General features: G+C 41.2%; 2 protein-coding genes across 4 annotated transcripts; both read right to left on the reverse strand.

Annotated features, from left to right (window-relative positions):
* Nucleotides 1–3956: 3956 nt before the first annotated feature.
* On the reverse strand, nucleotides 3957–19798 carry ZNF202 (zinc finger protein 202). 3 transcript variants are annotated; one of them, XM_026505522.4, is made up of 8 exons: nucleotides 19670–19764; nucleotides 18232–18348; nucleotides 9730–10234; nucleotides 8828–9038; nucleotides 8365–8453; nucleotides 7346–7475; nucleotides 6694–6813; nucleotides 3957–6147 (listed from the first exon to the last, which is right to left on the reverse strand). In XM_026505522.4, the coding sequence occupies exons 3-8, from the start codon at nucleotides 10129–10131 to the stop codon at nucleotides 5156–5158; spliced, it is 1944 nt and encodes a 647-aa protein (XP_026361307.1). In that variant the 5' UTR covers nucleotides 10132–10234; nucleotides 18232–18348; nucleotides 19670–19764; the 3' UTR covers nucleotides 3957–5155. The 3 variants fall into 3 exon arrangements, with proteins under 3 accessions (XP_026361307.1, XP_026361306.1, XP_048073322.1); XM_026505521.4 differs by lacking the exon at nucleotides 18232–18348 and having other exon boundaries at nucleotides 19670–19798; XM_048217365.2 differs by lacking the exon at nucleotides 19670–19764 and having other exon boundaries at nucleotides 18232–19591.
* A 6765-nt stretch (nucleotides 19799–26563) lies between these two features.
* Nucleotides 26564–27532, reverse strand: LOC113259781 (olfactory receptor 6X1). The gene has a single exon (XM_026505278.3). The coding sequence runs from the start codon at nucleotides 27500–27502 to the stop codon at nucleotides 26564–26566; it is 939 nt and encodes a 312-aa protein (XP_026361063.2). The 5' UTR covers nucleotides 27503–27532.
* Nucleotides 27533–72089: the final 44557 nt, after the last annotated feature.

The raw sequence follows: 72089 nt of genomic DNA on the forward strand, positions 1-72089 counted from the left end.
AGAGAAATCTAGACCTGTTGTACTTTGCTGGTGGATTACGCTTTTAACTATGTAGATGCCTTACTTCTCATTATGCTTTTTATATAAAAAAAACTCTTGTCAGTATTAAAATAATTCCCTTAGCTTCTTTACGTCTGTATTCTCTTGGTATATTCTTTTCATTCTTTTACTTTTTTTTTTTTAAGATTTTATTTATTTATTTGACAGAGATAGAGACAGCCAGAGAGAGAGGGAACACAAGCAGGGGGAGTGGGAGAGGAAGAAGCAGGCTCCCAGCGGAGGAGCCCGATGTGGGGCTCGATCCCATAACGCCGGGATCACGCCCTGAGCCGAAGGCAGACGCTTAACCGCTGTGCCACCCAGGCGCCCCCATTCTTTTACTTTTTTCACTGTTCTTATATTTTTGTGTATCTCTGGTATATAGCCTATTGCTTTGACTTTTGAGCCCACCTTAATAATCTCTTTTATTTAACCAATATTTTTCCTGTTTTCTCCACATATTTGGGCTTTCTGCAAATTCTAGTTCTATTTGTCCCACCTTTACAGGCTTATTTTTTGCCTTTCTTTGGGCAAAATGAGTTACTTCCCTACTTTTGTTTTTAAAAATTTTTCTAATTTTCCCTCCACTATTCAGAATATTACTTACTCCATTTTTTTATGAGTATCCTTGATACTGCACAGTGCATACTTAATTTAATAATTTAATGTAATAATTTAATAGTGCACACTTAATATTTATCCAAAGTTAACCAACATCTTATAGCTTTTGTCCTGAACAATTCATGAATGCTAACACACTCAAATTCTGAGCACCCTACCCCAATTTACATACTCTTTCTGTTCTCTAGTAGTTTATCCAAAATAGAGTTTTGTTGTAGAAGAGGGCCTTTTAGAATATCTCCTCAGAGTTAAAGAAGAAAGCAGAGATCTTTTTCCTTTGTTTCTGCATCAGTTTTTTGCTTTTGTATTGATGTTTCCTGGCTCATGGTTAACTCGTCACTGTTTGGGTGCTTTCTTCCAACTGCTCCCCAGCTCTTAGCCTTGTACTGCTTCTTGGTAGAGCTTTTCAGAGATTCAGTAAATGAACCGAAGGTCCAAGCAGTTGCTGTAGCCCCCCTTTCTGAGATCGTCCCTTGATAAGTAGTCCCTCAGACTCTTCTAAGGGATCGTAAGATGTACAACTAATGGAGGAATCACAGATAAAAGAGCCCAGAGCAGTAGTCTTACAGGAAATCCTGGGAATTTACAGTTCCAATTATCTTCCTGTACAAATGGCCTTTTGAAGCCTTGTCATATTCTGCCCGGATCATTACTAAGATTTATATTCTATTTAAACGAAGATTGTTACTTGTCATACACCTTTGCGGAGGATTGGGTCTTTCTGCTCCAGCTACCTATTACTTCTGCTTCTGGAAGTCCTTATATAAGCTCTGTTCTTTAGCTCCCAGTTTCCACTGAAGAGCCCCTGTCCTACGGATTACCAAATAGTCTAGTTTGTGCTCTTTTTTAAAAAAATCAAATTGCATTCCCTCTCCTTCCTTTTTACCTGAAACTTCCATGAGCATACACAGAAAGAACAGGAACTGTTCATTATAGGATATCCTTACTTTTGCTGCCCTGACAAGAATTCTTTGTTTCTTCTTGTTATTAAGGATAATTTACAACGACTGATATCTAAAGAGAGATCAAAACTTGTCCTTGCCTGCTTCTCAGGGCTTCCCCAAGGAGGAATCAAGTTATTCCACCTACAAGGAGTTGTGCTCTAGTTTGAGAATATTGAATTCTGCCAAAACAGATTAGTGAGTACATGGAGAGGGCTCCCATTTTTCGGCTTTTAGTCTGTTCCTCTCCCACAAATCAGATTAATGGGCCAGTTGGCCCATATCACTAGAAATTTAAGGAGACAGAAAAAAAATTATATATTTCTCTCAGGGTAAGTTACTGTGCCTGGCAGAAATACTTTGGTCAGCTGAGGGAGATGTTGCAGGTAAAACTAAAAAATATCTGTGTGGAAGACTACCAAATTATTCATGTGCATGGCATATAATAATTCAGTATTTCTCCGTACAGCTTTTGTTCTCCCAAACCACCACAGGGTCAGATTAACTCTCATCTGGGTTGCTGTCCTTCTTGGGAGTTTGGTGAATCAAAAAGGCTTAGAAAGGTGTACACACTGGCTTATTTTCCTCATGCTAAGTGGGGGGCAATCTGGAGGTCACTGCTCTGCCATGGGAGGCTTGGAGCGAATGGTCTCTGCCAACTTTGCAGGACTCAGTGGGCTGTTTTCTTGACCATCTTGCTGCTCAGTGAAAACAATTCACGTTCTGTTAGATCCTTCAGTTGGGTTGGGCTCTGGAGAAAGAGGCATTTTGTATTTTGCTTTGGTTCTAGCACTTTACTGGTAATCTACTGAATGAACTCCCCACGGGGTTCGTCGGACTTCACTAGATTCTGCTCTGGACTTTGAGGCCTAAGTTCCGGATAATAAAAATATATTCTGCCTCGATCTCTTTCCATTTATTTCTCTTTGGTAAGTGGGATACAGAAGAGGCTGAATATTCCTTGGTTAGTCCTAAACTAATGGCCAAAACCTCAAATGTTATCATTTTAATTTCATAACTTTATTAGCATGTGACTTCATCATTTCCAACAATCTACCAATGTCCTTGAGTTGCTGATTAATTTAGAGTACTTCATAGCTTCCTCCAAATCTTATCTTTAAAATCCTGCCTCTTTAGTCTCCAGAAACTTGAATTTGGTACGGTATTCAAGAACACCAGTGTTCTACTACTTACGAAATTCTACAGGGAAGCCCTTAAGGGTAATCTGCGCCCCAGCACCCGCCCCTGTTCAGCTGTATGGTCTCTTGGTCACTGAGGTTCTTGCATAGGCCCTTCGGCTGCAAACTGCAGTTCTGCTCGTGCTCAGGTTTAGGGGAGAGCACGCCCCTCCATGAACCTCAGAAAATCAAGTATTTTCTACGCAAGCAGAGATTTAGTGTCAGCATAGGAAACTTTGCTGGGGGATCGGCAATAAAAGAACTATTTGATGTTCCAACGAACTGGACCAGTCTCTCACTTTTCCTCATGTAGAACTCTCTGGACGGTTTCTCGCTTACTGCAGCAACACAGGTAAATCAGTGAGTAAAGTCACTGTTCTGTTAGAACAAATTTGTTCTGTTACCTCCAGAATTTTATCAGCTCCCATAATTCGTATGAGATAGGAAAGATGATCCTTTGAGGCTGTATTTCACCCAGCACAAATTTGCTTAGAACTTAGATCAGAAATGTCTGCCCATTAGGAGTGTCTTCTGCAAACCACTGGCACAGATTTTACCTCAGTATGCCATCTGTTCCACTCTTGGCTCTGCTAACCATGACCAGCTTCATGGAAAACTACTTTGTACTCCAATGTCTTTGTATGTATGACGTTCAGAACTATCTGGAACCTGAAGCCTTGGGAAGTGAATAACATGGAAAGTTCTAGAAACCAGGGAACATGGCTGCCGGTGTTACTTTTATTTATTCCGTATGTGTATATGTCCAGGACAATGGCTGACTGGTATTAAAGCCCAGCTGGTTAACTGGAGCATCATTACTGACCAAAATGAGAATTGCCTTGTTGAGCTGTTAGGGCTGTGGCCTTACTATCCCACCCATTTTCTCTGTACACACTGGCACGTAATGGATTGAGAAACAGCTGAAGAAACCAGGCACAGAAGACAATCTCCCTTCTCATGCTTTAATCCCATACCCTATGCTCCATTTATGGAGGACGCTCACCTGGTCCTTACCACTCCCACACGCAGAGCAGGTGAGGTTCGTAATTATTCAGCCTCATCTCCAAGGAACCTTTATGAGGCAACAGAGATCCTACTATTAGGCCATGAGCTACTACTATTTAGGTCTTAATTACATAAAAAGTGAGATCACATAAGAAAAAGCAAACAACGCAAATACATGAAAGCCATTTACTCCTGGTAAATTCTTCAGGGTTCCAGGTGCTGGGGTTCATAATTTTCCCTGATATCAGAGAACCAAGGCGGGGATGACAGGGGCTGGGTGTCAGTATAGTCTTGATGGCCTTAGCCAGCAGCAACAGCTTAAAAAATTTTTTTTCCCATAATTTGGTCTCAGGTCTTGTGTTCTTCATATAAATGAAGTAACGCAGTCAATCATGGTTCTGTAATTATTATAGTACCTATGTAAGCTGACACTGTTCCAAAATCCCTTCACAAACCCACGCAAAGCGGGCAGGACGGGCGGGCTTGTACGCATGTGGGAATGTAAATGATTTCACTGTGACTTCATTATGCTTTACTGACCCCCCCAACACCCAACTGTGGCATCTCACGTGTTGCAGAAGTGCTGGGGGCAAAACCAAGAGGCTGGCAGAACACTAGGAAGGGTGGGCATGAGAATTCTCACAGCAAAACACCCCACAAGGAAAGAGGCTTCTGACTAGGTCCTCCTTTCTAGCAGGGTCTGGCACCTGGTATTTTGGCAACGGGTTAGGGAGCAGCCTGACAAGGTCCATGTGAAACAGCCTCGAGGTTTTCTCCCACCAGACACCTCTCCCCTCTCTCCCCAGGATCAAAGGAAAGTGCATGGTGAGGAAGTGAACTGGCGAGAGATTGGTACAGTTATCCCGTGAGTGGGTGGCAGAGCCGTGAGGATGCAAATCTCCTGCCTTGAGTTCAGGGCTGTGTGCTTTAAGACTGGAGCCCAGTAAGGACAGAATCCTAGAGGCCGGTCCCCTACCAAACCTAAAGGGCTGTCCTGGGCAACTTTATACGTGAGGCTGTGAAGCAGTCTTTAGGATATGCAACAGCCTATTTTGGGGAAAATATAATAACCACACCTTTTAAGTCTTCTAAATCTCCTACTTCACACCCACGAGGCAGAGGAAGGAATACCCAGTCAAGGAGAAGCCTCCACCCACGTTGTACTTTGGGCAAAAAAAATCTCCTCAAGGTGTAGGAGATGGTTGAGAGGTTCTGCCTGGGGGATCTGGTTCAGCTGTGGGAAGAGGGGACGTAGATCCGGGCAAGTCAGGGAGACTCCCCAAGAAAGGTCTTCCCGAGCTGACAAGAGGGCGTCTCGTCGCCCATCCCTGGGTGAGGGCTGGATGCAGACCTCCTCACACGGGCACCTAGCTAGGAGGTCTTTTCTGAGTGGGTCCTCTGATGCCTGATTAAGTGATAGCCCCTGCTGAAGCTTTTTCCACAGGTAGGGCATGTGAACGGTTTCTCGCCAGTGTGGGTTCTTTGATGCCGGACGAGGTGGTCCCTCCGGCTGAAGCTTTTCCCACATTCGTTGCACCGGCAGGGCCTCACGGAGGCGTGTCCTCGCAGGTGCTTGGCAAACGCGGCGCTGTGGTTGAAGCACCGCCCACACTCGCTACAGAGATACAGCTCCTCGGCCGCGTGTGTCTTCCGGTGCGCCAGATACCGCCTGTGGTCACTGAAGTCCTCTCCACACTCTCCACACAGGTAGGGTTTGCCTCCGAGGTGGATTCTTTGGTGTGTTGTCAGCACAGATTTCTGGCTGAAGCTTTTGCCACAAATAGTACAGAAGAAGGGTTTTTCTCCTGTGTGTGTCCTCTGATGCCGGACAAGGTCTGAGGTCCAGCGGAAGTGTTTGCCACAATCGTCACATCTATAGGGTTTCTCAACAGGTGGAGTTCTCTCAGCCTGGACCAGAGGGGAGGTCTCATCCAAATTCTTCTGGTTTAGGGGAAATTTGTAAGCAGCACCCATTTTGTGAACCTTCTGGTGCCTGGCAAGATGCGAGCTCCGCGTGTAACTTTTCCCACACTCCATACATTTATAGGGTTTCTCTCCTGTGTGAGTTCTCAGGTGTCGAACAAGGTGGGAGTTACAAGTGAAACTTTTCCCACACACAGGACAGTCATGGTGTCTCCCTAACAGGGGGTGGATAGGCATGGATTCCTGCAGATTCGATAAACCATTAACTTGAGAAATATTTGTACCACATCTTTCGCTAAGTCTATTTGGATCATCCTCAAAGACTATTTCCCAGTCTGGAGTCTGGTGGATTTCTGGATCTCCCAAAATAGACCTGCGCAGGTCCTCCAAACATAGGTCCTCCTGCTCAAGATACTCTTCTTCATCTTCACTCCTATCTCCTGTAGAGAGGGTGAGAGCAGAACAGGGGCAATTATGGAGGGGATGATGCCTTCCTCACAACAGTGGGATTTTTAAACGGTCTCGGGAAGGCCAGATCACACAGAGAGAAGCCCATATTTCATAACTGCAGAGGCTGGGAAAGAAGGAAATAACCAGTCAACTGATTTCTGTCATGTGCCAGGCACTTTCTTATACGTTATCTCATGCTGTCAACAAGCCTTGGTGTGGACAAAGACTATTATCCTCATTTCACAAATGTGGACACTGAGGACCAAGAGTTTAAGTGACCTGCTTAGTTTAGGACTACAGCTGCATTCCAACGTTTCCGTTTTTTTTTTTTTTTTTTTCCTTTCACCATCTTGCATTACAAATCCCTCACACGAAGGATGGGAGGGGGGAGAGGAGGATGAGGACAGAAGAATTTGGCATTCAGAGGGAGACAGGGGTAATGGCCAACAGGTTAGAAGAACCAATGAGAGGGGCACCCCAGAGGGAGAGGGGGAGCGCCAGCTCTGCGGGGGAAGACGCCTTTTGTCGTTCCTCACCTGTGTAGGTAAAACTCAGGATTTCTGGCTCTTGAGGCTCTTGAGGCTCTGGGATATCTGGGACCAAAGGCTCTTCCTCTCTAACGTGGGAGATCTCATCTAGTCTGGGGATTGGAAATGCTGCTCAAGAGAGGGAAAGCGGGACATTACGATTGGTTCAGCAATTCCCCGTGTTAAGAGCAGATCTTTGCTGTTGGGTAGACTGTAGAACAAATGGACAGCCCGGTCAGTGGATCCAATCTGGTCTTTTTAGCTTGAGCACCTCTCACCAAATCCTGCCTATTTCACACCCTTCATCCGCAAAGCAATAATCTAGGACCACTAATGCTCCCTCTTTTCCCATATTCAAGAAAGCAGATTATCTTCAACTTCTATTGCTTGTTTCAAAACTCACACGCTACCTCAAATATACTAAAGCTATATATTATGATTTTATTTTCTTATTAGAAGTTTCCAACCATTTTCTAAGCGTTTTCTCTTCCCTTTAACTTGCAAGGATATCATCTTGCTTAGCCAATCCTTCAGTCTCACTGGTGGGGTAGGCCTAAGAGTAGCGTGGTGCATACAGTCTAAGGTCTAAGACCCCCACAATTTCCAACAGGAGAAAGACCTCTGTGCTCAGAACACCCTAGAAACACTTGAAATTCCTTACACAAAGAGACCACAATTCCACAGTCTTCTTCCAAGACATATTCTCCATAGAACTCTTTCTGTGCTGGATCCAGGTCGCTCCACTGGTCCTGGGAGAAGCATACAGCCACGTCCTTGAAAGTTACCAACCCCTGCAACGACACAGGCTTCAGTTAAAATGGAATGCTTCCTGCAGCCGCCTATTTCGTTCCTGGAAAGAAGGTTACGCCAGGAAACAAAAGGATCGCACACGGGACTCTGGGCTCCCTTTGGGAAATCTGTGGCACCCCAACTTCCTACTTCCTCCTCTGGGCCCCCCAGTCCCACCGTGTTCTCTCAGGGCCGGCCTCCGCTCTTCTTGAGCGTATTGGTTAACGTACAAGGAAAGTCTTAAAAGTCCTCATTAACTCCCTATCTGACGCCTTAACGCCACCTACATCTCTGCAAAAATTCACCTTTTCTGGAAGGTCTCCCTAACTGACCTTCTCCAGGCACCCTCGTCACCTACACGGTCGGCACAGCACACACAAGCCCTTTCGCTGCAGCTAGAATACAATCTGAAACCATGGATGCATTCTATTCCTTTTCTCTCCAGCCTCGTAGCTTAGTTTCGGGGCCCTGACCATGATAAGGGCTTCCTATGTGTCACGGCCTGAGTGCAGTCCCTGCAAGAGGACACCACACAATTTCAGAAATCATTTCTGCAGCAGTGAGTCATTCTTACAAATGACTATCAAGTTTACTCCTAAAAAACCAAACACAAGCCCTCATTCAGCAACTTCCAGGTTGTACTGGAGTGTTACAAAAGAATCCCATTTTGTTAGTCCCTCTCTCTGCGCAGTGGCAAATAGAGGCAACTGAGACTATGACAATTCATCCCATTCGATGCAACTCCTCCCCCCTGCAGACACACCTCGAACTGAGAACTTAAGCTGGCAAAAGGAGAGCGGAAATTTGTGTCCTGTTCGACCTGTTCAGTATACAGCTAATGACTGGTGGTTCTTCAAATTCTCTGAGGCACAGAGGGAAACTAGAGCATACCTGTGAAAGAGCGGTAAGAAGGGCCACCATCTCTGGGTTCCCAGCGTTCCTCTCTTCAGGAAGGTCTGCGTCCTGGGACACTGGAACCTCTACGAAGAAAAGGCGCCGGGGGTCAGCAATATGCAGTGTGCCCGTGTAGGTGGCAAACAGCTGAGCAGCTCTCATGCTCTTTGGTAGGAATCAGGACACTGGCTGAAAGGCAGCTCAAGTCATCCCACTGCCACCATCTGAAACACGACTGAAATGCCAAGAGGACAACCGAGGATTGGCTGGCTATTTAAGTGCGGCTGGCTTTCGGGGGGGGGGGGCTCTAGCTAGTACTGTCTCCTCTTCTCAACACCCTGGATTCTGTGATTTATTCCCGCTCTGCTCCACACCTAGCTTCCTTAGTGGAGGGGAGATATCCCCCTTCCCACGCTCTGCCCGCCACACACAATGCCCCCCTACTGCTGAGGCTTCCCACCGCTCTCCTGCAGGGGCTGGAACTCCAGTTCACGGCATAGGCTCTGCTCTTCTGGTGGCCCCAGATCTGGGCTCTGTGTGGTCTCCTCACGGGACGCCTCGGGAGTCGAGGTCTGCACAGGGTTCCGCAGCTCACTAGGGGACCCGGGCTCTGCTCCTGGACGCACCGTCTCCTCTGACAGGACTTCCTGGCCATGAACATGGACAGTCACCTGGGAATAATTGCAATTTCCAGTCAGCATGGAGTCAAGAGGAAAGTCTCGGTTGACATCAGGGCTTGTTTTAGGAGAAGCTGCCAATAGCAACACTCCCAGAGGGTCCCAGATGAGGAGGGGAATCTCCGATTCCACCGGGGCACGCAAGAGTTGTTGAAGGTTATCCTCACCAGGGACGTCTGGATACTGCACAGCTTCCTCACTCCCCTCAACCCTGCCCCTGTCTCCCAGAGCTCTGAGATACCCATCCTTCCCATCTGCACCTCTCCCACCGGTAGCTTTCCTTGTTGTTTGCTTCCCTGTCTTACTGTCCCCAGACGGGGATCTGTGACTGAGAGTCTAGAAGAACCTTTGAGGAAGCCACAAAATTGGCCTCCCCAGGAACTGGAGGTCCAACAGCCAAAGAAAGGAAAACCGAAGCCATGGGACCCTCGAGTGCTGAGGTCCCTAAGATGGTCCCTAGGCAGGTGTTTTGAAAAGAAAGTCACACTCACTCACACACACAAACTCACACACACACGCAAACACACACACCTCTGCCCCTTATGGATCTAGGTGCAACCCAAGAGCAGAGCCAATCAGTTTTAAAGGGTAAATGACAGGGGCCCTGTATGTCCTACCCCCAAATCCATCCTTCCAGCAAATAGTCCCCCTCCACATCACACAGATCAGGACTCCCCCTCCTCACCCACCGCCTTGGTCTCCTGGGTTGTTTCTGCAAACCCTCCACCAGCGTCACCGCTTCCTCGCCACTCTCTGGCCGTTGGCCCCGCACCCAGCTCTGCAGTTCTCCAGGCAGGACAGTGAGGAATTGTTCCAGCACAAGCAGCTCTAGGATCTGCTCCTTTGTCCGCCTTTCTGGCCTCAGCCACTGATGACAAAGTTCTCGCAGTCGAATGAGAGCTTCTCGAGGGCTCGCTGCTTCCTGGTAGCGAAAGCGCCGGAAGTTCTGGTGTGAGGTCTCAAGCACAGGGTCATCTCTCTGTAAGACAGATTCTGGCCTACAGGTGAAATCATCCTCCAATTTCACCATCAGAATTCCCTCTTCTTCCCAAAGATCCTGGTCCTCTGGTTCCAAGGCTGTAGCCATTGTTTGGCTCTCGGGAGGAGAGGGTCTCACACCATCTAGAGCTCACACCGGCATTACCCTCTAGTCTCAGCCTGGGCACCTCAAGGAGTTTCTCCCAAGGGACCTGGGGCAGAGAAGAAGAGACAAACAACAGTATAAGCATGAGATTATACACAGGGAAAACAGTTCTGAGTTCACTCATAACCACGCGCACATAACTTCCTCACACTATTAAATCCCTACAACCATCAGCTATAAATAGATTTGGTTGAAACAGGATGATCTGTGCCTCAAGTATGTTCTCTTACCCCCGTCCTCGGCCAGGTTCACACCCACAGAGAAACAGAAGAAAAAACTGCATCTCTACTTCATGAACCCTGTGAACCTGTGAGGAAAATGGTGAGGACAAAGGACGCTGCTCATCGCCTGCTGGAACACATGGTACTGACGACCATCTGTGTCACACACATGTTTACACACACACTGGGATGTGTGTTTTGAGGAGAGACGCAGCCGCCAGGCTGAAACACATGGGGAAGCCTTTATGAAGGCTCATCTCAAACTGAATCACACTTGATATGAATTCCTCTGTAAAATGGAGACTCTCAGGGATTTGAGGGGCAGACCGTGTGAGGAAAGCCCCTTATACAGCGGTGGGCGCACAGGCACCCCCGAGAGCAATCTTCCGCTTATTAAGACATCTTAATGGGAAGACCTCCAGACCCTCAAACCCAAGTGTTCAAAACTGAACTCATTATGCTGACTCCCAAATCCACCCCTCTTCTGGAGATTTTGTCTTGGCTGAGATCATCACTAGCTAAGTAAACACTCAACTTTGTAATCTTTAGACTCAATTCTGAATCTTCCCCGTTGCTTACAGCCCATTAAACCAATTCTATCTCATAAGCCTCTCAATCTGTTTCCTCCTTTTCTTTGCCACAGACAGCTTTAGTTTGGGCCCTCAGCTGTCGCCTGGACTACTGACATAACTTCCTAATTGGGATCTCTGCAGTACTCGACCGTGAGTAAAGGGCAGCATAATTATGGTGGAGCTTTTACAAAATGAGCATAGTTCAACACTCTTCTGGATACTCGGATTTAGTCAACGTAGGCAACTGTATCTTCAGAAATGCTACATGTGGTCTTGATGTGTCTGGTGGTGGAGAAACACCTAGAGTGCGTAAGGTTTTAAGGAATGAGGGTCTGATGTCAGACTGCCAGGGGTTAAATTTGGGCTAAAGTTCCTATGCTCCCTATGCCTGTTTCCCCATCTATGGCACGGAGGGAAGGACGGTATCCATCTAACAGCACGACTATGAGAATTAAACATATCACTATCTCTAAAGTGCTTAGAAAAGCAATGGCAACCCAATGTTAATTATCTTTCTAAATTATAGTCCCAACTGCACCACTCAACATTTAAAAATACTTCTTCTAGTAAGATCAGCTATAACATCCTTGGCACGGCCCATGAAGCTCTTCGGTTAGCCCTCAATCGATTCTTCAAGCCTCATAGCCTCCTCTTTGCTGTGTTATCACCAAGCCATCATGGGTGGCCTGCTGATCTCCCAACCAAAACGGGGTGTCTTTTCAGGCCACCATGCCCGTGGGAAGGCTGTTCCTTCTAAATGCAACGCTCCCACCCCCACTTCCAATGCTGCATGCTGTGTCCTGTTTCTTAACATGTCCCCTCTTCTTCATTCCCATGACTTCCTCCGTAGCTCCTTCTCAGTTCTTGTCTGCATTACTCCAACTGCCTCCAATCATAAGCCACCTGCCTCCAAGCTTGTTACCTTCAAGTTACCAAGGGCACTATCACAACAGTGACCGGCATTCTTGGCAAATGTGATCATGTCCCTTCTACTATTTAAGACCCTCAACCATTCCTCCCTGTCTTTTAAGAGAAAAACAAACTCCTAAGTATTATAGATTAGGCAGACTTTCATCTTGTTATTCCTTTCGCCCTCTTCTTCAATCCTTTCCAACACACACACACACACACACACACACACACACACACACACACACACACAGAGTGTATGCATGTGAAGCACACACAAGCCCCATGCTTTTTGGCTTTAGAACATGTTGTTCCTTCTGAGTCTTTACCCTTCATTAGGTGAAATTTCTAAGACAGCTCAGACTTCATGTTTTTTGAGATGTTTTCTTTGATCCCATTCCCCCCACCCTTAAACTGGTTAGAAATCACTTGCTTCTGCAGCAAGCTGGGCACACTGCTATCACCATGTCTGTGGCATCGATACTGGGATGCCACGGATACAGCCACGGCTCATGCTTCCCGTGAAACTCCTTGAAGTTTCCGACACTATAATAAAGTGCACAGTAAGTGAAAAACCTCCACTTTGAAGTTTTCTTCCTACTTTTTATCAGGAAGAAAACACCTTTCCCTCCACCATTTCTACTCTTTTTAATTCACTGATCTTGTTCATTCTTCCTTCTAAATGTCTTTCAAATTCATTCATCTCATCTCCGCTGCCACTCCCCTGGTTGAGTCATTATGAACCATTGAAAGGTATTACTAGGACCTTCTAGAAACATGACCATCTCCTACACCACACTGGCATGTATCAGACACTTGTAGGTTGAATGAACGACTTCGTTCAAGCCTCACCCCTAGTCTTCCTGGTCCTGCCCCCTGCAGACCGCTCTCCACATGCAACTGGAGGGATTCTTCATTTTGCAGTCTTTTGGGGCTTCATTACCTCAGTCCCAGATCCACCTTCAAGGTTAACGATGCGCTCTGAAGAGCTGGGTCTAATGTGATGCTGCCCATCAAATGACCTTAATTTCCATGGCCTGATTATTTATTTTTCTTGTCTGTACCTCGAATGGCTTTTCATTCACTCATGCTCTTATTTCTCTTCCAGTAGCCTCAAACACCCACTACACACTTTCATAGTCTGCTTTAGAGAGTTCCCTCATTTCTAGATCTTGATGTGGTCATTATCCTACCTATTGGATCTGCTGTCTCTACCCCATGGTGGTCTGTTTTCTACGCAGTTTGTAGTTTCTAAAATTTTACGCCTATCTTCAGTGAGACTGTTTTCTTTGGGAGCTCTGAGAGAACACGGAATTGATAAAGTCTTTGGCTTATTGGAGGGATCTCAATCATCTTAAAAGTCTGAGAACCTATGCCTAGGGAAGCAGACTAGAAGCTCTCCGTGTTTCCATGTAGCGCTGGCCACTAGAGACTGTCTACTATGGAGTCTATATATAAAGTCTGCATTGACAGAAGCACTCCTGTTCTCGGAGGGCTTTGCTCTCTAAAGACAAAGGAACGTACGAGAGGGCCACATAAAACCTGCCGTTTCTAAACCCTCTTCAGAAATCATGAATTGAGGTTCCCATTGCTTGTTTTGGATTTACTTTGGCAGCTTAGAAAGAGAGGAAGGCAAAAAGATCAGCAATGGTGGGATGAGGGCAGAAGAGGAGTCCCTGGTAGGGCAAGGGGTGGGAAGGAACGGGAGGCAGGCGGTGCCGTGCAAAGAACACTGGGTTAGGTATCCAAAGATGCGCACCCCAGCCCCACATCCTCAAGTGACTGGAGCAGCTCTAAGGGTTCCATGAGACAACCTACACAAGAGCTCTTGTAAAGGGGAAGCCCTCCGCAGATAGCTACTGTCCTAACTCACAGGATTAGCCGAGCTCTGTGAGCTTATGAACTAAAACGTGCTGTGCAAATGTCAAGTGTTAGAAACAGAAAACGGACATCGTTTCCTTCTACGGTTCTTGGGATATGCTATACTCTAAGTCTGCCCTGCAATTTGTTGCCCTTGCTATTCTAATACCTTCCCTCCATGTCTGTCCTTAGAAGGGTTCCACAATGACAGATAAAAACTGATGAGGACTAGAGAGACTAAAGCCAGGCCAGGAAGGGCAAAAAGACTTGGTTCCAGAAGGCTCTGAAACAATGTCTGCAGAAAAGCTTCACAAGCCTAGGCCTGGGCGCGCTCCATGACCTAGTCTCTTGAGTGTGTTTCTAGGGTGTATGGAGCAGGACTGGGGAGATGTGGAAAAGGCAAGAGCTTTCTCCGGTCTTTGGTCCAGCTACCTCTGTCCCTTATCTGAATGTGTCACATGCCAGTGAAGGCCATAACTGCATTCTATTGACAAGAACAGAAAACTGCGGGCAATAAAAGGACATCTGGTTCCTTACCTTAAAATCTTACTACTTGGGGAGAGCTTTCTGGACACTAAATGACAAGGTCTGTGGTCATATAGTATCTACCCAACACAAAGATAGTGATCTATTTACTGGCAAATAATCTTCAGTAGTGATCAGAGAGGTTCAAATGATTATATTTAGCAGATACCTATTTCCCTTCCTGCCTCCAATTTTATTTTTTACCCTAATGCTGGAAATCTGGATATATCCATTCTCTGGGGCTAACCAGACCTTCCAACTGCTCCTTTCATTGTTCTAGAATAGAAATCAACTAATAAAAATTGTTAACTGCCCTGTTTTAATGTTGTACTCTACTTTTTTTTGAGAGAAAGGGAGGGAGAGGGAGAAAGAAAGGATGGGAAGGAGTAGAGGGGGAGGGAAAGAGAGACCCTCAAGCAGGCTCCACACTCAGCACGGAGCCCAACGTGGGGCTTGATCTCACGACCCTGTGACCATGACCTGAGACGAAATCAAGAGTTGGACACTTAACTGACTGAGACACCCAGGTGCCCTGCTGTATTCTTCTTTAAAACTAAAGATTATTCGGTATGATCCTTGTACTGGAGATTATCATTTACGGTTAATTGTTCTGTATACAAGTGCTTACCCATGCTCTCCACATAATGGTTCGGGGCTTTGGAGCCTTGGGTTTGGATCCCTCTCCTCATTTACTGGCCACGTGACACTCCCTAAGTCTTGGTCTCATTTTCAAAACGTGGCTGTACTGCCTACCTCCCGTGGCTGTTTAAGGAGTAAATGAAGTAATGTACAGAATCACTGCAGGATAGAGCCCGGTACAGAGTAGATGCTCAATTTATTTTATTCTCTTTCCTTCAAATTGCTTTAAATCCTTTTGGGAAGAAGGGCAAGATTTAAATGCTAAACAAGCAAACAGTCCTTTATTTCATCGTCAATCCAAAAAAAATTTTAAATGCACAGGAAAAATCTTGGTCTGTTTACTGTTATATCAAAAGTAAAGTGTTAAACTGCAAGAAGAGTTCTTGCTTTGAAAGACTTATCAGCTAAGATTCAGAGCCTTGGAACGCAGATTGGGATGGAACCTTCGAGCCATATTCTCTGGCCCAAGACCGTATCAGTGGAGTTTCTACTTACCAATGTGCACTCCTGACTCCTCCCTCTGACCGGGAGGAGGCAATCTGGGGCAAGTCCAGTTAGTACACCTACTAAGTCCCTTGAAAACTTAACCCACAAGGCCAGGGAAACGAAAGGGAAGGCATGTGCTGACTTTTGGCCTTCTGACACATCATGATTAGTATGCTTCAGGCCGCGTTTAAAAACTATTTCTTTAAAATATTTTTGCCATTTACACCTTTCATTAGATTCAGCATCAAATATCTGAGTTGCGAGGGGAGAAGTGGCTCAAAGCTTATCACGGTGGTTTCAAAGAAACAGGGGAAGTCGGAGTGAAGGGGAAGACAAGAGGAAATAAACCGGGGCTAAGTAAGTAGTGGCGGTGGGTGGTCCAGGGAAGTCAGGGGAAGCTAAGACACGAATATATCTTGCCCTGAAATTCTGGAGACTCTGTGGTTAGGATCAAGGTATTAAGTGGATATAAAAATGTCATTGGGAGTAAATGTAAACACAAATAATGTGAAATAAACTATAAAAACCGTAACAGTTCACTTTATTTTTAATGAAACTGGTTTTCCTAGGTGTGCACCGCAGGCCCGTTGGTAGTCCTGCCTTTGGAGGCAGGTGATCTGTGTTCTACCTTCTCTAGCTGCGTCATCTGGGGACGGGGATGACCTCCCGCCTAAAGGCAGAGAGCTGGGTCATCTTTTGAGGAGCCGTCTTGCTTTCTGATGGCGACAGAGGGGCTGTGAGAGGACCAGGGATATAGGGCTTATTTATTGAATACCTGGGCCATGATATATTAGCCTGAGATGGTGAAAGGGATTTATTCGAGAGTTTAGATGGGCTAGAGGCCAAAAATAGATTTTAAGAGTCCAGAATTGAGGATCTGGCCATCCTGATGATACTGCTTAACGTTCAACATGAAGCTAGGCTTTTCAACCTTAAGGGTGACCCAGAGGTGGTCAATGGCTTCAGGAAAGCAGGTCAATCGACAGGCCTCAGTTTAAAACAGAACATCACAAATTAATGGGAAGTGGGAAAAGGGCACTCACCAAACTTGACACCCGCCCTGAAGAGAGTGACAGCTTTCATGTGGCAGCCAGAGTTAAACTAGCTGTACCCAATTCATTCCTACATAAACATGGCCAATGCCAATCACACGGACAGACAGAGGAACAACTATTTAGTGAAAAACAGCAGGTAAATATATTTTATAACACAGCCTGACCTGAGCAGTCAAACGTGGGTAATTCAGAACAGTCGATTCGAGAGTCATGTATTATGGTTTTAGTTTTATAACTGATATTGTCAAAATACTCTTTGCTTTGTATCTAGATGACTTCTGGCGCTGCCCGAGGCTCCCACGTTTATGATGAGATGATAAAAGATGGGACCCATGCCTGCCGGACCAGAGGAATCAGAGGAGCAGCAGGGTTCCACTGCAGATTAAATCATGGTGCAAAGTGTAGAAGGTGTCCCAGGATGGCAAGGACCTCTTCATTCATTTTTATATTCCAAGTGCCTAACACTTTGTCAAATGCTTGGTAGAAAAGGTGTTCAGTAAAACGTGTTGAATGTTATTGAGCTATTTCTCTTACTCCAACTTGGATATGGATGCGCTAACATTCAGAATCAGTGGGTGCCAGGGCTTGGGTAATAAATCACTCACGGGGACAGTTATAGGAATTTGGCATTGGCATTTATCCCAATTGCCTGGGGGAATCAGGTGGCATGCCATACACTGCTTTACAATGTGGCACAGAACTAGTGGAGAAAAACTTCTTCAAAGGGAAAAGAGAGCAGGGGATATGGTTATTCCTTCTACAAATATCTGCTGAGCATCAACTGTGCGTTCCACACAATCCAAGGGGCGAGGTGGAGTGAGAGGAAAAAAACACGGGCTCTGACCTTAAAGAATTTAATAAGTAGTTAAGAAACAGCAGGGACTCTGGCATACTAACAATTCGTAGCAAAAACCTAAATACGGATATAAGCTATCTGGTCAAAATGGAAGCTCCTATCCAGACAATTAAGAAAATCAAGGGGAGGGGCGCCTGGGTGGCACAGCAGTTAAGCGTCTGCCTTCGGCTCAGGGCGTGATCCCGGCGTTGTGGGATCGAGCCCCACATCGGGCTCCTCCGCTGGGAGCCTGCTTCTTCCTCTCCCACTCCCCCTGCTTGTGTTCCCTCTCTCGCTGGCTGTCTCTATCTCTGTCGAATGAATAAATAAAATCTTTAAAAAAAAAAAAAAAAAAAGAAAATCAAGGGGAAAACTCATCAATATTTCATCTTCCATTTGGCATAAGATCACTAGCATCTGGAGGTTCTGGTTTTTTTAATTTCATTTTCTTAATTTTAAAAACGAAAGAACTCAGACCTAAGTGGTTAAATCATCCACACAAGATCATATTACTAGTTTCTGACACAGAAGTACACACACAAGTCTTTTGATCCCCCAAACCACTGCACTGTTTATGTGAAGGAGATTGGCCAAAGGCAGTGGTTCTTCGTGTGAGAAACCCAAACCAGCCACACGAGCACCTAAAAACTTGTCAGAAATGTGCAGATTTTCAAGCCTGGGCCCAGACCTATTATCAGACACTCTGGGGGTGGCCCCAGCAATCTGTTCGACAAGCCCTCCCTTCAGGGGCTGGAGATGCACGATAAGTTTGAGAGCCGATACCTAAGGCAAAGAACATAAACTTGAGGTTCAAGCAGAAAGCATCCAACTTTTCCAGTGCTGGCCAAATGTAAAGGAAGGTTTGCAAAAGTCAAAAGAGTCTGGGACTGTTTTATGCCTGTGCCAAATTAACTGGAAAAAAATGTAAACCTGTAACTTACCTCATCTGTATAGTTTGTAATGCCCAAGAGTCCCTCACATCGAAGTAAACCTTGCTGTGCCCTTGAAATGACTGTCTACTGCAATATAGTATTTAAAAGAGTGCAAAAGGGGTACAGCTGGAGGAGAAAGGGGGAAAGATTATGAATCCCAGGTATTTGGTCCTAATAGGAAAAATCCCCTTCCTCCCTCCAACCCTGCCCACCCTCTTATACTAGAATCTATCAGCAGAAAGGTACCCAAGACAAAATGGCCACAAACCCTAACTGCTTGGTTGTCCCATACTTCCCATCAACATGCCTCCCAATGGCTTCCTCACAACCTTTCTGAAGTGGCTTTCTAGATCAAGGCCCACGGGGGTGACCTAGAAGAGAAGCTGGGAGGAGGGAAGGGGGACTCCACTAGCTTTCTGTGGCTCCTGAGTCAGGCTGCCCTGGGTGTCACCTGCAGTGTGTGGACAGAGAAAAAGCAACAGTTCTCACCCTAACCTCCTAGTGAGAGCCTGGATATGACAGTGCTCTCCAGGACCAAGGCTGTCAAAGAACAGCTAGGCCTAGGAGCCTACGTTTGGGGTGGTCAGCACAGGGACCAAGGCAGACAGGGAAATCAAAGCGCCTGGGAGACAAGAATCTCCAATACCCAGAAAAATAAAAACTGGGCTGACACCTGAGAGAACGCAGAATATCCATGGCATGCAACCTAACAAACTTTTGGTCAAACCAGACAAGCAGCAGAGGCCTATATACTCCTGCTGTGGGTAACCTTGGTGTTCAGAAGTGCCAAAACTGGCTTGAGAGGTTGGGGGGAGCGAAGTTGCAAGTGGAGACAGAAGCTACTAGCTTGAGGGGAAGCGTGGGGTCGGTCACAGTGGCAGCTGAAAAGCCACAGGCCAGACGGTGTCCAAGGGTGATAAGATCACGGGTGAGTGTATGTGTGTGTGTTTGGGGGGGTTGGTGGTGGAAAGAGATGGGGCTTGTCTGGGCCGGGAGTCTGCGGGGGATGGGGTGGAGGGGGGTGGCTCTTGAACAAGCTGAAAGACGGGGTAAGAAAAAGCTAGGGGAAATAAAGGGGCCTAGACCACTCCTCCCTCGGTGCCGGGGGGGGGGGGGCAGTTGGCGCGGAAGCAATGGGAGGTACGAACTAACTGCGTTTCTGCAGGCCTCAGGAGGGGGCGGAGGGCGGTGGCTGCACCGAAAGAAGCCCGGAGCGCCATCCGCGTCCCCAGAGGCTCGAGCTCTGGCCACCAGGCGCCCCGGGGACCACAACGCCCCGGCCCCCTTACTATACTGCCGCCGCCCCTTCTTCCAGGACAGTGCGATTTCCCCAGGCTCTGGGGGGGCGGGGTCTCAGACCTCTCCCCCTCTTCCCCGCCCTGCCCTGCCCTGCCCGGCTCCACGCGATCCGGCCCGGCCCGGCCCGGCCCAGCCCCTCAGCACTCACGGCTCCGACAGCTCCGGCGGCTCCTCCCCTGCCCCGGCTTCTCCCCCACCCACTCCCGGCCGTAGCAGCGCCGCCGGATCCGAGCCGCGCGGGGCCTGGCGGGTCGGAACACGTGGGGCCTTTGCGCCCGGAACCGGAAGCTGGGCTTCGCCCCGCCTCCTCGCGGCTCTGGAGCCCTTCTAGGCGTCGGGAGGTTTGGTCTCTCTCCGCGCTTTGCGCGGGTGGAGGCTCGGAGCGCCCTTGTGGACCCAGCGCTGAAAGCTTGGGGCCAGACCGCTTCCGCCCGCAGGCCCCTCCTGCACCCCCGGGCCTTCAGTTTAATCACAGACCCATTTCACCGTTTTTGATCTCTGCTTTGATTTTGGAGTCTGTACCTCTACTTGTTTTTCTTGATTGTCCGCGAAGCAGGGTAGCAAAGAGAGCAGTTTGGGGTTTGGCTCTTGCATTCACGAGCAGTTGTGGGGCCTCGGGCAAACCCCTCTACCCCTCCAAAGTTCAGCGTTCATCTTCTAAAATGGGTGTAATAATACCGTTGCTCTGAGAGCTAAGGGCTATATTGCATGCGAACTCTTTGGAACGTAGTAGAAGCTTAGCAAGAGAATAGTTACGGTATCCTGTTCTCTTCTGTTTTCCTTGGAGCATGTCTTTGTGTTTCATTAAGACTGACCTTGATCTCATTCGTTCATTTGTGTCTGGGTCAGTGATCTCTGCTATTTTCCTTTTTACTCTCCCTGTCCTTTGAAGAAGTCACCACTCTCCACGTGCCATGGGAGGGCCTTCTCTCCCCCCCAACTATGACTTACACATTTCATTTTCACCGGACACGTTGCTGGGATCAGTCTATTGTGTTTGAAGCCAAGGTATTCATTACTTTTGGTGGAGGGACAGGAATGTACGGTTTGTGAAGGCCTACTGTGTGCCAGATGTTCTCGTTATAGATTCGGTTAATATTTTAAAATATTAAGTTCATAAGTGACACATAAATGTTATTCTAAACATCTCAAATATTGCAGATAAAGTTAATGACCTTTTACTTATGCTGGCTTCCTCATCTCACTCACCAAACGTTTATTCTTATGTATTTACCTTCCAGACCCTTTTCTATACTTCTACATACAATATATATATATATATATATTCATAGAAATCATATTATTTTGTGTGCATGTGCATATATGTGTGGGTTCATGTTAGATTCCTCAGTTTGCTATTTTCTCCTAGTGTTGGACCTTGGAGACCTGTTCATAGTACATATAGAGCTCCCTTATTCTACTTTTTGCATAACATTCCATAGTGTGACTAGCCATTTGCCTATGGATAATATGTGTTATTTATAATTGTTACTATCACAAACAATGCTATACTAAACATCTTCATGCATACATGCAAATGTTACTCTGGGACAGAGAAAAAATGTTACTGGGTTATAGGTTGTATACATTCAATCGATACTACCAAATTATCTCCCCAGAGATTGCACCAATTTATGACCTAACAGCCATATATGAGAATATTTTCCCACCGTATTCATGCCACTACTTTATGTTGCTAACCTTGTAAAGTGAGGGGTGCTTGGGTGGGTCAGTTGGTTAAGCGTCCAGCTCTTGGTTTTGGCCTAGGTCATGATCTCAGGGTCCTGGGATTGAGCCCTGAGCACTGAGCAGGGAGACTGCTGAAGATTCTCTCTCTCCCTCTCGCTGTGCCCACTGCTCCCCGCCTCCCCCTGCCCCACTCACTCTCTCTCTCTCTCACTGTCTCTCAAAAAAACTTGTAAAATGGGTAAAAAGTGATGTCTCATTATTTTACATTTCCTTTCCAGGATTAAGAATGAAAATGCTTATACGCAAGTAATGAAGATGGAACTTTACATCAAAAACTAGGGGTGTACTGTATGGTGACTAACATAATATGATAAAAAAATATTAATAAAAAAACAATGAAAATGAACATTCTTTGTATGTTTATTGGTAGCTTGTCATTTTACTATGAGTTTGCCCATTTCTCAATTGGATTTTTTTCTTATTCATTGTTAAATGCTACATATTCCTGATCGTAATCATTTAATATCTATGTAGCAAATACTTTCTTTGACTTTATAGCTTACATTCTAACTTTGTTTATGGTCTTAAAGGTTCAAATTGGATAAATTTGATACACTTTTTCTCTCAGTGGCTTTGAATTTCATGTCTTATTTCAGAATATTTTTTCCACACCAAAATCAGGGTTTCCTCCTATATTTTCTATTACTACTTTGTTGCTCTCCTTTTTATGGTTAGATTTTGAATTTACTTTTGTGATTGGTATAAATTGTGGATTCTAATCTAATACTGCCTATGGTAATTCATTTATACTTTTAAAACACAGAGGTGGGATATTGGCATAACAGAACTACAGAGATTATAATCCATATGCGATGTGATTGGTTTTCTGTCAGTCCAGTTTATTTATTGAGTAACTGGTATCGTGGGACACTGTGGTAGTATATGGAATACAGTTGAGCACAACCTGTCCTCAGGGAGCTAACTTTCTCATGGTGTTTGTGTTTTGGAGGAAAGAAACATGTTTGAATAAATTACTTATGATTGTGGTAGGTTCTACAAAGGAGAAGTGCAGCATGTTTTGAGAGCTTCTGACTAGAGGTCCTAATCCTGGTGATGGTGCTGGTAGAGAGGTGGTTAGGGGAAATGTTCTTGAGGAGTAAGCTTTGAGCAGAATTCTGAAGGATGAGTGGGCAGGATGAGATTGGGGGTGGGAGTGGGAAGTGGGGTAAGAAAGAATATTTTAAGTAATGGGAAATAGCGTGTATGCAAGGGTCCTGTGGTGGAAAGGAACTTAGGGTAGTGGAGAAACTGAGAGGATAGGTGTCTAGGGCTAGAGAGCAATAGAGAAATATATGAGATGGACCTGGTATTGTGAACAGGGATCAGATCTGACAGACCAAAGGTCTTATAGACTAAATTAAGCATTATCTGCTGGGAAGGAAGCCATTGAAGGATTTTAATTAAGTTACATGATTAGATATTCATTTTTATAAGATCCTTCTGGCCACGGAGGAGAATGAAGAGGCTCAAGAGTGAATGTGGAAAGGTGATTTATAAAGTTATTATTGTAGGTCAAATGCTTAGACTAAAGCCGTAGTATGGAGATGGGGGCATTAGGTTGTTATTTATTTTTTAACAGTATTTGATGAAGAGCAAAGAACTAATTATTAGGAAAATTCTGCAGTTGGAAGAGAGAGACTACTTTCCAAAAATCAAAGAAATGGCAGGAGATATTAGTGGAGCGGTCTCATCTGAAAGAGTGTGTCATTCTACTCTTTTAATTGTTCAGTCTGAGACTAGCTGAATACCAGCGACAGAAAGTGATGGTTCTGGGGGCGCCTGGGTGGCACAGCGGTTAGGCGTCTGCCTTTGGCTCAGGGCGTGATCCCGGCGTTATGGGATCGAGCCCCACATCAGGCTCCTCCGCTGTGAGCCTGCTTCTTCCTCTCCCACTCCCCCTGCTTGTGTTCCCTCTCTCGCTGGCTGTCTCTATCTCTGTCAAATAAATAAATAAAATCTTAAAAAAAAAAAGAAAGTGATGGTTCTGGAAGAGTTATGTGTAAATGGCATTTTTATAATTGGACTCATTTAAACTTGCAAGGAGAATACATAATTCAAAGTGGTGGTGAGCCACTTGGTCAGGCACCAGATGCTTAGGTAAATATGTAACCATGTCCAATTCTTTGTGTATTCAGCTTTTCTTGTATTGGAGTTTAAAAATTTTAGCTCCAAGTTGGTTGGTCATTTACGAATATCATGGAATTATAAGAGCCTGATAAAAACTGAGATGACTTTGGATACACCTTAAGGAAGATGGCAGGAAAGCTTTAGTCTAAGGCTCATTGAGAAAAGTGGTCTGTAGCTGGGTAAGCTTGGGAAAGGCATAGTCTCTATCTTCCTCTTGGGAGTTTCTAATGCATGTGAAGATTATTAGAACTGAAAAAGTAAAGCTGAATTTATTACTTGACAGGTAAGGGAAAGCTGTATCACTCAAAAGTGACTTTGGTCTTTCTGAGTTACAAGGGAAGGGCTAGATCCTGGATAAGGAAAGGAAGTTTTGCCCAAACAAGGCAGGAACAGGAGGCCACCATCGATTGGTTGAGGAGAGGATTGTAAAGTCTCCTTTTGAAATGGTCATTGCTCTGGTTTACATCAGTAATAGTGGGCACAGTTCTTCATAAAACCAAGATGATATAACAGGCAGTTTTATATACATAAGCTTGGGAGTTAGAAATTTTTTTCAACATAGCGTTAAAGGTTCTGAGAAGTTGAGTCATGAAGGAACTTGTTTAACTTTGTCTAACTCTGTATGTCCCCCAGTTTGAATACTTGAAACCTGCTTTTAATAACTAATGTATTCTTGGAACACATCATGGAAACAACCGCTTTACTTAAGTGTGTACATTTTTCAGGAACAAATTAACTCGAGCTCATTGTCAAGGATTTGGCTCAGCTGTATGCAAGAGCTCAACCTTGTCATTAGAGTTACCAGTAGTAGAAAAATAATTAATATCCAGGGATCTGAGTAAGAGGTTGTTTATGATATTGTTTGCATGAGTTCTTGTGTAATTTCTTATTCTCTTGGAGAAAGCTGGGGCATGTACATTTGGGGAAGATATTTGGGTTCTAGAGCCCTAGGAAACACGGGGCAATGTAAAGTCAAGCTTTGCCATGTTGTCTCTCTCTGTGGCCAGGGCTCCTTTTCCTCAAAATAGCACTCTGGCTTCTGCAGGCACCGGAGATAGACAACACGTTTCTTGGTGAATTTGGAGGGACCATGTTGGTGAAGATCTAAGGCAGGGCTGCCTAGAAGTCTTGTAACCCATTTCATTCTTGATGTTAAGGTGTTGGTGCTTCTTTGTTTGATAGGCTTCTTCAGCTCTGGTATTTCCAACTCCTAGAACTCAATTTCTGGCAGACTACCAAAAAATGTTTTTTTCAACAGAATCAGTACCAGCACATTGCTTAGGACATGATACCCATACATCAATAAAATATGAAAAATGCGTGAATGATGAATAAATGGTGTCTATTTTGATTTTCATAAATTGGAGTCAAGTGGTACCCTCGCATTTGTTCTCTCCATTATAAGATCTGTCAACGTGTTTTATGTTACCTTCTGTCTGCCATCAAACAGGTAACTCTTAAGGCAAGAGGCTAGACCCAGGGAAACTAATATCTGTGAAACTTGAAAGCAGATTTAAAAAATGTCTTTAAGTAATAATATAACCAGGTGTCTCAATTCCCTTAGATAGGGTTACCTGGAGCCATGCCCAAGCCAATGAAAGTCTGAAGTTCTTCCTAAAATTTCTGCATATTCTGTGGGCATTGCTCTGAATTTTTCTATGGGCTGTCTCTAATTCAAACATCAGTCCAGACAAGAAACTCAGTTCTTCCTTGAATTATACACACAACATACACATGTGATGCTTGCAACATACACATGCTGTTCATACATATGTTTGGTAGTGTGGGAGACTTTACTGAAGGTTCAAGGGGAAGACAGTTGAACAGCATAGAAATGTGGCCTCAAATTGAGGATAGGCATCTCCATTTTTAAAATGCTCTGTAGGCTCCCCAACTTTGGAGAATTTCCACTGGCTCCTTTCCATAGACTTTTCTGCTCTTCTTTTTGGCTCATTTCTCCTGTCTTTACTTTCTTTGCCATTTTCCTCTCTGAGGAGCACTTAGATATTACCCAGATTTTCTCATTCAGGGCAATTTAAACCGTTCTTTTGATGATAGGTTTCTTGATAATATTCATCCTTAGGGTCTCTCTCTGCACCTTCAAATGACCAATTTCACCTGCCTGGCCCCAAGACAGCTCCTCTCGAAGATAAAATCAGATCGGACAGTTGAGATAATAACATTTTCACCTCATTACACTGTGTTTTGCTCTTGCAATTTTCAATTTAATATTAAAAGGAATGCGCAATAATCCTTTTTTTTTTTAAATCACAGTTTAATGGGCTTTTAATGATAGACTTTCTGTGCCTTGGGAAGAGGGGCATATATAATACTTATTATTATAAACTCTGACTCACCTGCATCATCATTCTGTAGAAAACTTTTTCTGGCAAATGTCTTGCCTGAGAACATGGCTAAATGAATGGGTTTGTCTTTGCCTTGAGGGACCTTACAGGATAACCTTACATTCAAGCCCTGTCCTTAATGTAACCTCGGGGCTGAGTTTTCCAGCAAGAAAGCCTTCATAGTTATATTGGCTCTCAGACTTCTTTTGGTTTCCTAGGCACCTGGCCTACCTCGGGTGAAGCGTAGGAACTGGCCTAATCCAATTGGAAATTTTCACATGATGTCCTCAAGTTTTGGTATTACCTGGGAATAAATACATTTAGGTGTATGTAGACATTTGTGTTCTATTAAAATGGAAGTCCCCTTATTAACATATTATCAAACAAAAACTTGGTTTATTTAAAACATTTTTGAAAGACCCATTAGAATTGATTAGGAGCCTACAAGGGATTTCTACAGTGAAGAAACTAAGTACTGAGAAAATGCGTGGGATGGTTTATGCCTTTGACAAGGAAATGAGGCAAGGAGAGTTATTATAAACAAAGAAGGAGACAAGATCCTTACATTTTTTTTAAAGTTACTGACAGTTGTCCTTGACTTTTGTGGTTTCTACTTGATGCATCTGAAGGTATTCTGGGATTTCCTTGTTGGAGAATGAGTTTATTTCTTTTGAAGGACTCCTGGTTCATTTATACATAACGAATTCTTACAGGAGACTTTAACCATCGTAGTTTGCTTTTACATCTTTATCTTCTCCACGGTCCTCTTTCACGTGTAATTTTCATATCTGCCTTGCGTTCATTTCGACGTGTTGCATGTTTTACTGTGGATGATGAGTCTTTGGACAAGCCATTGCCTTCCTTAGGGCTGCTTTTACCTCCTTGTTTCTAATTGTATAAATAAAGGGATTCAGAAGGGGTGTGAGGATAGTATTTAGCACTGACACCACCTTATTAATCTTAAAGGAAGAGTGTGTTGTGGGTCTCAGGTACATGAACAAAACAGCACCATAGAGCAGGGAGACTACTGTCAGGTGAGAGGCACAAGTAGAGAAGGTCTTCTGTCGGCCAGTGGCTGAAGGGATCTGTAGGATGGTGGACAGAATATAGATATAAGAAATCATCGTGAAGAGGAGTGACCCTGGGATCACCAGAACTGTCGCCAAAAGACCCAGGAGCTCCAGAATGCTTGTGTCTGAGCAGGCTGCTTTCAGAATGGGACCAACATCACAGTAGAAATGATTGATGACATTGTTGCCACAGAAGGACAACTGGATGAGCAGCAGCATCTGACAAAAGACAATGGTAAAGCCTACCAGCCAGGGACTGAGGGCAAGTTGCAGGCAGAGGTTGGTGGTCATAATGGTGGGGTAGCGAAGGGGCTTGCAGATGGCCAGGTAACGGTCAAAAGACATGACGGTGAGGATAAAGAACTCAGTGGTGCCCAGGAAAAAGTGAAAGAAGGCTTGTAGTAGGCAGCAGGGGATGCAGATAGCTGTTCTTGCCACCACAAACGTTTCCAACAGTTTGGGGATGACTGTGGTGGTGTACCAGATCTCTAGGAAGGACAAGTTACAGAGGAAGAAGTACATTGGTATTTGTAGCCTAGGCTCCACCCAGACAATGGCAATTATGAGCCCATTGCCTGCAAGGGTTAATATGTAGATGAAAAAGATGACTATAAAGAGAGGGATCTGTAGTCCTTGGATATCAGGAAAGCCTAGGAGGATGAACTCTGTGATTGTCGTGCCATTTCTCATGTCCCTTGATACTCTAGAAAGACAAGCAAGAAAGTAGCTTCATCAAATTTCATGCTCAAACACACGGTGGACACAAAAAAGGAGGATTCTGATTCTATTTAAGGTCCTTCAGGACACTCCCCCTCCTTTGCATACACACATATGTCCTCAGCACGCCTTTCTTACTCAGGATTGGGCTTGTCCTTTTGCCAGCGAAACCATCTTTTAATGGACTTTGAAAGTGCCAAGTACACTTGATGAGTGGAAAAATACTTTTCCACCCATATACAGCTATGAGAATAATCCCTGCAACATGGTTTAACTGTCAATAATCCATATGATTTTTAGAAGTGTATATAATGGTATATCTGCAAAAACTGCGCTGTGGGTTCATAAGAAATAATCCACACCCCCCTATTATATTCCAAAAGAAATTCTTGATTTATATTACAAGTATGTTTAAGAAAGCTGATTTTACAATCCCCCCATCTCTCTGTGTGTATTTATACAAGTAAAAATCATTGCTGTTATATATTAGCGGTGAAATACAACTTTGATAATAGAGCAGATGTTTTTCTCAAGAATCCGCTTCCAAATTCTAATTCAGACTCTTAACAAAGGAGACTAAAAAACATTCAAGTGAAATGAATAAAATTGCTAAGCAAGTAGGAAAATGTACTAAGCTTTAATTCAAAATGCCAAGACCAGCTGAATTAGGGCCTAATATGCAGAAGTACCTAATCACCGTATACTGGATAAAGATCCATAGACATGAAACTAAAAAAGTAAAAAGGCTAGCAAATGCTTGAGATAACAAACTGGGTCCTGGAAAGCACATCCCTACCAAAGCCTTCCTTTATGACTAAGTGTCTTTCCATACCAAGCAAAGCATTCTTATTTGCATATGCAAATTCATAGGTTGAGAACTTTCTTTCTGTTCTCTTAAAATTCACTGGAAAACAGTAACACTACTTCCTCTCTTATTGAAGATATTCTTCCACATGGTTCTTCTTTGCAGTGGGTAAGGTAAATTGCTATGAAATGAATTGCCCCATTTTCAAAGTGTGGGAAACTTCGCATGAAAGAGGCGGCTCATGGTTCATTGATATGTGGCTTCGTTCTATCCTCATACGAGAGAACAAGAAATCTTTGAGAGCCTAGAGGAGAAAAATATTTCCATTTCCTCCCACCTCTTTTCTAGACCAGGAAAAGATTATTTTTTTGCCTATTAAGTCAAAAGCTTCCGTTATTTCCCATGAGACTATAAGAGACAGAGAAGTATTTGAATTTCTGCTGATGGTCAGTACTGCCAGCCACGAATCCCTCAGAATGGGGTAGAAACAGATTTATCTTCATTCCCTACTCAGAAGGGAGTGGCAGTCTGTCCTGCTTAATACAAAATTTCTAAGGGCTAACCATTCCACAATTGGGGGAATTAAACCTGTATATTCCATAAGCATTTGCTGAGAGCTCCTATGTTCCAAGTCCTCCTAGAGGACTAAGGAGCTTATCATTTAAATAGGGAGAGAGACCGTGTATGATAATTACAACATAACCCAGTGAGTAGACAGTATAGAGTTGTACACAGATTGTTTTGGGGACACCCAGAGAGACCCATTACTCAGCCTGGGGAGGGGTTAGAGAAGATTTTCCAGAGAAGGAGATGCTTAAGCTGAGTCTAGAGGCATTCAATACGAAAAGAGAGTGGGGTGGGGAGGGAAAATGCATTCCAGACAAGGCCTGAAGTTTGTGAACTAGAACTAAAGCAGAGAATTCAGCTGGAACTGGAGCTGGAGCTGGAGCTGGGAGTTGGGCTGGTCCAGACACTTCTGATAAACTAACAGGTGGGGCAGGCCTCCTGTAAGTCACGATGGGTTCATGAGACTTTTGGAGGAGAGAATTTTGAGTCAGGGAGTTTGCGAATTTGTGCATATGTGTATGTGTGGAAAATACGGTGTCACCTTTCTCGGCAACACACGTACACATGTATCTATGCTTCATGGAGGAAGAGCCTGCAGGTGGTAACTGAATGGGCTCCGTTGAGATTCTGGTCACAGACAGAGCTGTTATGTATCCAGTGACAAAGCAAGGCATATACAAGGAGATAGAGACTCTGCGTACTTTTGTAAGGGACCATGACTTGGCTTTGGCACCACGAGGATCCAGGAGTCCCAGCAATGGTGTCGACTGTCTGGACCGCCAACTAGACTAGGGTTGTGAGTGCATGTGAAGTTTTGTGAGATTTTGAGAAAGGTCAGATGGCGTGAGTTAGCAGGTAAAAGCAATATTCAGAGAAAGACAGGAAAGTAACCTTAGGAAGCTAAGGGGATAAAGTTAAAATACTGGATTAAACATTGCAGTCGACATGCTTACCAGATTTAACTATATAGTCTAGACTCTTTTTCTTTTCCTTCGGAGAAGTCACGACATAGAGGGTCATATGGCGTTCCTCCTCATCTCCCCATAGCAATCAGGAATTGTCCTGTTCGTGTTACCTCCTTACTTTCTAATCTGTTCCTTCTGTCTCTTTGAGGCTATTTTTGTTCATGTCATTATCTTTCATTAGGATCAGGACAGCCTCCTAACTGAACTCCCTGTCCCCTGATCTGTCATACTCTTTCCTATCCATGCTTCAAACTGTAGCAAGAGTGGTCCTTCTCAAATGCAATTCTGACCACGTCACTCCTCGGAACCTTGAGGGTGGTAGCGTACAGACTCTTTGGTGCGACATTCAAGGTGTTGATGATCGAGTCTTACCTCACCTGATCTTCCAGCCTGATCTGCCATTTTCCTTCCCCATTCCACGCTCTGTGCTTATTGAGTTACCCAAGTTTAGAGTTTGGCTGACTCTCTGTAAATAAGATTTCCCTGGAACCACACTAATTTGTTTACCTATTGCCTGTGGATGCTTTGGTGCTACGATGGCAGAGTTGAGGACAGATGGCAGAGACTCTAGGACCCCCAAAGCCTAAAATACTCATGATCAGGCTGGCCCTTTACAGCAACAGTTTGCTGGCCCCTGCTCTGGCTGCCTGAAGGTGCCATCTTCTCGTCACTTAATCACTGTGCATGCTGTTACCTTGGCCTAACCCCCCCCCCCAATCTCTCCAGCATTTGGCTAAGTCCTATCTGACTTCTAGACCCCAGCCGAGGAGCCATGTCACGGGAAGCCTCCTCTGACTTCCCATCTCCAGTCTAGCTCCGGTGTGACTCCTACCTACCCCCGCACCGTGACCCCCTGGGCATTTCCATTTCTGAATGCTTACAAAATTGTATTTATAGTTTGTTTGGCTTCCTCCACAAACTCTAAGGCCTTGAGGGCAGCAATAATATCTGTAGGGCCTAAGCATGGGCTTGGCATAAAATAAGCCCTCAAAAGAGATTTTCTGAAGGATTATATAAATGGATAGTTTGTTGACACTGTGTCCCCAGTTACCTATGAGTTTATGTAGACTGATACATGTATATGCTTATAAAATGCTACTGTTATATTTCAAAGGCTGGAGACATAACAGGGACTGTTTGCTAAATAATTTGTCTCCAAGTCCGCTGCTGCTTCCAGCTTTTATGTAAATTTTGCTGCGTGCAGACCTTTCTGCTCCATCTTTCCCTAATCAGGCTTCATGTTTCTTACTGTGTTCTGGTTATTCTCCCTGGTCTCCAGACTGCCCAGAGTACAGAGAGCTTTCTTAACCCACTTGATGCTCAATGGTTTGAGGTAGAGTGGAATCATTTTTTTTTTTTCCTGAGCTATGTTGTGGCAATCAAGCATCCTTCATTTTTCTTGAACTTTTCATTGTCTCAAAAGAAAAAGAAAAGTAGAAGGGTATTAACATATATCTTTTCTGAGTCTGGGCTAAAGGCAATACGTCCCAAGCCTCATCCTTTGTTTGTTTACTTCTTCTTTTTTTTTTTTTTTACCTGTTGCTGACAATTTCAATTTTTCAAGACTTTGATCATGTTGTACATTTGAAGATGCCAATAGTGTTCACCCAGGTACAGAGGCACCTGGATTATACTCTATAAGTTGCACAAAGGGAAGTGCATCAAGAATCACTATTTGGGGAACTGTGCAAAACTGGAGTGCACAGAAAGGCAGCCAGTTTGAAATTCACCCCAAGGATCGCTGGTCGTGGGTAAAATGCAGTGAATTAAGACGCTTGCTGGTCCAAGTCCCGTCAGGGTTATGACGTTTCTATATGAGCCCGAGATGCATTAACTGGAATTTGTTTCAAGGCTTCGGGGCATCAAGGCTAGCCGTGTCTATTCATTCTACAGAAGAGCAACACTTCACCCAGAATGGTACTCTTTGTTTCTCTGTAGCAAAGCACTACTCACAGCACTGATGATTCCCAGGGAAACACTTCTGGTCCTGAGGTGCTTCCTTATCCACGAGAGAACTGAAAGGAAAGGAAAGATATTCTTATAAATGCACAGAATTGAAACAGAAAATTTCCTTCTTTTTTGTACCAGGAAAATGAATCTCTCTAAAATTTAAGATGAGTGCTGTTATGCATTGCTGAATTCCATTCATAAAGCTTTCAAGAAATAGCAAGATTGCTTCAGTGTTTAAGAGAATTGTGTTGAAAGTGATTAATAGATCAGTTCACACTAGGTCAAGATTTCTTCTCTCAGCACAGCAGTTTGTTAGTGGGGCACTTGCCTGGCTTCCTCTGGGACATCAGTCTCCATAGATGTGCTCCAGAGACTCCCAGGAGAAAACAAAGTCTCGCTAAAAGTTTATTCATAAGTCAAGGTGGGACACTGGCAGTTTTCTAAATTCTAATTGGGACCAATCATCCCTCCCCTCCTGAGATAATTAATCAAAATTGGAGACTCCGTGGTTTTCTGGGTTTTAGATCTTGAATTTCTCAGTTTCTGCAAGAATTAAAATCAGTGGTTTCTTAAGTAAATGGGATCCTTGATTGAACTAAGTTGAATCAAGGGTAGGAAATTTATGACAAGGAATAATGTGACAAGTGGCCAGGTATGCACAAGTGCACGAGTGAATGGCGTAGAATTGTACGACTTTTTGGGTAAATTATCTTATGGTGATAAGTGAAAAGATGGGGTTTTGAACTCTTGGGGGTCAACAGAGAGTTGATGGATATAGCAAGCATAACTCGTTGGGGAACCCTCTGCAAAATGAGAAAATAGAGTTGGAATTGTAATTAAAAAAAAAACTTTCATGAGGTATAATTTGCATAGAATAAAATGCACAGTTCAGTGGGTTTTGACAGATGTGTATATCCACGGAATCACCACTTCAATTAAGATTTCGAATGTTCTCAGCGCTCCAAAAATTCCTTTGTGCCCACTTTCAGTTAGTCTACCTCAACACCTTCCCTCCCACCCCTACAACCACTGCTCTGATTTCTTTGGCTACAGATGAGGCTTGACTTCTGTATGATTTTATATGAGTGAAATCATACCATCTGTATATTTTTTTGTGTCTAAATGCTTTTCACTTAGCAAATGATTTTTGAGATTCGCCCCTATTGTCAAATATAAAATGTTCATTCCTTCTGATTGCTGAGTAGTATTTGATACGGTTCAGGGCAGGCTGCCCCCAAATATAACACATTGGTATATCGATTATTTAAAATTAAAATTACTTGAGAAGTGGCCAGTGTAAGAAGGACACTCTGAACTTCCCTTGTCTCCCTGAAAGCAGGAAACAAACCTCCCATGTGAGGTATACCCTCCCTGAACCAGGAGGAAGAGAGACATTCTTATCACTAGAGATAGAGAATTTAGGGCCAAGAAAGCTATAAAAACAATCATTGTTACTTTACCAATTGACCTCCCCAAGCCCAAACTTCTCTGTCTTGTCAGTTCCTCACAGATTTATTGTTTCTTTATCTAAAAGATATAAAAGCTGCCTTGTTTGGTCACTTCTTTGCATCTCGTATTTTTATGAGCTCCTGTACATACAAGATTAAAATTTGTTTTTTTTTTCTCTTCTTAGTCTGTCTTAAGTCAATTCAATTATTAGACTAGCCAAAGAAACTAGAAAGGAAGAGAGGGAAAGTTTTCCTTCCCTGCACATTCCATATTCCATGAACATACCACACCTTATTTATTCGTTTAGTGGTTGATGAACTTTTGAATGGTTTCAGTTTTGATTATATGAATAAAGCCGGGGCAAAGAGGAATCTTTTTGTGAGCATATGTTTTTATTTATTTTAGACGAATAAATGTTAGATGAATTTCCTGAGTATGAGGTAAGTGTATGTTTAATTTTTTAAGAAAGAGCCGAATTGTTCTCCAGTGAGATCTCACCATTTTGTTGTCCCATCAACCAACATACGAGAGTTCCAGGTGCTCCACGTTTTATCAATATTTGTTATTGTCAATTAAAAAAGGCATTATTGTATGGGTAGGGCTTTCTCATTGTTAATTTAATTTTCATTTCTGTGATGACTAGTGATATTGAGCAAATTTTCATATGTTTATTGACTTCATATATTTATTTCTTGTGAAGAATTAATTTAAATATTTTATTCATTAAAAATTAGATTAATTTTCCTTTTATTATTGTCACATAACTTCTTTATTCTAGATATGAGTCCTTTGTGAGATAAAAAAATGAGATTTTTCCCCTGTTCGTGGCTTAGTAATAATTTTTTAAAAAGATTTTCTTTATTTATTTGACAGAGAGAGCACAAGCAGGAGAGCAGGAGAGGGAGAAGCAGGCTCCCTGCTGAGCAGGGAACCCAATGAGGGCCTTGGTCCTAGGACCCTGGAATCATCACCTGAGCTGAAGGCAGATGCTTAATGGACTGAGCCACCCAGATGCCCCATTTTGAGTTAATTTTTAACAGGTCTCGTAGTAAAAATTGTAGTGCAGGTCTTGTAGCAAAAATTTTTCTGTTTTTGCTTGTGTGAAAATTATTTACATGCCTTTCATTTTGAAGGATATATTTACTGCATAAAGAATTCTAGACAGTTTATTCCAGTCCAGCCCCAAGCCCAAGCAGTTTAAAGATATTGTTCCATTGTCCTCTGACTTGCATGGTTCTCATGAGACATAAGCAATGTATTATGTATCTTTCCATATTTATATAACATGTATTTTAATGTGTGGGTGTGTGTGGTGAGTATTTTAATTTTTTTTTAAAGATTTTATTTATTTATTTGACAGAGACAGACAGCCAGCGAGAGAGAACACAAGCAGGGGGAGTGGGAGAGGAAGAAGCAGGCTCCCAGAGGAGGAGCCTGATGTGGGACTTGATCCCGGAACACCGAGATCATGCCCTGAGCCGAAGGCAGGCACTTAACGACTGCGCCACCCAGGCACCCCTTAATTTCTGATAACAATTTTTATCATTGATTTTTGGAAATTTAATTATGATGCGTGTAGATGTAATTTTGTTTTGTGTGTTTTGCTTGGTGTTTCTCAAGCTTTGTGAACAGGTAAGTTTATATTTTCCATCCAATTTTGAAAAATTTTTGTCATTATGTCTTTGAATTTTTTTCTTCAAATATTTTTTTCTGCCCTCACCCTTTTTTTTATCCTCCAGTTATACACACATTAGATTGTTGGGTGGTGTCCAAAAGCCACTGAAGCTCTATTTATTTTGTTTTTAGTTTTTATTACTATGTTTAGTTTTTATTCCTATGACATGTAGTTTGGATAGTTTTTATACTTAGTCTTCAAATTCATTCTTGTGAAGTCTAAACAGCTATCGAACCCATTTAGTAAAGTTTTCACTTCAGCTCTATATGCTCTTCAGTTACATTTATGTATTTTTTAATCTTCCATTTTTTTCCTCATTATGTTCACATTAAAAAAAGAATCTTACAAAATATTTACCATAGCGATATCAAATTCTCTGCCTGATAATTCTATCATAATTCTATCATCTCTGTTATTTCTGGATGTGTTCCTATTGACTGATACTCCTTTTCATTTTGGATCACATTTCCTTTTTATTTTTGTCTAGTAAGTTTTGGTTGGATGTTGGACATTATGATTCTTGTTGAATTCTGTGTCTTGTTTTCTTTCCTTAAAGAGTATTGTAGTTGGTACTGACAAACTGTCAATTTATTTGTAAATTAACCTGATTATTTCAAGATTTTCTTTTGAAGCTTTGTTGGGTCACAGTGGAGTAAGCTTCATTTTAGAGCTAATTTCTCTCTACTGCTAAAACATAGAGTTTCTAAGGCACTGGGTGTTCAATGAGGTGCTTCCATTCTGATTGCTTGGATCTCAAACATCTAACTCTCTGCAAGCTCTTTTGTTCAGTATTCACCTCCCCAGTAGCTGTTCTTTCTCTCATAGTTGTTCTTTGCCTGGGCTTGTGGAGTCTCAACCTGTGCATGTGTGTACAGCTTATTATTTTCAGCTATAACCTAGAACACACTCCTTTGCAGATTTCTGGAGATTTTTCTTTTTCATATTCTGCCCCTAAGTTGCTTTAGTCTCTTTGAACTCTGAACTCTGTTCCTCTACCTGCTGTGCCTTGCTTGGGTTTGCCCTCCAGTGTTGTCCAACAGACCCCTCCAGGTGGAGAGCCCTGGCTATTTTAACGTTCAACTAATTTGTTTCCCTTCTTTCATGGATCTCCATCCTTGAGCTCTTGTCCAGTGCCTGAAAATAGCTGTGTCATGTTTTTTTTTTTTCCTAGTTTTTCTTATGTGTTTGTGGTTGGAAGGTTGGTCTAGTAGGATTATTTTGTCATTGTTGCTTATTGGATTCTTCCAAAATAATGGAATGGAAATTTGAAAGTGCAGTGGCACCCAACAGATGATTTATTCATAATTGAAGAGACATGAGATAGTTCAAAAGCAAGGAAGGCGGTATGAGGAGGGGAACAGATGCTGATCTTAGAGAAGGAAGATTTTTCTCCAGCAGAAGTGAAAAGAAGAATCACATATTCTAGATATGTGCTGTTATTATTGTTAGTATTGGTTTTATTGTTAGTATTATTGATACTCTTTTCTTGTCATCTCTCAGAACATCCTTCATCCAATAGTCTACTTTCTTTGGCTACAGTACCTCCCTTCTCCCTCACCAAATTAACTCTTGCCTTCTTCCTTAAGAAGGCACAATTCTCTGTTTTAAAGCAAAACAAAACAAAATTTTGATGTCCTAGCTGTCTTGGACTTATTTTACTGCAAAATTTCTTAAATAATATGTAACATCACCTCTGTTTGTTTGTCCATCTTTAGTTTTCTGAAGTTTAGTTTCCACTTCATAATTTACTGAATTTATATACCCAAGATCATTCTTAAATTTTTAAATTATCTTTCAAATCTGAAAGGATTTTCTTAGTGCATTTTTCCCCCCAAAACAACCTGTAGTAGTCAGTACCACTGACTACCTCTTTTTTGGAAAGCTCTTCTCTCCTGCCTTTTATGACTACACATTCTTGTCTTCTCTGTCTCCTTCTTCCCCCTTCCCCTTGTCTTTTATTCCTGAAGGGAAGGTCTCAGTTTTTCATAACTTATTCTTTCTTTTATGTAAAGCTGGCCAGTCCCAATAATGACTAAAATACATTCAGTTAGACATCTTGTTTAAATGAGAATTCTTTAGGTCCATGTGTGGAATAATATAATAAAACCCTACTGAACTCATCTATATGTTTTGACTTCACCAACCTTTTGTCATATAATATTCAGCAAACTTCTCATCTGTCTTATAATATTGGGATATTTAAATCAAATTGTTAGATCATATATCTTGATGTGATTCAGGTCTGGGAGCTATAACGGGAAACAGTTCAAAGCCCCTTCAAAATTGGAATATTTGTAAATATATTTGGAAGTTGAGATGGTCCCTGAATGAAGTGAATTACAGAGAAGCAATCTGTAAACTCTGAGGAGAAAAAAAATCACCGTATGTGAGAAATCTGGTAGGTCGGGTTGGCTTATCAGGACAAGGAGACAGTGATGTTCCCAATACAGGACAAGCCATGCTTGTCCACTCTCCTGATCCAGTGATCTTTGCCCTGTCCCAGGGTGCTTGCTTGCTCTGGGAATGAGAAGACCAGGGTTAAATGAGGAACTTTGTTACAACGGAAACAAATGGCTGTAGGAATTGTTTCTGGGAATATTCACCAGGCTGACTCACTTGGATGTCATGACCTGAAAGAACAGGACTGTTCTTTTCTAGCTTGCTAGATTTTTCTAGCAAGCACCAGAATATGTGGTGTAAGAATAAATAAAACATAAAAAACAAGAGGCTTAATTCTCCCTGTTGAAAACAAGGGAAGGGACTTCTCTCTTCTCCCATTTATGGGGTATTTACTTTAGAAAACATTGAATTATAACTTCTTTCTTTGTCTCTTTGAAATGTGTATAAATTTTTTAGAAGCTAAATAAGCCTCTTCTCAGCTTTATGACTCAGAAATGTCTTTCTCAAGGACCTGAGACCTATCCCTTTGAAATGTAAACAATAGGGGTAATAATGCTCTCACAGTTTCTGTGGGAGGGTAGGAGCCTAACTTCCTTGGGTACCTTACTCCAAGTTACAAAACTATCTCCTGTCAAAAAGATGTAAGAAGATTTTTCTTCCCCTGATAAAGCTAATTAGCTAACACCGATGGTCACTCCAATTACCAGATGAGTCTAAGATAAACTCAGTGCAAATTGTGCTGTCAAGTCCTCTTACTTGAGGACCAGTATTGTTCATCTTGAGAGTATGTATGGAATGGATTGTGTTTTCTTGGTTATATAAAAGGGTGAGATTTCTTTCTGTCTTTGCAAGATCTCAGTGGATTGCCTGGGATATGTATCACATCCTGGTTTAATGCTCATTTAATAATAAAAGTATTTTCTTTCTCTACTATCTTTGGGGAGTGGTTTTCTGGGTTGGGAGATTTTGTTTTTAATTATACATCCCCAATAGGGGTAATGGAGGAGAAACGAGATGTAAAATGTTCAAAACCAGAAGTGCACAGAACAAGAAATGAGTCTGTGAAAGATTCTTCCTATTATTGGTCATGTGAAACTGTAAGCAGACAGTTTCATTAATACCTCCTCAAGCAGAAATTCTCTACTGTCAGGTGTACATTCTGTAATGCGCATAAAAATGCACTATAGAGGTTTCTCATAAATTTGACAAAACTGTATCACTTATCTATTAGAAATGACTATTGTGAAGTGAAAAATGACTTCTCTAACATAAACAAATTAAAAACACTTCAGTTAACCATGTTAGAGAACATCTAAATTAACTTTCCATTTTCTTTACAGAAAACGATATTACAAAATCATTATTGTATGATCAAAGATATGCTGAAAATAGTTTAATATTTACTTTAATAAACTGAAAAACCAGGAACTTCCACTAATAAGAGAAGCATTAGCGAGTAAAATATTGTGTTATTTTTCCAGATTGTGTGATATTTATAGGGTTTTGTTGCTTTTTACAATTGCAGTTTGCTGTTATTTTCCCCTCACATTTATTGTTGTTGTTGTTTTTTAAGATTTTATTTATTTATTTGACAGAAACAGAGACCAGCCAGTGAGAGAGGGAACACAAGCAGGGGGAGTGGGAGAGGAAGAAGCAGGCTCCCAGTGGAGGAGGGAGCCCGATATGGGGCTTGATCCCAGCACCCTGGGATCACACCCTGAACTGAAGGCAGACAGACGCTTAATGACTGAGCCACCCAGGCACCCCTTCCCCTCACATTTAAAATACATATTGATTTTTTAAAACATGTCCACAATAATGTTTATTATGCAGTTCGTATTAAATTTTTTCCACTTTGCCAAAATGTCTTTTATATATATATTTTTGTCCTGATTCAGGATTTAATTAGGGCTCTCCCATTGAAAATACATATTGATTTTTGCACCTAATCTGTGTTTTCAATTTAGTGTTCTTTTTCTTAAAGATGGCCTTCCCACTGTATATGCTTTAGCTACCGTAAGTCTGGATCCATCATCACAAACATTAAAAAGATTAAACCATCAGCTACCAGGAAAAGGACTTATGTTAGGGTGTTCTCTGAGCGAGCACCCATCACTAAAAACAAAAACAAAAACAAAAACAAAAAAAACCAACCTTGGTTCTTCCTGGCTCTCAAAACATGAAATGCCACCTTTTGTTTCAAAACTCAAGTGCCTCAGAATGGCTGTGGAAATTTCTGGGTTTTGAAAAAAATTACTAGGTACAAAAATGAGAAATAGTTTATAAGTTCAAAAGAGTGTTAGGAAATTTTACAAGTCATATCAGGCTATCACCACATTTTACAGATTCAGAACACTATTCTGATGCGTCAGTTTTCTGTTTTTGAAAGCTTCAGCTGAGATTACAAATTCAAGTACAAAATTTGTAGTTGACTCAAGTCGGAAGTATGAATTTCTCAAAGTAAAAAAGATGAAAGTGGTGCCTGACTGGCTCAGTTGGTTAAGCATCTGCCTCTTGATTTCTGCTCAGGTCATGATCTCAGAGTCCTGAGGTTGAGTCCCGTATGAGACTCCACACTGAGTGCAGACCCTGCTTCAGATTCTCTCTCTCCCTCTCCCTTTGCCCCTCCCCACCCACATGCACACTTGCATGTTTTCTCTCCCTTAAAAAAAAAAGATGAAGAATATTTTTAAAAGTATAAACATAAAAATAAAATAAAAAATAAAGACAATAATCATCAAGGCAAACATTTGCATAGTGCTTACTGTGTGCCGGGTACTATTCTAAATGCTCTTACGAGTATTGAGTCTTTGTCATCTTTACAACAACCTTTGCAGTACCGTGACTATTATTATTTCTATTTTATAGATGATGAAACTGGGGCACAGAGTGGTCAAGTAACTTGACCAAGGCCATATGGGTCGTAAATGACAAACTTCAACCCGGGAAATAATGGTTTCAGAGATTGAGTTTGAGAAAATAGCATTTCCGGAAGAAGAGGAAGCATTTATCCAAGCACAAAAGGAACCATAGAGCGGTGCTGTGACGTAGAAGGAAGCGCTGGGTCCAAATACATTCCTAGTTTCTGCAGGCTTCTGTGCCAACAGCTAGCTGATCCTCTTCCAATGCCATTCTTCGTTCCATTCCCATGACCAAAGACCAAAACTGACCGGCAGCAGAAGGTAAGCTCCTAAGATCAAGTGGTTCAGTTTCCAGTCTCAGTAAGCTCTGAAGACTGAGCTTTTGCCTGGATCCTGAGGTCCAGACTTTTTCTGCATTCCCCAACCTCCCACCAACCCAACGTTAAATCTGTAATAACTGGGCTTTTCCTAGCCCCCTTCCCAGAGTTGGAGTCTTGCTCCAGCACCATCCTGGTGGCTGGAACCTTTCCTACTGGCTGATTATCTACAGGAATGCTACAAGCCTACCTGCTTGGCTCCTGAGTACTACCTGCCTCATTTGCTCAGTTATGGTTGATATTCATGTCTTGGGGCCCTCTGAAATTTTATGTTGTTCCAGCTGTGATTCTTTTAAAAGATATGTTAATTGCCAACTTCACATTCTTCTCAGACTATCCTTTCTGCTGTATATAACCACAGATCCCTACTACTCCCTTTGGTCTGACAGAAAAAGTAAATAAGGTAAATATGAACTAGCACCTATGTAGTAAAAAACTTAGTATCACAGTATTCTATATAAAGCAGACAAAACATTCATAACATTTATACTTTTTTAAAAAAAAGATTTTATTTTTAAGCAATCTTCACACCCAGTGTGGGCCTCGAACTCACGGACCCAAAATCAAGAGTCACATAGTCCACCAAATAAACCAGCCAGGCACCCCTCACAGGGCTTTTTATTTCCCATCTTCCAAGTTATATAATTCTAGTTAATCACAACAACTTTGTGTGGTAAACTAGGCCCTAAGTGAATACTTTTATAAGAGAAATCCAGTGTGATTCTTTGATATGTAAACAGTAGGGACAAATGATCTCTTTGCATTGTTTTTAAAGATTTTGTTTATTTATTTGAAAGAGAGAGAGAGAGTAAGAGAGAGCATGAGTGGCAGAGGGGCAGAGGGAGAAGCAGACTCCCTGCTGAGCAAGGAGCCCGATGTGGGGCTTGATCCCAGAACCCTGAGATCATGACCTGAGCCAAGGACGGATGCTTAACCAGCTGAGCCACCCAGGTGCCCCCGCCTTTCATTTTTGTATTGAATCATCATTCCTTGTGGTTTGAATTTGCTTGTGCTGTAAGTTTGTGCACAGGTAGTCTTAGTCAAACTCAGTGTAAATGGTAGGAATTAGCATCCATAAACCTATAATGGTTGAGGATACCACTGTTTTCCATTGTAGAGATACCCAGGGTTTACCTTACAAGTCAGACTATATGACAGAAGTTTAGCAGTAGCAAGGTGGTCACCTGTCCAAAATCAGCTACCCCATATCTACCTGAAAATCACCATTGGAGAGTAATCATCTGAGTCTTCTATAGTCCCTCTTTAAACTCAAACATCCAAATGGGTAGGGTAACACTTCAAGTTATTCTTTGCAAATATATCAATGAGGCTGTTCAGTGAGCTAAGGAAAATGGGCAAGGGGAGTTGATGACGACAGGGTGGATCAGGGATCCTAAAAGTGATGGGAACACGAACTTCAAATAGTTTTGAAAATTTGGGGGAAATTTTTGAGGAACCACTCAAAATTTTTGATGCTATAGCTGTTTGGGCTTCAGCCCTAACTTCCTAGAAAACTAACACCCAGCAGGTAAATTTCTTTGCTTTCATTATCTTCAAAGCCAATGTTTAAACACAATCGATATCAAATTTCCTACACATATAAAATTTCTCTTTACTTCATCATGTAGCTTTGGCACACGGTATACTCCCTGCTTGAAACGTCCAGCTTCCTCTTTATCAAGCCATACCTTCACCCCAACATGAAGTCTATGTCCTTAAAGGCTCTACTCAATATTCACTTTCTTCACTAATTTCCCAAGCACACTATTTGTACATTAATCCTCATGACTTATTAAATAGGCATAAAGATCTTCTAGGCCAAGTGTTTTGTGTGGTTGCAATCCTGGACAGACACAGGGCCATGGAAATGGTCACTAAAAACAACATTTTTTGCTTCAACAAACATCTGCTCTACAACATCTTAAGCCCCTCTCACATTCCTTCCAAATATTTTCAGGCAACTAAATCCCCGACCCCACTATCCCTTCCAGGCCTCAAGATACAACAGAACATGCTTGATTTCTAGAGGGCACACGGAGTTAGCTCAAGCTAAGCCTTCAGAGTTGTCCCAAGAAAATAAATAAAGACTAAGATAAGATAAAAAGAAAGGCCAGACCAAGCGGGGGGATGCGAAGGACGCGTGGAGGTGGAAGTGTATGCAACCGTAAGGAAAAATTCTTCCCACAGCAGGGACAAGTTCACGGCACCCCCAGTTCTCTTCAGGCCCTTCTCCTCGGGTCCTTCCTCCTCCCCAAAGGGACAGCCTTTTGCATCACTCCAGAGAATGCTTCTCACATTATAAGCTTGACGTTTGTTAAATTTGCAATTTGCAAACACATGAATTTGGGAGCAAAACGATTTACATGATGGAAGAATTCCCTTTCAGCCTCTTATTTTCAGCTTGTTTTTCAAACAAAGGAAAAAGAAGTTAGAATGACCTGGGAAATCTATCTTTCCTGAAAGTCTTCCTTGTTATATCTTTATAGGAAAAATCTGCCTCATACAGGTGTTCTGGCTCATTTAACCCTTTTCTACTTTATTCTTTCTGAGGGCTGCGGGAATGGAACGGCTACCTTCCCTGTTAAACTAGGGGTGACTGTGCTCAGTGCGCCCAAGGTTAAAAGCGCCCTCAGTGACAGCAGTGGCTACGAGAACAAGGACACCACCGCCACCACCACCGCGTGCTGAGATAAACAATCCCCAGTCCCCCAAGAAAACAAACAAGGTCATCCTGTGTGGTTCTAGTTCCTAAAATAAATGAAACCTTGAGCAATTCCTATAAATTACTGACTCTTGAATGAAAGCAAGCTTGCTCCTAGTCTTTGCAATGCTGTTATGTAAAGATACATAGTGACATTCTATGAACCTAACAATTCATTATACACGCACGTGATGTGGTTGTGGAATATAGGTGAGGTTCGGTGGGGTAGAGTCCGGAGCTGATGACCAAGATAGACTTCTTGAGACGTCTGTGGTGCAAAACGGTGGTTTATTAAAGCACGAGGACAGGACCCATGGGCAGAAAGAGCTGCTGCCCTGGGGTCTTGAGGAGTGGTGATTATACACTATGGGGTGGGGGGAGTAAGGAAAAGGGAGGTTTCAAAAGAACTTTTGTTTGCTAAAGAGGACCTACAAGATACCAGAGGCCTTGCCATTGTCAAGTTCAGGTGGTTTTCCCATCTAGCAAGGTATTAACATTAAGACAGTTGGGAGATTCCTGGAAGAATGTCACACATGTCCCACCCTGGTGTGGGGGGCTGGGGGAGGTTGCAGGGTGTCAGCTTATGCTTTGTCCTCAGCTAGCCTCCTGCTCCCTTATCTGACTCTCTCTTTCACACACACACACACACACACACACACACACACACACACACACAATTTTAAAGATTTATTTATTCGAGAGAGAGATTGATTGATTGATTGATTGATTTCAGGGCAGAGGGGGATGAGGGACAAGCAGACTTCCTGCTGAGTGCAGAGCCCCATGCTGGGCTCGATCCAAGGACCCTGAAATCAGGACTTGGGCCGAAACCAAGAATCTAGGGCTCAACCGACTGAGCCACCCTGGTTCCCCTGTAACAATTCTTTTAGAATATTCTCATTTTCCACTATGAACTGATTAACTGTAAACTTGGTAACTTTGGTAATTTTTTTTCTTTCTTTTTATTTGGTGAGCCAATTCTTCAAAAGTCTAGACTCTAGTAAAATTTGCAAGTAAATCTGTTTTATTTTCTAAAGGATGTTATCTGAGTCTTGAAAGGGTAAAAACTATCTTCAGTATTCTTAAGAGTGCCCTCACTTCCATCCTTCCTACCTTTATTGAGCACCTATTAGATGCTATACACTACTGTTAGTAATCAAAATTCAACCAAGCTAATTTAAAGATCTTTATTAAGCAATTCACGATTCAGTGAGCAGCCCATCTAGCAAGTAAAGACATGCTCTGAGGAGTTGTACAAAATGGAGGGTTTTTTATAGGAAAGAGGTGGAGCAAGAAGTTATTAGCAAAAGGAAAGAAAGGATTGTTTCAGGGACATCTTCTTTTGCCCGGGAAGGAAACAGCAGGGTTTTTATCAGGCAGATTACTTCACTAGTGCTGATCAGGAAATTTCAGACGGACTTTTAAAAGGTCACATGTCTGGGGTAAGCTAAAACTGTAATGACTGTAATTCAGTCTTGGTTTGCTGTCATGGGGGGCAAATGTCTTCATTTTGAGCTTTTTTTTTTCCCCTCCAAAACTGTATTTGGGCAGATGCAAAGGGTAAAAAGACTGTAGGAGTGGGAAATTTTTCTTTCTTCCTTTTTAGGTTCTTTGGCTGGTCTAATAATTAAATCGACATGAAACAGATCAACAGGAGAAAAACAAAAAAAAAATTTTTTTTTTTTTGAGAGGAAGAGAGAGAGAGCATGAGTGGGAAGGGGCGGAGGGAATCTTAAGCAGGCTCCATGCCCAGCGTGGAACCCAACACAGGGCTCCATCCCAGGACCCTGAGATCATGACCTGAGCCGAAATCAAGAGTCGGATGCTTAGCCAACTGAGTCACCTAGGCATCCTGGGAGAAAAACAAATTTAAATCACATGTATGGAAGTGCATAGAAACATGAGACCAAAATAATAAGTGACCAAAGCAGGCAGCTTGTATTTCTTTTAGGCAAAGAAACAATACATTTGTGAGGAATTTATAAGACAAAGAAGTTTGGGCTTGGGATAGTAAATTAGTAAAGTAACGAGGTTTGTTTATGTAACCTTCCTGGCCCTAAATTCTCTGTCTTAATTCTAAATCCTAAATTCTCATACTTATCTTGGTGATAAGTATGTCTCTCTTCCTCCTGGTACAGGGAGTGTTCCTTTCACGTGGGAGATTGATTTCCTGCTTTCAGGGAGACAAAGGACTATGAGAGTGTCCTTTTTGCATTGGCTGTTCCTTATGTAACTTTAACTCAAAATAATATGCCAAAGGTGGCATATTTTGGGGTGACTTTGTCCCCATCGAGATTAATTTACTAATTTAACAGAGGAGCACAGATACAAACAAATAATCACAAAAACACAAATGCACAGGAAAGTCAAATGCAAATTAGGGTGGGATCATAAAAAAATAAAAATACCAGGTGGAAGTAAACCTAGAGTTATCAAGTCTAGTCCCTTTATTACACAAATAAAGAAACTGACCTTAGGGAGATACAGTGATTTTAGTCACTGTTACACAGTGATTTAGTGGATGAAGCTGGAGAGGACCCTGGTTTTCTAGAACTTTCCAAAACTCTCTCTATACTATCCCTCATCTCTTTCATTGCAGTGCCTCCCTATAGGGATCTACAGCTGGAAACAAAGTTGTTATTGGCTGTCTAATTCACACACACACTTCTTGAGGTTATATTTTCCAATGGATTTGAACCCAAAAGGAATCACTCAGTAAAGAAATTAAAATTAGTTGTCTTTGGGTAAGAGAGGTGAAGTGTTTTCATATGACTTTTCAATTTTACAATTATGTTTATGATGACCATGCATTAATTTACACTTAGAAAAAAGTTGAAAAAAAGGTGTGGGGGGGATGTCAGCCTTATTTTGAAAATTTGCAAAACCATTAAGAGAAAGGAATCATGAAATTGCATAGAGGGGACGAGTAGCTGGTTTGGAGAAAGTAGGAGTGAAAACTGGTGGGAGAGATTTCAGATGACTTTGCGTTCTGGCAGGAGAGGAGTCACATCCTGAGAACTTGGCAGGAAGAAGCTTCAAGCCTAGAAACTCCTGGGAATAGTTCTCCAACAGCTGCAGGCAGGCCTGCTATAGCCAAGCTTGTCCAGCTTGTCCTGCAGTTGCAGACTCTGTGGGAGATGGGGTTCCGATTTCTTCAAATGTACATCTTCAGGTCTTCCCTTAAGAGATCATACAAAGATGTGACTGAGTTGAATTTCCCAGGAAGTATAGTTGAACAAGCAATCGTTTTGGAAGAGCATTTTTTACTTAAAACATAAACATTTCTTCCAATGTATACAATAGGCTGCTATTAGGAAAGAATGAGAGGACACTAGGGCTCTTGTGAGAAAGGTGATGGACCCAAGAAGTTTATGGAAGATAAGATACGAGGCCATGGGCAGAATAAATATTTTAATGACCACATAGTTTTATCAAGGGCCCCTTATGTTTATATTCAATTGTGTGTGTTTGCACTAATTTTAGACTGTAGTCAAGTTCAAAGGAAATATACTGGAAAAGGAAAAGAATTGGAGGGAGGGAAAGGACATCAATAGCAGGGCACCGTCAAAGATGTTAATTAGTTTTTAGGGAGTAATTATTTTAAATTCCCCTCTCCTCTACCTCCCCCCACCCAAAACACTTTATTATTCTGAACTAGACAAATCACACGTTAATTTTTATGATCACAAAGTAAGTCATGCAATGATTTAATGGCCAAAAATTTAAGAGAAAGGAGGGACTGGGAATTTAAGAGAAAGGAGGGACTGGGAAAGAGATGTGGGGCTTGCAGGCAGGTGTCTCAGTTCTTTAACGTGCTTCTTTTTACTTTCTTATTATTTACAGAATAACTGAAATTCTCTTTGAAAGTATTTTTGATCCCTCAGATCTTATGGAATAAAGATGTCATATTTAGCAATGCAGTTATTTAAACAAATTTTAACAACTCAAAATAGTTTGGCATATTTATAATGAATACCCATCTCTACTGGATTTCAAATAGAACTGGGATAATTTTTACACATTTTCTTGATAGTCTTCCAGAGGTCACTGAAATTCTGTACTGTTTTTTATTTAAAAAATTCTGTTTCATTAAATAAAATAATTTTTACTGATCTGTCTTTGAGGGTACCGATCCTTTGTTTTACCATTTCATTCTACCATTAAACCCATCCAATGGCTCTTTCATTCCAGACATTTTGCTTTTCAATTCTTAAGTTTCCATTTTTTTTCCTTTTGAATATTCCCTTTTCTCTGCAGAGATTTCTCCATCTGCTAATTGATTATGACCATATTTTTCTTTAAGTTAAAAAATATTTTTAGTATCTGTTTTAAAGCTATTGCTGACTTCAATGTTTGGGTCATCTATGTGTCAATTTCTATTGACTTTTTTTTTCTTTTGATTATGGATCACATGTTTCCAAATTTAGTGAGTTTTGCTTGTATTTTTGCTATATATACTGAGTACTAGAGAATGGTAATTTATAGAGACTCTGGGTTCTACAATCCCTCTCCAAAGAGCATTTATATTCAGGAAGACAAATTATTGGTCAATCACTTTGAACCAGTGGAGATTTGTTTTTATACTTTTTGAAGCCTGGTCTATCTTGGTTTTGCCTTTATTCTTAAAACAACTCCTTAGTCTTGAGCCACAGCTTTTACTCCTCAGCAACTTCAGTGGAAACTCCAAGTTGTTTACCAACCCTTCTAAATAGATAGAATTCAAGTTCCAAGCTTTCTTTCCTTTGTCCTGAGCAGGAACTGAAATTTCAGTTTCTCAGCCTTCCAGATGTTGCTTTTCTCTGGGTTTCTTTCATTATAGGAGTCAGACAATGATTTGGGGGGAAATTTATATGCATATTTTATGGCTTTGCTCTCTGTTGCAATTACATTTTTATGCACTGTTTGTAAATGTGTCACTTTCCCTGTATCAGTGCCAATTCTGGATGTTATCCATCTTGAAATTTTTGTCAATTAGATATGAAGAGAATTCGTTGTTTCAATTGGTATCTCCCTAATTAATAATTAAGGGGTCTATCTTTTCATATGTTGGCAATTTGCAATTTCTCTTTTTGTGACTTGCTGGTTCATGTATCTAAGACATTTTTTTTCCTATAGGTTGTCCTTTTTATGTAATTAATTTGTAGATGCCTTCAAAGTATAAGCAATATTAACCTTTTCCCATTATGAATGTTACAAGTATTTTCCCTACTCTATCATTTGTATTTTGACTTTGATTATACTTTCTTTTATCATGCAGAAGTTTCACATTTTTAAGACATTAATATGTGCTAATCTCTGTTTAGGTGCTGGTAATTCAGGGAAAAGAAAACAGTTAAAATTTTGGTTCTTATGGAATTTACAATCCCATCAACACTTGGGCTGGTTTCTGGACTGTATTCTGAAATCCTGATTAACTTTTTATTTTCTTATGGCAGTACATATATTTATACGTTCAAATCCCTGTTCATAAGTTTTCTTGTCAAAAAAAATTTGGCCATTTTTACACTCATTAATATTGTTCTTTAAAAATTAATTATAAAGTGGTTTAGGCATTCAGAAGTGCACAGAAAATAATACAGAGACATATATATATATATATATAATTGACACCAAATTTAAGATATTAACATTTTACTGTATTTGCTTTGGATATGTTTCTATTAAAAAGAACACTGCACATAGTGCTAAAACACCACTTTTTTCTCTTCCTGCTTCTCTTGGTAGAGGAACTACTTCCCCAAAGTTGAAGGGTATTGATCCCATACGTGTTTTTACATTTTTGTAGATACTTAAGTATCCATAAATAATATACAGTGTTGTTTTGTGTGTTTAAAATGTAAAAAAATGATATTTTAGTACAGCTGTTATTATCTTATACCTTGTCTTTTTCTACTCAGTAATTTGTTTTTTAGATTTGTGCAAGATGACACATAAAAATTTGAATTCATTCTTGTTAACTATTGCATAATATTTCATGTAGGTATAAACTAGAGTTGATTCACTTGATTCCTGCTGAACAGATATTTTCAATTTTGCAGAATTATAACTCATGTTATAGTGAAAATTATTGTATCCTTTTTCTTGCCCATGTCTTGTGCAGAGTGTTTCTTTAGGTAATATATCTCTCCAGTGAATTTGCCTGATCTTAGGTAGCTATAGACTGAATGTTTGTTCCCACCCCATCCATATGTTGAAATCCTAATCCCCAATGTGATGCTAGTAGTAGATGAGACATTTGGAAGATGATTAGGTCACGAGGGTGGAGCCTCCATGAATGGGATTAGTGCCCTTGTAAAGGAGACCTCAGAGAGTTTCCTCACCCCTTGTGCCTTGTGAGGACACAGCAAGAAGACTGCTGTTTATGAACCAGGAACTGGGCTCTCATCAGTGAATCTGATGGCACCTTGATCTTAGACTTTATATCCTTCAGAACTGTGAGAAAGAAATGTTTTTTTAAGTCTGTGGTATTCTGCTGTAGCAGCCCAAATGGATGAAGACATAGACACTCACTTTTTCCTAATTACTATTAAATTTAACATCTTTCATGCATTTTTGCCTCTATTTTGTTCTATAAGATTTGCCTATTTTTTCTGAGATTGTTCACCCATTTAGAAAAATTAATTCTTTGTATAATCTGTACACAAATTATTTCTCGTGTTGCAAATATTTTCTCCCTATCTAAGCATCTCCCCCCACCTCATAATTCATGGGAGTTTTCTATCATGCAGAAGTCTTACTTTAAAATAATTGAATGCAATTAAACTTGACCTGGCAGTATTACAGACTACATATTTTAAAATTCTCCTGCTACCCAACCTTTGAAAATATTAAAATAAAACCTCACTCTTTCAATTGCATAAGTGAGCCTGCCGGAGAGTAGGGGCACCCTCTCAAGCCAGGAGGATGGGGGCCAAGCCAGTTGTATGTGGTACCTCCTGACACCAGGTGACCTTGAGTTTTGGTTTAATGGAAATACCCTCAGGTATGGGCGACAAAGCCTTGCACCTGCGAAGGGCATGGAAGCAGGATTAAACCCCCCACATAAAACAGACCAAGAAAGAGCTACACTCTCAGAAAAAGAGTGAACTAGAAAAGAAATCCATCCTACTTTTCTGTTTTGAACTTGGCTATGAATTGAGGGAAAATAGTCATTTCGTGATTTAATGACCCTTACATCATTATTCTGCTCTGAAAACTATAAGCAGTAAATGTAATTTAAAGTAGACGTGGGTGGATAGTGTAGTGCTCGCCAGGCAATCGGCAGGAACAAATGCAAATTTTTGGGAGAGGACAGCATCCCTAAAGGAGGCCGGAAAAAAATCGCCATAGAGATATAAAAAATATAACCTCGTAGTAAAAAAAAAAAGTACAAAACTCACGAGGGTATGAGGCACTGTTAACAAGAATAGGCAGAAACAATAAGCATCAGAACTAGGTCCATAAAGACTTTGGTATTAAAATATCACAATTATTTACTTGATCCAGAAAAAAGTATGTTTAATGTGTTTAAAAAAATGAAAGGGAATCAAAAATGAGTAAGAGTCAGAGGCAATGAAGAAACAATCAAATAAGATGTAAAAAAGACAGAGATGAGGCTTATAGAAAAGCAATTAAATTTAGCAAATTTGATAAAAGTGAAAGTGAAAAAAAGACACAAAGGCTAGAAACAAAGATCAGGTAATTCTTTCTTGAAGGGTCAGATGATAAATATTTTAGGCATCGTGGGCCTCTCGTTTTTGTCACAACTACTCGGGTCTGCTGTTGTAGCCTGGACGCATCCATAGACAATTCATAAACTTGGTGTGGCTGTGTTACAGTTGTAATTTTTATAAAACCAGATGGCTTCCAGTGGACACAAGTGTTTGCTGACCCTTGGACTAGTGTTCTAACAACCAATTAATTGCAGATTAAAAAATGAGAGCATCGAGATAATGGGGAAAGGTAAGATTCAGAAAATGAACCACTTAATCGCTGAAACATGAAGAATTCTCAGTTTCAGGAATCCCAGGGAATCCCAAGTGCATTAAATAAAAGGAAATCAACAAACACAGACATATCAGAGTGAAACTGCAGAACACCAAAGAGAACAGGCCGTACGACGAGCCAGGGAAGACATTATCCAGGAAAGAACATGAAATAGACTCCTGACTGTGGCATAGTACAATGATAGCCAAGTATGAGAAGAAATTCCTGCCATCCTAGAATTTCACACCCAGCAAACTTAAAAAAAAATAGAAACATTTTCAGAGGAACAAAAATTGAGACCATTTGCCACCAAGAGGCTCTCAAAGAAAGAAATTCTAATAAAACAATTGATTTGAGGAATGCCTGCGTGGCTCAGTGAGTTAAGCATCTGCCTTCGGCTCAGGTCCTGATTCCAGGGTCCTGGGATTGAGTCCCACATCAGGCTCCCTGCTCAGCGGGGAGCCTGCTTCTCCCTCTGCCTGCTGCTCTCCTTCCTTGTGCTCGCTCTCTCTCTCTCTGACAAATAAATAAATAAATAAATAAATAAATAAATAAATAAATAATTCTAAAGGAAAAAAAACCAACAAAACATTTAATTTGAGAGCCTAAAAAAGACAAAGCTCTCTGGATGGCAATAGTATATGAGCCAGGAGAGAGAAAGTAAAGATAAAAATGTCTTTTATTTTTAAGGAGGGGAAGGATATTGGTAAATTTAGACATCTTAAATGTGCACATAAAAAATCTCAGGGGGGTGCTTGGGTGGCTCGGTAGGTTAAGTGTCTGCCTTTGGCTCAGGTCATGATCTTGGGGTCTTGGGATCAAGCCCCCACACACACTCTCTCTGTCTCTCTCTCAAATAAATAAATAAAACCACGAGAGACTATGGACTCTGGGAAACAAACTGAGGGTTTCAGAGGGGAGAGGGGTGGGGGATTGGGATAGGCCGGTGATGGGTATTAAGGAGGGCACGTATTGCATGGAGCACTGGGTGTTATACGCAAACAATGAATCATGGAACACTACATCAAAAACTAAGGATATACCGTATGGTGACTAACAACATAATAAAAAATTAAAAAGAAATCTCAGAAATTCCCACTGAGAGAGTAGAAAACAAGTGTAATAACTTTCAAGTCAGTAAATGAGGGAGAAAAAGCAAACCAAACCAAAACCTTAATTTAGAAGAAAGTAAAGAAGGACAAATAGGGGCACCTGGCTGGCTCAGTCGGTAGAGCATGTGACTCTTGATCCTGAGGTCATGAGTTGGAGGCCGATGTTGGGCGCAGTGGTTTACTTAACAACAACAGCAACGAAGTGAGGGAAAAATAAAAAGAAGCAATAAGATGGACAAATAAAAAAAAGCTATAAGTAAAAATAAATCCAAATATGGCAATAATAAAAATAAATGTAAATGAATTAAACTCATCAGGTAAGAGACAGAATATCAGATCAGATTTGAAAAAAGGACCATACTATATGCCATTTCCAGGAAATGGAAAACATCAAAGGCAAAAGCATCAAAAATGATACACCAGGGAAACACAAAACAGAGGAAATCAGAAGTAGCCTTATTTACATGAGATTCGGTAACATTTAAGACAAAATGTGTTATTATAGATAAGGAATAACACTTAGTGATATAACGTTGAATTCACCAGAAGACGGACACAACAGAGATATGACAGGATGTCATGCATCCAATGAAATAGCTCCAAACTATATAAATAAACCTTGAGAGAGTGCAAAGAGATGTTAATAAATTGATCTTTTTGGTGGGAAATGTTAACACATCTCTCTCAATAATTTATAGACCAAGAACACAAAAATTTTAAGATTGTGGAACACTGGAATCATTTAACAATGTGCTTGACCTAATGAACATCTATGAACATAGATAAAAGAATATAGATTCTTTTTTAAAAATTTATTTAAATTCAATTAGCCAACATATAGTACATCATCAGTTTCAGATGTAGAGTTCAATAATTCATCAGTTGCACGTAACACCCAGTGCTCATCACATCATGTGCCCTCCTTAATGTCCATCATCCAGTTACCCCATCCCCCCACCCCACTCCTCTCCAGCAACCCTGAATTTGTTTCCTATAGTTAAAAGTCTTTCATGGTTTGTCTCTCTCTCTGATTACTTCCCATTCAGTTTTCCCTCCCTTCCCCTATGATCCTCTGCACTGCTTCTTATATTCTGCATATGAATGAAACCATACGATAATCATCTTTCTCAAGAATATATATTCTCTAATATAGAGGTAAAACTCTTCACCCCCACATTAAAGAATATATATATTTTTCAGACACAGGACATTTACACAGATCATAAATCAAATCCTAAAAAATATCTTAAAACTCAGGTTCATAACTGATCACATTTTCTCAGACTACGATGAAATTAAGTTAGATGAAAATAACAGATAATTAAAAAAAAACTGAACAGATAACTAAAGACATCTCCTATCTTGGCAATTCTGAAATCACACTTCTAAAAAACACTTGACTGAAAAAAATCATAATGTGTATTAGAAAATGCTTGGAACTGCGTGATAATGAAAATACTAAATATCACAATATATGCAAAATAGCTCAAGTGATATATAAAAGGCATTTTATAGCTATAAATGCTTAGAAAAGCTTCTAAGAAAAGGAGAAAGACTGACAAGGATCATGGCAAGCATCCAACTTAAGAAGTTGTGGGTGCGTCACCTGGTTGGCTCTGTCGGTTAAGCCTCTGCCTTTGGCTCAGGTCGTGATCTCAGAGTCCTGGGATGGAGCCCTACCCTCCCTGCTCAGCACGGAGTCTGCTTCCCCTCTCCCTCTGTTCCCACTGCCCTCCCCCCACTCCCTCGTTGGAGCTTTCTCTCAAATATAATCTTAAAAAAAAAAAAGAAGTTATAGGAAAATAAAGAACAAAGAATGCTTGGAGGCATGTTATCTTGTGGAGACACTTGAACACCTCCACCCACACTCCTTCAAAGGAGGACAACTGATTTATCTCATCAGCAAGCTGGGGAGAAAGAGTTGAACAAGTTTGACTTAGCTTTTTGGAACTCTGTTGTTCAGACCTGGCCTCCTCTCCAGAGGGTGCACTGTGTTTCCGTCTGTTCTCTGACCACCTGTAGGCTCATCTGAGCAAGCACTTCCTCTGTTGAGGTGCCCCTGTCTGTTGACCGCACTGCTGGAGACCAGAGCCTGTGAGCCCGGATTCTTGGATGAAGTGGAGGTGAGCCAAAGACATTTTCTCCTATCAATTCTATCAGTAATAACGGTGACATTTCCCTATGTGTCAGTCTGTTGTGTCTTCTGCCATAGTTAGTCTTTACTTTTTTCATTTGTTCAGCGTTTATGATGTGCAAATTATGTGCAGGGAATTGTGGGGAGCACATTTAGGCAAGGGACACTCCTTTCCATGGCATTTGCTTTGCTCTGTTGTTTAGCCTTAGCCTGAAAGGTGAACTCATGGCAGGTGGAGCTAGCCAGTTAGGATCCCACTTCCGCTATCAGAGGAGGATTTCTGATTTCAACAGTCACATGAACAGGAAGTTGTAAGGGGAATGGGTGTAATATGATGCAGTGTTATGAATTTGTGAACTGGCTTTTATTTTCCATGTAAGGAAATTTCGTGTGCTTTAAAATTTTTAAAAATTTTTTATGTTGCAATCAAGCTTAAATATTTAGGGGGACCCATACTAACTAATATCCTCTCCGTTTAAAGGATTTTAGAAAATTCAAGATGATTCTTGGAGATGATCCTCATAGTGGTGGCTTTTAGGCAACAGGCTTGAGCCATGGAAATGTGAGCAAGGCAAAAGGGTTCACAGTGACCTCCCGGACGGAATGCAAACAGGCTCATTAAGTGATGCACCCCAAAATAGCCATAGACCCTAACTAACGAATGGGCTACTTACAACGAGGCAGAGTTACCAAAAAAAGGGAAAATTTCATTTGTTCCCCTACCTCTTCACTCTGCCCTATAACTGTGGCCGCTCACCACCACCTTATTGCAGTTCCTCCTTGTGCTGTCCTGCCCACCACTCCCTCGTGGTGTGCTCAGTAAACTTCTCTTTTGTTCTGCCTTGGGTGAATCCTTTCACCACCTGCACTGCAGGCCCCCACCCATTTGGGGTGCCCCACTTTTGGTGGTCCCTATCTGATTGGAGCACCCCACAATCCCCTCGTATGTGATACGTTGAGAAGGCTGGAAAGGGGTTAGCCACATGTAAATGGAATATGTAAACCTCTCTTCACTGTATCTTTTTGTTCTTTCCAGGCTTTCACTTATGTATTTATTTATTTAAGTTTTTAAAAATCTTTTATTATTTTCTTTTAAATTTTAATTTCAGTATAGTTAACATATAGTGTTATATTAGTTTCAGGTGCACCATGTAGCGATTCAACAGTTCTATACATTACTTAGTGCCCATCAAGTTTAAACGTACTCTTCATCCCCTTCACCTACTTCACCCATCCCGCCACTTATCTCCCCTCTGTAAGTATCTGTTTGTTCTCTATAGCTAAGAGTCTGTTTTTTGGTTTGTCTCTCTCTTTTTTTTCCTTTGTTCATTTGTTTCATTTCTTAAATTCCACAAATGAGTGAAATCCTATGGTATTTATCTTTCTCTGACCTCTTTTGCTAAGCATTATACTCTCTAGATCCATCCATGTTGTTGTAAATGGCAGATCTCATTCTTTTTTATGGTTCAGTAATATCCCATCATGTATATCACATCTTCTTTATCTATTCATCTATTGTTGGACAGTTGGGCTGCTTCCATAATTTGGCTACTGTAAATAATGTTGTAATAAACATGGGCATGCATATATCCTTTGAGCTAGTGTTTTCATATTCTTTGGGTAAATACCCAGTAGTGTGATTACTGGATCACACGGTAATTCTATTTTTTAATATTTTGAAAAACCTCCATACTGTTTTCTACAATGGCTGCACCAGTTTGCATTCCCACTAACAGTGCACAAAGGTTCCTTTTTCTCCACATCCTCACCGACACTTGCTGTTTCTTGTGTTTTTGATTTTAGCCATTCTGACAGGTGTAAGGTGATATCTCATTGTGGTTTCAATTTCCATTTCCCTGATGATGAGTGATGTTGAGCATCTTTTCATGTGTCTGTTGGCCATTGGGATGTCTTCTTTGGAGAAATGTCTGTTCATGTTTTCTGCCCATTTTTAAATTGGGTTATTTGTGCTTTTTTTTTTGTTTTTGTTTGTGGTTTTTTTTGTTGTTCGTTTTGGTTTTTTTGGTGTTGAGTTGTATAAGTTCTTTATATACTTTGGATACTAACCCTTTATTGGATATGTCATTTGCAAATATCTTCTCCCATTCAGTAGGCTGTCTTTCAGTTTTGTTGATTGTTTCCTTTCCTGTGCATATTTGATATAGTTCCAGTAGTTTATTTTTACTATTGTTTCCCTTGCCTCAGGAGATGTTATGGTTGATGCAGAGAACTTACTGCCTGTGTTCTTTTCTAGGCTTTTTATGGTTTCAGGTCTCACATTGAAGTCTTTAATCCATTTTGAGTCTATTTTTGTGTAGGGTGTAAGAAAGTGGGCCAGTTTCATTCTTTTGCATGTAGCTGTGCAGTTTTCCCAAGACCACGTGTTGAAGACACTGCCTTTTTCACATTGCATATTCTTGCTTCCTTGATTGAAGATTAATTAACCATATAATTGTGGGTTTACTTCTGGGCTTTCTTTTCTGCTCCATTGATCTATGTGTCTATTTTGTGCCAGTACCATATTGTTTTGATTACTACAGCTTGAAGTCTGGAATTGTGATACCTCCAGCTTTGTTTTTCTTTTTCAGAATTGCTTTGGCTATTCTGGGTCTTTCATGGTTCCATACGAATTTTAGGGTGTTTGTTCTAGTTCTGTGAAAAACGCTGTTGGTATTTTGATAGGGATTACATTGAATGTATAGATTGCTCTAGGTAGTATATGTTCTTTCCAGGCTTTTAAATGTTTTGCCTTTCCCTATCTGTGATAAGCATAGGAAATATCTCCCAAATGCCTTGCAAGTTCTATGGTACTCCCAGACTGTGCTTGGATGATGGATCATTCTTTTTCTATCAACACACTTCCCTCATCCATGTTTAAGACATTCCTTATCTGGCAAGGTGGGGTCATGGTATGTGGGAGCAGACATTCAATATCTGCTTTCTCTACCAGAGAAGTATTTTTCTTCATCTAGGATATTTTTATGGTATCCATTTGGGATATATTTGGATGGTTACAACTGGGGTTCTTTTCCTTCTCTGCGTTTGTGACATAGGATGTATGAAATTTGGTGTGATATATATATGTTGGATACTGGAGAAGGCATGTTTTATAAGCAGTAACCTTGCTATCAGGCTGTTATAAGTGCCCAGAGTCCTCTGGGCACTTTTTAGTGCTAGTTGGCAAATGTATGGGTCTGCTCAGGCTACCATAGTGGAATACCACAGGGTAGGTGTCTTAAACAACAAAAATGTACTTTCTTATAGTTCTGGAGGCTGGAAGACCAAGGTCAAGGCACTTGGTCTCTAGTGAGGCCTTTGCTTTCTGGCTTGTAGAGAGCCACCTTCTTGCTCTGAATTTCTTACAGGGCCTTTCCTCTGTTGTCATACTCCTGGTGTCTCTTCTTCTTCTAAGGACACCAGTCATATTGGATCAGGTCTCTCCCTGATGGCCTCATTTAACCTCATTTACCTCCTTGAAGGTCTTATCTCTAAATATTGTCACACTGAGAATTAGCACTTTGACGTATGAATTTTGGGTCCATAATAGCTGGTGATGTATGTTATAAGCTGTGTATGTTATAAGCTGTGTGTTATAAGCTTCTCATGGAGCCCACGAGAAGGAAGGACCACTAGCTAAGAATCCTGGAGAAAAACCACTGGAAGTCTTACTCTTCCTTAGCTCTTGGCTCCCCAGTTTCCTCTGGGTTTCAGTCGTAACTTGGAGATATCGTAGGTTTGGTTCCAGATCACCAAAGTAAAGAAAATATTGCAATACAGTGAGTCAAATAAATTTTTTTGGTTTCCCAGTGCCTATAAAAGTTGTTTACATTATAATGTAGTCTGTTAAGCATGTAATAGCATTATGTCTAAAAAACAATGTGCATACCTTAATTAAAAATACTTCGTTGCTAAAAAATGCTAACCAGCCAGTCATAACCACTGATCGCAGATCACCATAACAAATATAAATAACAATGAAAAAGTTTGAAATAGTTCATGAATTACTGAAATGTAACACAGATGTGAAGGGAGCACATGCTGGGGGAAAATGGTGCCAATAGACTTGTTCCATTCAGGATTGCCACAGACCTTCAATTTATAAAAAACACAGTATCTGCAAGGTGCAATAAAGTGAAGCATAAGAAAACAAGGAGGCATGTCTGTGTTGGTTTTTGTGTTGGGAGGGATTAGGAATGAGTGAAGAAGGGCTTGGAAAAGATGTTGCCATGGAGATGGGCTTAATCTATATAAACATCAAAGACTTCTGGTTTCTGTCAAAGGGTGAAGCAACATGTGTTGCTGGCTCCCTGACAAAAAAACAATCTGGGAGAAACTAAAGAAACAAGAGTGAAGCATGGTTTCCAGAATCTAATGATAATTACTATGAAACGACAACAAGAAAGCATAAGAAACTCCAAGGAGTAAGAAGGTCGTCTTTTTTCCCTGGGTGGATAGTGGCCACTCACACCCTGGCAGGAAGAGGAAGCATTGGAAGACTAGATTGCTTTCCACCTGCAATGCCTTTAGACAATCCTTGCCCACATTATCATGACAGAAATAAGTAGCAACAGTCCAACTATGAAATACCAGGGCAGCACCAAGCTCTGGACTGAGTGAGGAAGTGACGGAAACTGAACTGACCAGCCACACACAAGCCTTCACAGCCTCATGGCTCCCCTGTAAACCATCAAGGCCTGGGTGTTACAGCCTAGGGGAGCCACCCCCCAGGGGCAATCCAGACTAGAGGTGTTGCCTGATGGAGGAGCAGCAGTTGAACGCGAAGACAGGGGTTGGTGGTAGTTGTCGCTCTCTACCCTGGGTCTCAACTCTCTCCACTTCTTAAATCAGGGGTGGACTAACTGTTTCTGTAAAGTGCCAGATAGTAAATATTTTAGGCTTTGTGAGCCATATGGTCTCTCTGCAGCTACTCAACTTTGTCCATGTAGTGCTAACAGAGCCATAGGCAATATGTACACAAATGGCAGTTTCTGTGCTCCACTAAAAATAGGCAATGGGTCCAATTTGGCCCATGGGCCATAGCTTGCAGACTACTGCCTTACATTAATCAGACTGACGCAGACTAGTACATGGCCTTTGGCTCCTTACCAACATGCATTACCAAAAAGAGTAGTTGGCATCTCCCAAGGTACACGAGTTCACTGGCAAATAATAGACAAAAAGGAATAAAATTTCTATTAAAAAAGAAAAGACAAAACAAACACTACCTACCAACTGAAGTAGTATTACTTACAGAATGGAATTTAAATATGCAAAGTAAGAATATTCAAAGAGATAAGGGAAGATACTAGAGAAATAAAAGAGAACAGGAAGTCGCAAACAAGAACCAAATAGGAACTGTTTGTATGTAAAATATAATAATTAAAAAACAATAAATTGTGGCATGGATAAAACTGAAGAACCACTAATGCGTTGGAAGGTCACATTGAGGACTCTCTAGACAGCAACAGGAAAGAAGGATAAGATAGAACATTTTTTTTTTAAAGCTAAGAGATGCAGAGAATTTCAGTAGGAAAGAAATATTTTTCTTTCTTTCCTCTTCATATTTGAGGAAATAATAGAGATATTTCCCAGAATTAGGAAAAAAAATCTCAATCTCTAATTGAGAAGGCTTGTAGGGTGACAGAAGAGAAAATTTAAATTGTATCTATATGGAACATCTCATGAAAAGGAAGATTCCAGACAGATTAAAGTCCTCAATGTGAAAAAAGTAAAACAAACAAACTGTAAAGAAGAGGGGTGCCTGGGTGGCTCAGTTGGCTAGGCTTCTGACTTTTCCTTTTGGCTCAGGTCACGATCTCAGGGTGGTGAGGTTGATCCCTGAGTCAGTCTCCCTGCTGGGTGTGGAGCTTACTTAAGATTCTTTCTCTCCCTTTCCTTCTGCCCCTCCCCCCCCACCCCCTCTTGCCCGTGCTCTCTAAAACAAAACAAAACTGTAAAGAAAATGTAGGACAATGACTTTGTAATCTGGGGTGGGTTCTTTTGTTTTGATTGAACTAAAGTTCAAAATCATAAATTATAACTCAAAGAATTGATAAATTTGAGTTATCTCAAAACTAAGACCCTTTTTATGGACAAGTTTAATATACAGATGACCAATTGGGAAAGTAATTTTACAAGTATTTTTTAACCATTAGCAGTATAACCCACCCGACAAATGAAATTCCCCTAGGGCTGCTGTTCCTTATTGACTCAAAGTTCTTAGCAACGCTCATGTTTGATATTTGATACAACTATTGAACACCTACTTGCATGGTAAGCCCTAGTTTCAGTTCTTAATGGTTTGGGTTGTGCTTTGGTCCTTGTAAAATTTCCTGGCCTAATCTCTCTTCTACTTAAGTTCCTTCTTCATCTTTTCATTTGAAAGGGCCAATTAGACACTTAGTGTTCCCTTATGGATTGATCCTGCCTAGGACTATTGAACCAGCAAATTCTCGTGCCTTCTTACACAGAGCATGCTATGCAAAGAAATAGCGTTGTGCCTCATGGGAGCTTATTGGAGATGAAAACGATTGAGTTCCACTTCAGATCTAGTAAATGAGAATCTACATTTTTCACAAGTTCTTCAGGTAATTTGCATGCATATTAAAGGTTGAGAAGCACTGTTATAGACTTGGTTGAAGGCCTGATATCCTACAAAACACAACCACATCTTTTATTTTTGAAGCAACTCAGAAATTTAGTGAATTCCATGAAGCCACTGATACAGTTTGTGGCTGGACCATGACCGGACCCTAGAATATCTGATTCTCATGGAAGGGTTATTTCTACACCATCATGTAGTCTGTCATTTCTAGGTTTCACAGAGTTCATCCCTGGTCAGCTTTTCACTTCTCTAATCTGTGCCAGTTTGTTGTAAGCCTCAGCTGTTACTGTCAGCTGCTCTTATTTCTCAGTCCAGTGTCGGTCCATATGTAGGAGACAGCTGTGTGTTCTTCCTGCCAGTGGCCTTCCAGCATTGTGTATTTGCAGTATGTTCCCATGCATGAAGGACAGAGAGTGCACTTGGGCTTTCTATCAATATGCCATGTGACCCGGGCCCAAATTGCAAGTTTATGTCTTGAATGCCTGAATAATATTTGTGGAAATGAGAACACTTTTATAAGATTATAGAATGGGCTCATTCGTGACCTCCTTGTCACACGTGATAGAGGAGACTTCTGTTTCTCACTTTCTTAAAGAATTATTTTTTGTTGGGGTACCTGGATGGCTCAATTGGTTAAGCATCTGCCTTCGGCTCAGGTCATGATTCTGGGATCCTGGGATTGAGCCCCAAGTCATACTCTCTTTCTCTCTCTCTCTGTCAAATAAATAAATAAAGTCTTTAAAAAAAATTCTTTGTTAAATGAAATTTGAGTCCTCCATTCTGTGAATCTGATTCTGCTCCAACACCAGGACCCTTCTAGATTGGAAGTTGGAAGTGAATTGCTGTGTAAGTTATTGAATTTTTCAAAAGCCAACTATTATAAACTGTACCTCTGAAGTCTTCATTGTTAATTCCTGTTATCCAGAATACAATCTGTAAATAATAAAAACTTTAATTCTCATTTGCTCAATACATTTCGCTCCAAATTTTAAGACTTGTGTCTAAGGTAGAAATCAACAGAAAGAGAGATGGCTGGGACCCATGATACCATATTCTCAATTTTGTGACCAGCTGTCTATGGCAGCTGCAGCTTCTCCCATGAGTGTCTAGAAGATAAGGCCACGAAAAGGAATGCTCTTTGTTACTTGTCTTGGAGCCCAATCTCAATGTGTTTCTTTGATGTGAGTTATGCCGAGACTTCTCCTGCCTGTTCGAGGAGGTAGATCCATGACTAAAGGTAGCTTCAATTCACACCTCAGAATCACACTCTAATATTGGTCCTTGATACCTTCCTACTTTGAGGGCGTAAAGAAGTATAGACGGGAACCAACACACAAAAATCAGTTGCATTTCTATTCATTAACAATAAACTATGCAAAAAAATTAAATAAATAATCCCATTTATAATACTATAAAAAAGAATAGAATCCTTAGGAATAAACTTAACCAAGGAGATGAGAGGCTTATGTGCTGAAAACTATAAATCACTGATGAAGGAAATTAAAGAAGACGCAAGTCTATGGAAAGACATTTATGTTCATGGATTGGAAGACTTAATATTGTTGAAGTGTTCATCCTACCCTAAGTGATCTACAGATTCAATGTAATCCCTGTCAAAGTTTTCATGGTATTTGTTTTAAGGAAATAGAAAAAAAAATCCTGAAATTCATATGGATCCACAAAAAGCCCCAGGAGAGCTAAAGCAATCTTGAGAAAGAACAAAGCTGGAAGCTTCACATTTCTTGATTTTAAAATGTATTACAGGGGCGCCTGGGTGGCGCAGGCGTTGGGCGTCTGCCTTCGGCTCAGGGCGTGATCCCGGCATTCTGGGATCGAGCCCCATGTCAGGCTCTTCCGCTGGGAGCCTGCTTCTTCCTCTCCCCCTCCCCCTGCTTGTGTCCTTTCTCTTGCTGGCTGTCTCTCTTTGTAATAAATAAAATCTTTAAAAAAAAATAAAATAAAATGTATTACAAAGCCACAGTAATCAAAACAGTATGGCACTGGCATAAAAGCAGACATATAAACCAATAGAACATGTTCAAAAACAAACTTCTACTGGTAAGTTTGAATATTTAATTGGCTTTATCAAGTGATTCGTGAATCAGGCAGCATCACATCTAGCAACCAGGAAAAAAGCTCCAAGGTGCTGTACAGAATGGAAGTATTTTATAGACAGAAACAGGGCAGGATAATTAGCAAAGGGAAAAGAAAGGATTATTTCAGGCAAGATCACTTTCCCTTAAGGGAAGGAGTAGTGGATCTTATCATGCAGATTACCTCATCTTGCTTTGAGGGATGGAGAGGCCCATGTCACTGATTACCTCTTTGGTGCTGACCAGAAAATTCCTGACTGATCAGTTAAGACTACATTTCTGGGGGAGGTCAAAACTGCAGTTAGGTTAGATATTAAGCCCCAGTTTGGTGACTTGGCCCATCTGTGGTTTCTCTTTTTAACAAACAAAACAGAAAGTCCATAAATAGACCCTGTGTATATACTCAACTGAAAATTGATAAGGGAGCCAAGAATGCAGAATGGGGAAAGGACAGGCTCTTTAGCAAACGATGCTGGGAAAACTGGACATCCACATGCAAAAGAATGAAATTGGATTCACACCACACACACAAATCAGCTCACAATGGAGTAAGATTGAAACGTGAGACCTGAAACTGTAAAGCTGCTAGTGGAAAACATAGGGGATAAACCTCATGGTGTGGGGCTGGCAATGATTTCTTGAACGTGATACCAAAAACGTAGACAACAAAGACAAAAATAAACCAGTGGAACTACATCAAACTGAGAAGCTTCTGCACAGCAAGAGAAAAAAATCTACAGAGTGAAAAAGCAGTAAACAGAATGGGACAAAAATGTGCAAATCATATACCTAATAAGAGATTATATCCAAAATATATAAAGAATTCCTACTTTTCAGGAGCAAAAAAGCCCCCAAGTAACTGATTCAAGTGGACGAAAGAACTGAATAAACATTTTTCCAAAGAAGACATGGCCAATAGGTATATGAAAAGATGCTCGCCATTGCTAACCACCAGGGAAATGCAAATCGAAACCATGATGAGATATGACCTCACGCGTGTTAGAATGAATATTATAAGAAATCAAAAGACAGCAAATGTTGGCAAGAATGTGAAGAAGCTGGAATGTGGGTACACCTTTGATGGGATGTCAAATGGAGCAGCCACTATGGAAAACTGTATGAAGGTCCCTTAAAAAATTAAAAATAGAGATACTGCATGATCCAGAGATCCACTTCTGGGTATATATCCATAATATTTGAAACCAGAATCTTGAATCAGGATTGCTGCATTCTGATGGGGTTTAGAGCCAACACCCAAGAACGTGCCACTTTGGCTTGCTGATTATTTTTAGCTGAAGACAATCAACGTCCAGGAGACTCAAGAAGAGCTTCTTACCTCCTCTTTAATTGCCTAAAAGAATTTAGATAGGGAGCCTGTACCAGAAAAAGGCTATCACCAAAGATAACTTTCTGTTGTGTTTTTTTTTTTTAACATAAGAAAACTCCACCAGGCATGACAAACATTTGTTGACCATACATTTGCTCTTCCCATTTTCCTGTGAATTGTCTTCCTTCTGTTTGAAGTCCCAGACCCCTAAACCCCTTCTCTCTAACTTAGGGCGGCATACAAGCCTCGTTTGCCTGATTATCAGAGAGCCTCTCTGTCTTCGTGTGGCTTTAATACGTACGGAATTACATCTGTTTTTTTTTCCTGTTCATCTGTTTTATACCAATTTAATTATTAGGCCAGGCAAAAAACTCGGAATAGGAGAAGAGAACATTTTCCTCCCCTAAAACTCTCCTGTTTGTTGCAGCACTATTCACAATAGCCAAGGTATGGGAACAATCCAAATGTCCGCTGAGGGATGAATGGATAAAGAACAGGGTACTATATACATTCAATGCGATGTTACTCAGCCTTAAAAATGAAGGAAATCCTACCATATGTGACAGCATGGATGGACTTGAAGTCCATTATGAAATAAGCCAGTGGCAGAAGGACAAATACTGCATGATTCCAGTTATATGAGAAATCTCAAATAGTCAAATTAATAGAAACAGAGAGTAGAATGGTGGTTGCCAGGGGCTGGGCGTAGTTGCTGTTCAAAGATCTAGTGTGAGTTATGTAAGATAAATAAGTCCTAGAGACTCTCTGTACAAAGTTGTGCTTATAGATTACAATCCTGAATTGTACATTTAAAATTTTGTTAAGAGGGTAGATCTCATGTGAAGCGTGAGAAATAAGAAAAAGTTACTCTTAAGGTAATGCAATCACAACATACTTAATATTAATTATTCACTAATTAATATTATTATCTATCAGTCTACCTTTGTTTTCTGAGATTATATTCTGATGGGCCTAATACACTCTTTCAGGAGTACTTTTTAAGTCAGAGGTATCTTCTATAAACAGTATTTGGCAGTAAAAATTAATATAAAATCTGCGGAGGGCAATTTAAATTTTAAAAGTGCTCATATTTTCCAAGACTACATAGATTTAATTCTAGAAATTTGTTCCCTGAAAACAAACTTATATTACCCTAAATAGTTAAAAGAATTTCAAAATTAAGTATTGTACGCCATTGGAGTTTTAATTTTATATTTGCTTGATTCTTCCCCCGCTTAAGTATGTATAAATTTTGATGTCTTAATGTTTGCAAGCTCCATTTTCAATAATTGCTATTTCCTAATACCTTAAAACACGAAACTATTTGGCCCTCCATTTGTTAAAAGTATGGTTGAATATTGCCGGTTTATTTTGAACAAAATGCAACCAAAATCTGAAGGTTTTCAAACAGTATAAAATCAAACTGGCTAGAGAAACAAAGATAATAATTGTACTAAATTTCATTATATTCACTATTAGTCCATGGTGAAAACAACTGTATTTCAGTCACTCTCCCTGTGTATGTATACTTCTTTTTAATTAAGAAAAATGCAGATTTTAAAAATTGTAGATTTTTTTGTTGTTGAAGTGTTTATTTATTCTTTTATTTAGAGAGAGAGAGAGAGAGGGTGCTAGAGCACGTGTAAGCTAGAGGAGGGGCAGAGGGGGAGGGAGAATCTCAAGCAGACTCCCTGCTGAGTGCCAAGCTGGACATGGGGCTCGACCTCAGGATCCTGAGATCATGACCTGAGCTGAAGTCGAGTCAGGTGCTTAACCAACTGAGTCACCCAGGCAGCCCTGTTGTTGAAATCCTTAAAAAGTAACACTGAACTGAAAAGGATGCATTCTTGGAAAAACTGAACTATATGCATGCATATATAAAAATATTCATTCTATTGATGTTAATTTTCAATATTTAGATCATAGAGGTTATTTTAATGGGCAAGGGCATAAGTTATTTTACATTTTTATCAAATTACTTTTTGGATATGAGTTTTCAGAGAAAAATACTTTGTTTATAAAAAATAAATATTTCAAAACATGTAAAGATTAAAGAAAGAAAAGAAGCAGCATGCAAAGGATTCAAGGGAAAGCACACCAGGGGAGAAAAGAATTTGTCTGTAAGACCTAGAGCTACAGGCCTTCAATTAAGGGGTCATGCCCCTCGGCCCTCTACCGTAATAGCTTAATGTGGGAATTATAGGGGAAGGGCAACCTGCCTTCAGCAGTAGCAGACCCCAGGTCTGTCTTACTGCACCGTGTATATACTTCAGCCACGTATATATGAAAAAGGGATTCCAAGGATTCTTAAACCTTTTAACTGATGCCTTATCATATCTAATGCACCAAGACCCTCAGGCGCTAATAGATCCTGAATCTGAAATATGTCATAGAGTACAATGTGAGCAGTGATCCCCTGGAGTAGTGCAGTCAGTGAACTTGTTAATTACTTCTGTGACAGGAGGAGGTAAATTACCGGGGGTTCTGTGCGCGCTCCTGTCTGTCCCTGCGTCTGTCTGTGTGACAGGTCCCGTGTGTGTCTCGCACTCCCCCTTGTGGTTGAAGTGTGTTACTAATGACACTTAATTTTCAAATTTAAACCCAAGATCAAGAACTTCCTTATGGTATTTACCTATGAAAACAAACAAAAATGCGATTAGGTGTTTAAAAGCCAGACCATCAAATTTCTATCAGTAAGGTCTACACTTGGTCAATTACTAAATTCAGAGGATGGATTTCCTTTTTCTCTTCATCGTTTTTTTTTTTTTTTTGGTTTTATTTAAATTGAAGTTAGTTAAGAGAACAGATTTTCATGGATTATCAGTTTGCCCCTATGATGGGTTTATTATCGAATCTTTTTTTCCCATTTGATTGTATTAAAAACTAGGGGTTCAATTTATAAATGTAACACTCTCTAGAGATTTTTCTAATAGTTAAGCACTTTCAAACTTCTAATCCACCTGCAAGAATGTTAGTATCTTACTCTTCTTTGTCTCCGTTTTATCTAGGGCAGCACCAAGCGTGCACAACACTGCTTTCGTTGTTTCTACAGTTTACCCCCAAGAACAGTTGCATGAATTGGAAGGGATGTGAGAGTTCTTACAAAGTCATCTCAGATATTCAAATACCCTGTGCTTGAATTCTGTCTGATTTATGTGCCTCAGGGGTCCCAGATGGAGGCTAAGAATATATGACACACTAGTGGGTAAAGAAATTCTGAGTCAATTTATATGAGAATTTTGGCTGGAGATGGTGGCGCATACGGGTAGCACCAGGGTGGGGAAGATGACGTGGCATCTGTTTCAGATATTGATTATCTACCAAGCCATGTGGATTCATTTTTAAGCCTTATACACAGAGGGGCCGTATGAAGAAAGTGAAGGGCTCTTTGAGAAAAGGGCATATGCCATCTTACCTCACCCAGGTGGGGAAGTAGGATAATGGGGGTGTTCCTCACTTCTGAAGGGGATACAGCTTAGCGTCCCTAACTAGAGCAGACACGTCAGAACACAGAGCAGCGTATCTAACATCTCAGTGGTCTGCTATTTTAGGGTCACTGAAAGACATCGAAAGTTTCTTTCTCACTTACATTCACTTCCTTTCAGAGGGAGTAGTCTGCAGTGACAATGAGAAAGCTATGCTTTCAAGCCGCTTCAAAGATGGTATAAATCAGCAAAGCACAGCCAGAGCCTGATAATATTAAGTGGCAGTTCATAACTACACACGAAACATCCCTTGGGGATTCCAAGCAACACGTGGTAGTAATCGCACAGGAGAATGAGAGCCTATCATCCGTATCTGGGTGAGATGACAAGTGCCGGTGACATTTGGAATTTTATTGGGACCTGCTTTGTGTTCACAGACTGGTGAGGTCAAGAAGAAATTGGTTCCCAACTCCTACAGGTAATCCTGAATGCAAGAGAAAGGGTAGAAGAACTAATGGAAACCCTCTTTATGGACATTTTGTCTATAGTTCATGCCTATTGCATTTCAGGCAAAAAACGTTTCCTACAAAGCTCTTTGTCGAATACCTTGAGAATATGGTATCATCATGGCCCATTCTGTCTAAGAATAATGGTTGTTAACAAAACAAAAATAATTCAAACAGATTTTTAAAAGTGCAGGATAAAGGGGATGGCATATATATATACATATATATGTATATATATATATAGGCATATATATATATATTTTACGGATGCTTAGATCTATACTCAGCCAAAGTCTCAAAGTCTCGAGGGCGTCCTTCTGCCTATCTCCAGAGGTGTCTTTCCGTTTATGTCTCTCATTTCTGGTCCTCTTCTCTACAAACCCAAGTCGTCCACCTTCCCAGCTCTGATCCCTGTGTGCTCAGTTCAGAGGCCCTGCCAGTTTCTGGCTGAATGCTCCTGCCCCACGCTGCAGTCTAGAGACTGCATTCAGGCTGCACGCTGGGGCAGTTGTAGGGCTCACTCTTTTTTCCCTTCTTGCAGTGACCACAATCCTCCACTCCTTGATATTCAATGCCTGAACATTGTTGCTTTTTATACTTCTGCATTTTCTAGTTGTTTAAGTCAAAAGGTTAAAAATCTCTGTTACTCCACTATGTCCCAAATCAGAAGTATTAATTTCTTTATTTTCAGACTTTATCATTCATAATACTTTCTTTTATATAATGAAATTATATATATTATATATACGTTACATATATAATTATATATATACTCAAATTAAAATTTGAATTACTTAGGAGTAGAGATCATGTTCTTTTTTTTTTAAAGGATAATTGTATGATTAAAGTCATACAATTCTTTTTTTTTTTTTAAAGATTTTTATTTATTTATTCAACAGAGATAGCCAGCGAGAGAGGGAACACAAGCAGGGGGAGTGGGAGAGGAAGAAGCAGGCTCATAGCAGAGGAGCCTGACGTGGGGCTCGATCCCATAACGCTGGGATCACGCCCTGAGCCGAAGGCAGACGCTTAACCGCTGTGCCACCCAGGCGCCCCTAGAGATCATGTTCTGTTTCTTTTTATCTTTATCACCTCACACTGAATTTTATACAGCGTCCTAAAGAGGATAGCCAATATTGATTCAGTGATCTAAGCGTTTTCAAGTTTATCTTACAATAATACAACAACATGAAAATTATTACAAAATTCATTTTATAGATAAGGAAACTGAGGTACAGAGAGATAAGTGATTGGCCCAAAATCACACTGGTGGTAGATGTCAGGATGGAGACCTAGATCCAGAGACTGGGCTTTCCTGATTCAGTAAGTGTCCTCAACACGTCTCGTGTGAATAAATCCCTGACTGAAGAATGGGTTCTGAGGAGAAAGGGTCGTCATGTACACCATGGTAATGAACCATACAATTAAACTAAAGCTTTTCTTTTTCTTTTTTTTAGAGGCACAGAAAACCAGAGATACTGAGATCACAGACAATTTAGGCAACTGAGAAAAGGACCAGCAAATCTGGCCTTTGGTACAATTGCTGGGAACTCTGTTTGAAAGTCCTCCTTGGGGCGCCTGGGTGGCTCAGTCAGTTAAACTTCTGCCTTCGGCTCAGGTCATGATCTTGGGATCAAGTCCTGCGTCTGGCTCCCTGCTCAGCGGGGAGTCTGCTTCTCCCTCTGTCCCTCCCGTCACTTGTGCTCCCCCACTTATGCTCCCTCACTCTCTCTCAAAAAAATAAATAAAATCTTAAAAAAAAAGAGAGAGAGAGAGAGAGAGAGAGTCCTTCTTATCTCATTGCCAGGTGCCCAGGACTCAAAAACAAAGGCCTTAAAAAAAATAAAAAGTACTTACGTAGCTACCTCTAGCACTCCAGGAAAATACTTCTCCACAATAGGAACAAACTCAATTTTTGTAATTAATTCAATCCCAATAAATTAATAGATATGATTAAGTACCCATCATAAGAATAATGATAATTATCATCATAATAATCATATTAATAATACTGTGTTGAATCACTAAATTCTACGCCCGAAACTAATATTACACTATATGTTAACTAACTAGAATTTAAATAAAAATTTGTAAAAAAAATGACCATGTTATATGATTTAAAAAAAAATCTAGATATCAAGTATATTTTAAGGCAAGTTCCTGGCGATATTTAATCAAGGCTCTTCATAAGCAATAGCAATGACAACATGAGTCTGGGTAACTGGACACCTGCCTGACTCTCCCTGAGCCCATGGTTCTCAAATGTTGGCTCACTTCAGTATCACCTGGAAAGCTTGTTAAAACACTGGGCTTGCTTCTAGTGTTTCAGATACAGTAGGCCTGGGGTGGTGGCTGGGAATTTTCATTTGTATCATGTTCCCTGATGAGGCTTATGCTGCTGGTTTGGGAACGAGAATTTGAGCATCAGTGTCCTAAACAGCAAAATCATTTTGTCCTTATTTCAGATGTTTCTTAAAAGAAAAAAAAAAAAAGTCTTGGGGTGTCTGGGTGGCTCATTTGGTTAAGTGTTGGACTCTTGGTTTCGGTTCAGGTCATGATCTCAGGGTCTTGAGATGGAGCCCTGCGTTGGGCTCCGTGCTCAGCACAGAGTCTGCTTGGGATTCTCTCCCCTCCCTCTCCCTCTGCTCCTCCCTCTACTCGCTCGCTTTCTTTCAAGTAAATAACTAAATAAAATCTTTTTTAAAAAAAGTCTTTAACTTTAAACTTGCTATGAAATGAATCCATCAAAGAAATCAAAACAACACTATGGGTACATGTATGATTGTGCTGAAGAATACATTTTCTTTCTTTCCTTTTTTTTTTTTAAAGATTGTATTTATTTATTTGAGAGAGAGAGAGAGCATGAGCAGGGAGAAGGGCAGGGGGAAAAGCAGACTCCCCGCTGAGCAGGGAGCCTGCTGCGGGGCTCGATCCCAGGACACCGGGATCATGACCTGAGCCTAAGGGAGATGCTTCACTGACTGAGCCTCCCCGGAGCCCCTGAAGAATAAATTTTCTTCCATGTAGTCAATATTTATTGCTTAAATGTGGCTGTGTTTAATGACCAGTTCCTTAGCAATATGGGATTAGGACAGCCTTTCTGCTGTTCTGGTTTTTAGTTCTAGTGCAGTGCGTTGATAAACGTAGTTCCCATCTTGGTGCTCCCCCTGGTCCTCGGGGTCTGGCAGCAGAGCTTCTCAGATGGTCTTCGCTCTCAGCGACCAATTACTACGGCACAAGGGCTTGCTTCTCTCACTTACCACAGCTTAAAGTCTTTGCTCTACTTTCACGTAATCCTATTTTCCCAGATACCCACATAGCTCACACTCTCAGATCCTTCCAATCTTTATTCAAAAGTCATCTTCTCAGAAAAGGCTTTCTTAACCACCTTATTTAAAAGCGAAACTCTCTCCCCCAAACCTTTATTCCCCTTCCCTGCTTTACTTTTCTCTATAACTTTTGTCACCGTGTAAATTTTCTCTAATTTTTCTGTATATGCTACTTACTGTATGTCTCCCCCTATTGTAATTTAAATCCCATGCGGGTAGAAATTCTGTCTGTTTTGTTTACTGGTACATTGTAGGCACCAAGCCATACCTGGCAATTGGAAGAATGAGTAATTTCCTTGGATCATTAACACATTA

This window comes from Ursus arctos, unplaced genomic scaffold, assembly GCF_023065955.2.
Source record: "Ursus arctos isolate Adak ecotype North America unplaced genomic scaffold, UrsArc2.0 scaffold_22, whole genome shotgun sequence".
NCBI lineage: Eukaryota > Metazoa > Chordata > Mammalia > Carnivora > Ursidae > Ursus > Ursus arctos.

What these genes read in the sequence shown, in the direction of transcription:
- ZNF202 (XM_026505521.4), bottom strand. Translation starts at nt 10,131, where the DNA reads ATGGCTACAGCCTTGGAACCAGAGGACCAGGATCTTTGGGAAGAAGAG. An exon ending in CCAGCCCCTGCAGGAGAGCG is followed by an intron (nt 8,454 to 8,827) that starts GTGGGAAGCCTC and finishes TTTTCTTCGTAG; the next exon opens with AGGTTCCAGTGTCCCAGGAC. An exon ending in TGGAATTGTGGTCTCTTTGT is followed by an intron (nt 6,814 to 7,345) that starts GTAAGGAATTTC and finishes TCTCTTGAGCAG; the next exon opens with CATTTCCAATCCCCAGACTA.
- LOC113259781 (XM_026505278.3), bottom strand. Translation starts at nt 27,502, where the DNA reads ATGAGAAATGGCACGACAATCACAGAGTTCATCCTCCTAGGCTTTCCT.